Source organism: Cyprinus carpio, chromosome A1 (assembly GCF_018340385.1).
Source record: "Cyprinus carpio isolate SPL01 chromosome A1, ASM1834038v1, whole genome shotgun sequence".
NCBI classification, from domain to species: domain Eukaryota; kingdom Metazoa; phylum Chordata; class Actinopteri; order Cypriniformes; family Cyprinidae; genus Cyprinus; species Cyprinus carpio.
This window is the reverse complement of record NC_056572.1, coordinates 31,784,985-31,856,694: the sequence shown is the minus strand read 5'-3', so window position 1 is coordinate 31,856,694 and position 71,710 is coordinate 31,784,985. Positions and strand designations below refer to the sequence as shown.

Genomic DNA, 71,710 nt, shown 5'->3' with positions numbered 1-71,710 from the left:
AATCTTCCCGGTCTGACATACATCATGATAATTTTCGTACATCCATTTCACCAGCTAATTACTCTTCAACAGCAATTCTATGGAGTTACCGCTACTAGATTATAAAGATGGCTATGCACTTGTTTCTCTAATGCATTAAGGTCTGTAATTCTCATTTTTTTAAGAAAAAAGACAGGTTTAATTCATTTTTACAAACAGATCACAAATAATAGCGTTATCTCTCTATGTAATCACTCCCTATGATTTTGATTCTTAGAGACTGCAATTTTCTTTATCCAAGTTTCCCACTTAAAATCTTAAGAGTAGTAATTAAGTAAGCCAGCAAATGTTTTATCTCACAGTAGACCAATTTAATAACAGACATTGTAATATAGAGCTCCTGAAATGCATGCATCTGAGGCACATAAAGTTTATGCAGCTTTCATCATAAAGTCTTCCAGCAAAGAATATTGGTTTAATTAACTACTCAAAGGAGTTACACACTGAGATTTCTTCATTCATCAATTGTTTTGGACCTCTTTCAAAATTGAATGTTTAGACTGTATCAAGGAGTTTGCATTTGTCTGCATAATTGGCAATTGATTTTTTCTCTCTCTTTAAATGTCACTTGGTTCATTAATATTACCTGTCAATAACCCAAACGCACCCAGTTTAGGGCCGTGTCTCATTGGCAGGACATTCAGCCCTCTGCCAATAAAATAACTGTGGATTGACCATCAATGCTTCTGTCTCTCGCTTCTGTCCGTCTCTCATCTCCATGTCAGGGAATTAGACATCAGACAAATGGGAATGACTAAATTTGGCTGGGAAATTAATTAGTTCACCCAAAAATGAACATTTTGTCATCATTTACTCCCCCTTTTGTTGTTCCAAACCTATATGACTCTTTTCTACAATAGAAGAATGTTGGTAACCAAACTGATTTGGGTCCCATTGACTTTCATTGTATGGGCAAAAATACTATAGATGTCAATGGGACACAAAACCATAAAATTACTAAAATATTTCAAAATATCTACTTTAATTATCTAAATAAAATGATGACATGATTTTAATTTTTCCGATATGAGGGTAAGTAATGACAGTTTTAGTTTTTTGGGTGGACTGTCCCTTTAAAAAAATCTCTCAAAAAAAACACCACACCCCAAAAAAAATCATTTAAAAATCATTTACTTTTGTCACAACATGTCACAACAAAAAAAAAAGATTTTTTATTATTTTGGGTAGGACTTTAATAATCATGGTCCTGTTTCCTTTCTTTGCAAGAAGTGACTTTGAGGTTTAGTTTGATGATTTGTCTCTGTTTCTCGCGCACGCACGCACGCACGCACACACACACACTTGTTCCAGCATGTGGTGACAGCCTTATGTAAACAAACTGTCCATGTATGGGGTTTTTGTAAAGTATAATTCAATATCAGCCTTGTCAACACCACGGGTCTTCTGTGTGTGCAGATGTGTAATGACAGCTGAGCTTTTGTGAATGCCAGCTGGAAGCTGTACATGGAAGAGCTATGTCACATGGCCACTGTGTGTATATGTGAGAGAGAAAGAGAGAGCGTGAGTGAATGAGTTTAGAGAGAAAGACATACAAGCTTTATAAGTGACCAGGTGCTCATATAATTTACTCGTTAAAAGGTTTATGGAACTCATGACTGTTGCCCTTGTCAGATATTTTACATTATACAAATAACTGATACATTATAGCCTGCAAATACTGTTTATATTATATATTAGATTAGATTAGATTAGATTCAACTTTATTGTCACTGTGCAGAGTACAAGTACAGAGCCAATGTGAGCCATATGTGTGTTTATTTTTTTATTTATTTTATTAAAAAAAAATTAGTACATTGCATCATATTTTGAAAAATACCAATATTACAAAAATATTTTATTATGATAATTATGAATTAATTTCAGGATGCACTGCAATTTAATAAAGAATTGTAATTAAGTTCTATATTTTATCTAAAATTCTAAACTGAAGATCTTAAAAATCTGATCTTCTCATGAACTGATAATATGTTCTGATTAACATGTCCATGCATTACATGTTCTTTAATTCTGTTCATTAATACATAATAATTGTTCTTCCCCCTATCAATGCAGTTACCTGACTCTGGTTGCACATTTTCATGACTCCATAAATCACTGTCCAGAATAAAAGTCACCTCCCAATCAATGATGTGTGCAGACGTGCTGCTTATCGATTCCTCCTTAACCAGCTTTATTGCACTTAGGCATAGAGATGGTTAATTAACCTGTGCATATTCAATCTTGTTGACAAAGTGCTGCTGCCTTTTTCAGCTCCTGACATTCTTTATGACGCTCCAAGGCACTTAGCAATAAAGGTTTATGTTTTAAGAGGTGTGTTTTAAGATAATGCTTGCTTTTTGTGATAGGTTTTTTTCCTTGCTGTCTTGAGTGTTGTGTAACACAGAAAGCTCTTAGAAATGAGGAGGAGAGATATTTATTTGAATAACCACAGTGGATCATATTGTTATATTGTAGTTAATAAGATATTGTGCTTATTTTATTTAATTGGATTATATTTCAAATGACTTATAGAAATATATATATATAAAATCTTTAATATGTATGTAATATATATTATAGAAGATATATTGGAAAAATTACATTGTATATAGATAGGCTACAGAGAGATAGATAGATAGATAGATTGATAGATAGATTGTCAACATCCCAACGCTGAATGGCCAGATGAGACGCAAACTACGTTTTCTTGACTGGATAACCAATCTCACTAGTAAAGTTTTGATGGATGAAGACTGCAATCAAAGTAAAGACGATTGCGGTGGTGTACAGGAGTCATACAGTAAGCATGTGCGAGTCTGTTATAATAATGTGTTATAATGCGTGTCCCTGATGTTAATGAGTATATTTACATTTTGCTTTACACATTCAATTTAGATTTTAAAGCCATACATTTCATGATGTCAGAGTGCTGATTTGACAGGTTTGATTTCCCATATAACCTGGGTCTCTAACATTAAACTAACAAACAAATGATCAATCCATATCCTAATGATCATACCTAAAAATAACAATCATTAAAAAACCCTCAGGAAGCAACCCAAAAGGAGGTTTTCACAGCGATTCCATAAAATAACCTTATTTGGTTTCCCAAAGAACCTTTCAGAGAACAGTTCTTCAAAGAACCATTATTTGAACATTTCAATATTCTGTAGAACCTTTTTCCACCATAAAGAACCTTTAGTGGAATGTAAAGGTTCCATTGATGTTAAAGGTTCTTCGTGGAACCATTGATGCCAATTTAATTTTAAGAGCGTAGCTTTGCTTTGCTTGTGATTTTTTTTTATGATGTGGTTAGCTGGATAATCATTTCCTCTGAGGTATTCAGTGGGATAGGTTACAGTCAAGGCCAAGAGAAAGAAAGCTTCGGCTTGTCCCAAGTTGTTCACCAACCCACAATGGCATTGATAGTTTCTTAACAACTTGTTTTTGATGCATGGCTTCTCAGCAGAAATGTCTTTTACTGCTGAAGTACAGGCCTGCTTTAGAGTAAATCACACTCTATTTCTTTTGAATACTGCCCTTCCAACAAGAAAAGTATGATTAATCAGGCAAAAAACTGAGTGTTTGAAGACAATAATTATACTAGAACATCCCAATTCTGCAACTGCAGTCGTTCTTCTGCGACTGACTGTTAAAGCTGCACATACAGTTGGCCGTTAACAAAGCCAGGGATGTGGTTTCCTCTAGGCCGGTCTTAAAGGTTCATTATGCTGCTACACACTCCATATTGAGTCACTTAAAATTCTGTGTGGTGCATATTTGAACAGATTTCCATTGTACGATCTGTTTTTACTTTTATATTCCTTCATGTATGCATTGTAACGTCTATTGGAGCTATAGATATTATCTGCTCACACATACATTTACATCTGTTTTATAAATCTAATTCTGTAAGCATCACTTCAGTCAGCAGTTACACATTTGTCACAGAAACAGTACTCTAAACACACCATCATAGCATATAGTTCATTGAATATAAACTGTGCCAGGTCTTTTTATTCAGGGTCCTCCTGCCAAATTTGTACCATAAATTTATGCCAGGTTGAACTTTAACAAAAACCCTAAAACTGAACTTTTCCAAAAAATGTTAAAAAACCCTAAACCCAAAATCAATAAAGGTTAACTGTAATTAAAACAACAACCACAACTGTTATTTACTTTTAATGCAAAATTTGATGCAACCAAGTGTCACAGTGGAATGCTTAATGTTAATTTTCATTGATTTTATTGACTGATTCTTTGTCAAATTAGAAAAATGCAATTTTTCCATAATCTATAGCTAGTTTTGCTGCCCCCCAGTTACAATAGATCATCCAGCATTATGAACACCTGTTACCAAAGCATCCAGTCTAACCAGCAGCGATCTGAAGAAACGCTCTTCCTTGTTGTTTCCTGTGACTGATCCTTAACACATTAACAAACACGCTATCTAAAATCCACTCATAATATAAAAATAAAATCCACAAAAACATATAAAAACAAGCAGGAAGAAAAGGAAGCACATCCTGTCAGAGCTTCAAAACACTAATCAGGAGGATTTAGGTACAGTAGATATGCAGTGAGCTCAGTGATATGATGCTTTTTTAAAAATATAAAATTTTTGTTTGTATGCACATGGCCAGATGAAAAAAAAGAATACTGATTTATACATAAATAATAAAAATATAAAAATGAATGTAAAATTTAAATTATATAAAATTATACATACATACATACATACATACATACATACATATATAAAAAAATTAATAATTAACAAAATGTAAAAAGTATTTGTCCATTTAAAATATACAATATAATATTAATTACACACACAACACAATGAACTAAAACTATCAATAAAAACTATATACTGTATCAGTAATACTCAAATAATAGAAAACAAAAAATAAAATTCAATAAAAAAAAAAAAACAAAATAGATGTCATGTCAATAAATGCAAATAAAATACAAATAAATCTAAATAAAATGTGTATCAGTAATACTCAAATAATACTGTTTAATACATTAATATTGTTAACTAAAATATTATTAATTGGTAATTTGGTGTGTTTGTATATATAAATATATTAATAAAATAAATATATTTAATTAATTTAAATAATTATCTAATTGTCTGAGGTGTTTGGTGTATGTATGCATACATACACCAAATACATGGTATTTTAGATGTTTTAGGCATTTAGATGTTGACCAGCTAATTAGGGTGAATTGATCTCGTTTTCAGATGGAATTCAGAGGGAGGTAAAAGTGTGTTGAAATCTGAAAGAAGTTATTGTGTGCTCATCTTTTCCTGCTCGCCCCTCCACAGATAAACACACACAAACACGCAAACACAAGCTCACAGCAGCAATACTGATTTTCCCACATGATAGTAAGGGCAGAAGGGCAATTAGTACCCCCCCCCCTTCACTCACACACAAACACACACACACGTCTGTAATCCCTGATTTGACACTGGTCTGTTTCCTGTTAATGCGGAACCTCCCTCTCCCTTTCAAGGATGTGAGCATTTAAATCTTGGTTTCCCCTTTGACCTGTGGCTTTCCTGCTATACCACACATGTAGAGCTGATGTTTCACTGTCCACTGAATGTTTCTAAAATTAAAATTTATTTTGCTGATGCTGCTCTTTCAGAGCTTAATTAAGACCTCAATCTTTACTCATTTAACTGCTACCTTTGCTTGAGATGTTTCTTCATTTGTTTGAAGAAAATCTCAGATCATTTGGTCTTGAAGAGAAATTACTAAGTTCATGTTAAAATCTTTGTCATTTGTGACAAAGAAACTGCAGATGAGGTCTTACTAGGATCTGTTTTCAGGATGTGTAGGAGAAACAATTGAGATGTTCAAGAATTCTCCTCTGTGATTTTTCTTTCCTAAGGGCGTGTCTTGTCCCTTGCTTTCTGTCCTTTTGCATGTTTGAGCATTTTTATGCTGCTTTACTTGTTATTTCCAGCTGACATTTAATTGCTTCCCACAGTTTCTAGAAGCTCCCATTTGCTCCATAATGACAAGCCTGTGTTCTCGCTGTGTTTTCAATCAGAAGGCCCTGCTGTCCTCACTATGGTGTTAATGTAACTAAGTGCTGTGTCTGAGTACAGCCTGTTTTTAGGCTTTTTGGTGGAATTCAAACAAGAGAAAAAAACCTTAAATTTATAAACTCATTCAAATTGAATCATATATATATATAATAGAAATTTTTTTTTAAAACAGGAGACCATAGTCACACTGCAGTACTTAATTTTAAACATTTCTGTCTAGTTTTAAATTATTTTTAGTGACTTGAAATTAATGTTAACAATTCATAAAAAATTGTTGTTGAACTAAAACTAAAATTATCTGAAAAAAAAAATATTACCTGACATTTGAAATATATTTTGATGTTTACCTAATCATAAAAAATAAATAATAATATCTTAAATCTTATATATAAAATAAAAAATATAACCTGAAATCAAACCAATCAAAACATTAAACCCTATGAAAAAAATACTAGCATAAGTATTAAATAAAACTGAAATATCCTCATATTTAAATAATTCTTATTTTTATATACTGTAGGTAAGATATTCAAAATAAATGACTTTGTTTTTCTTTTCTGAATTTTTATCCACAGAATTTTTCACCATAAATCTTATATTCCTAAAAACATCAAAATTTATTAAAGAATTAAATGTATAAAAAGAAAAACAAAAGAGACCTCATTAAAATTAAACTAAAATAACGTCATTTTTTAACATGTTACATTTCAGAGACCTCTAGCTTCTACTAAAATATCCGTACCCACTCAGGCCCATGGTGAGCTCTTAATGGGAAGGAACTTCCTCCCTGAGACTCATTGCTGCCAGATGTGGCAGAGATCAGGACGGGAACATCCCGGGTCACTGCTGCCAGACACAGGGGGCTGTTCTGTCTGGATGTTTTCCTCTGATAATGGGAGAAAGGTTATATCCTGTGGTTCATTCAAATGAGGGAGAGAAGATCCCACCCAGTTCTGATGTGTATTATGCAAACAGCTACGAGGGAGAGCCTGTGTATGTGTGTAATAAGGCATGACTTAACGCACTGTGTTTGCTGTCTCTTTTTCTAGTTAAACATGTTTTGGTTCAAAAATGTATTTGAATATTTTGAAAAGTAACTCCTAGCACACCGCAGAAACCTAAACCAAACAGTGGTGGTCAGTTTGTATAACTGTGTGATGTCCAGAAAGAAACCATGTTATTTTGTTAATAAATTTCAGGAATATTTTGAGTCTTCATGACCAATCAAATTCTTAGCATATAACTGATGCGGATTGCTCATAAGAATGACAATAAAGTAATAAATACATTTAAAACAAATAATTAAATAAATTACAAATAAATAAGCGAATAAACTCCCTTCTTGCTGATGTTTCTTTAACAATCTATCTATTTATAAATAAATAAATAAAATTTCAATAAACACAATGTAAAATTACAAATAAATATATACTATATATCTACAGTATCTATTTTGAAAAGTATCTGGATTGCTCATAGCAACATACATACAGACATACATACATACATACATAAAATAAAAAAAAAAAAATAAAAAAATGAAAAAAATAAAATTATTATATAATGAAATATTAAAAAATAAATTATTAAATTAAAATAAATAAATATATGTAAAAGTATAAATAAATAAATTAAATTAATTTAAAATACAATTAAAAATATTGTTTGTCTATCTATCTATCTATCTATCTATCTATCTATCTATCTTAAATGTCCTACTGTATATGGATATGTATTTCACCAGAAGCAAAATATAAAATGCACCAGAAAAATTGATTTTCTAAATTTCTTTTGTTTTTGCTCATCAGGTGTATTTTGTTTTAATGATGTTTTTATATTTTAGGACAGCACTAAAAACACAGTTAAAGTGTATTCTTCTTAACATTTTGAATGCATTTTAAAACATAAATTATATTTAATACTAACTGAATGCCAAAGGGATGGAGTTGTTGATATTTTTCGAGGCCATTGTTTTGCAGCAGGCCACCCGCAGCTGTGCCTTCTGTACCAGTAAACAGCAATAAATTGTTGCCAGGTTCTGCTCTGATAAACTCATACATACTCCAGGCTCACATTCCCAGTCCAGATGCTAACCACTAACGCTACGCTAGGTGTGATCAAAACAACCAGCGTGGATGCTAGCCTATCAACCGCACAGGTAACAGCAGCTGCCGTGAACCACCAGATAAAGAACAAAACACACAAGCGCACAGCTGGCAAGACTGATCAAAGGTTGCCAGTGGTTGCTAGTCAGCTGCGTTTGCGAACCTGGACTAAATGAGGGCTTTATCTTGCGATGCTTCTTTGGATTTGGAGATCAAACGGTGGGACCCAGGCGTGTGAATTAAAAAAACCCAAAACTTTCTCTCATAACAACACCCTCCCCCCAAAAACAAAACAAGCTCCACAACGTAAACATGATGTCAGCAGACGTGGCTGCGACCATTATGGCTTCCATTAGCTTGATTACTCTGAATTAAACATGCACTTAGCGGTGTGTAAATAGCCAAACAGCACTTGCACTTTAAAGGCAAGGTGAGAATGACAACATTGACATTAACCATGACATGTTTTCCAAATTAAAAGGTTTGCATGTAATGCTTCAAGATCACATCCCTAAAAGCAGACACTGGGAACATGCATTATGTAAACACAATCAAAACACTGGCTTCAGAAGTTGTATAGCCAGTTTTTTAAGGCTTTGTGTCCTTCTTAAAGCTAAACAGACACAATCATCAAAAATTCTCTTCAAATAATAACATACAAAATGAAGCAATATCAAGGTGGATAAATAGTGATAAAATATCATGGTTTATGGTAAACTGTTCCTTTAAGAGCAAAATAGCAAAAACAGCAAATCAAATTTCCCATTTATACTCCTTAACAAACCCAACAAATCAGTCAGCATGATTCCTCTGATTCTTGTCTCAGTGGTAAAGCTCTCACAGAGCAATATGATTTGGATTAGAGTTGAATATTAGCGTCATGGTAATGAGATGATGGCCAGCCTCAGAGAAAGAGACAGAGAGAGCGACCGCTTTCCAAACCCTATCCCAGACCAGTGTAGAGTTAATCTACTGCATATGTTCTCTATGGAAATAATGAGAGTTAGTATAGAGACTTTTCCACTTGATGCTGGAGCTATTGGACATTCATAAAACTTATAACCAATATGATAACCAACAGAACCTTAACCTTAATATATTTATTGATTATATTTATTTATTTCCCCTGCATATTGTCACTCAAAAAACAAAAATCAAAACTTTAAAATCAAAAATCATTCAATGAATCATAAAACAAAACAGAAAAAATTAACAAAAACATAAATCAAAATACAATGAATCCTATAAGAACACTGTTAGAATGACCTTAATTATAATTCAAGTTATGAAAGAAAAATATAGCTGTGTATGAGGTTTTTTCTTTTTTTTTTTTTATCACACCAGCAATAGTGCTTTCCTGAATATCATAACATTCCATCACAAAATCTCTACAAAACTAACCAACAGACATCACAAAGAAAAAACCCATGTGCAAATTAGGATAATATTCCATTACTGAATCTCACAAAACTGACCTAAAATCAGCACAAAGGAGCCTTGAAGAAATCGAGAGACTCCTGACTGATGTTTTGGGGACAAAACCCATCAGGAAATGACTGCTAAGAACTGTTATGGTTTCGTGTTCTTTATAGCAGCTCACCAACTCCCTTCTCACTGACGTTTGCTTCACAGGGCTGGTTTTTAATAAAGTCAGCTTTTATGTTTATTAAACAACACTTTACACTTTGCATTACTTAGGATAGAGTGAGTAATTCAACACTGACCTAATCAGAGAAATGCTAGTTTTATATTTGATAATAAAAAGAACATCTTTCATCATATTGAACTGAATTGCAAAATGTGTGTGAAAGCTTTGTCCGCTGGCGAGAGCTGAAATGGTGGCAATTATCATGTCTCCAGAGTCAATCTTAAAAAAGGTTTTTCATTTTGCATTATTGCTTAAAATTACAGTTTAATATTTAGCTTGGACATCACAGGTGCAGCCACAGAAAACCTGTCCCAAAACCTGCCTACATACACTAAATGACATTTTAGGTGCAGTCCAAACCATTCATTGTATCCTTAAAGGCACAGTTCACCAAAAATGAAAGTTAAGTCTTTTTTATGTTCATGCTCATGTTGTTCCAAACATGCAAGACTTTTTCAAAAGATCTTTTTGTGTGTTACACGAAATAAAGTCTTGTATTAGATCAGACTTGGCTTTTTTGGAAAGGCAGGATTTAAAGAGAGAGGAACTAAAAAAAGGAGTGTTTCAGGCAAAGATACTGCCGCAATGTACAGTGTGAGAAAAATAATATGTTTTTGAATATTAAATCATATAAATGTCTTGTAACAGACCCCAAAAATAAAATTTTGAACTTGTGAATTAGCATAATATGGAAACCTTAATATTTACTTGTGAATTAGCATAATATGGAAACCTTAATATTTAATGGATACTGAAAATGTATCAGGATTTCCCATACACAAATGTAATATATATATGTACATATATATACATTTCTATGAAATATGTAATGTGAATTAAAACATATATGAAACCTATTGGAACTATTTCACATATTAACATATATCTAGCTCGAATATGTATGTTTATGTATGTGTAGTACATTTTTGGGCATAAACTGTACATCATGTACATGTATATCTAACCCAACAATAAACAATAAATATATAAATAAAAAATAAAAAACATATAATTAAAAAAACTATTAAAAAAAAAATAAAAACAAACATATTTATTTATATATATGTTATTTTAATAAATTAGCATAAACAAAATACACATTGCTACATTTATATTGACATATAGTTGCTACATGATACCAAAAATCCTAATATAGATCTTATTAACCTATGTACATATACAAATTTTGCTTTGGGAATTTTTTATATTTTATAATATTCGTCTACCCAGAGACTGAAAATATTTGAAAATTGTATTTGCCAATATCACTTGATATAGGGCAATATATTTCAGAAACTACATTTCTGTAGGAGTAGAAACCATGTGTGATCTCAGAACTGACTTCTATTACGACTAACTTTCAGTTTCTCCTTCTGTAGGAATCTAATGCCGCGTACTTTAGACGGCCAGATCACCATGGAGAAAACACCCAGCTACTTCATCACCCATGAAGCACCTCCCCGCGTCTTCTCCATGAGCCGCAGCACCAAACTCATTGTGGTGGTCCGTGACCCCGTGACCCGGGCCGTGTCAGACTACACTCAGACTCTGACCAAAAGCCCCGGCCTGCCATCCTTCCAGAATCTGGTCTTCAAGAACTCCACCACGGGTCTGATCGACACCTCCTGGAGCGCCGTGAGGATCGGCATCTACTCCAAACACCTGGAGAACTGGCTCAGGTATTTCCCGCTCGCGCAGTTTCTTTTCGTGAGCGGCGAGAAGCTGGTGACGGACCCCGCGGGGGAAATGGGCCGGGTGCAGGATTTCCTGGGACTCAAACGAGTGGTGACCAATAAGCACTTCTACTTTAACCAGACTAAAGGCTTCCCCTGCCTCAAAAAGCCAGAAGGAAGCAACAGACCGCGATGCCTGGGGAAATCTAAAGGCCGACCACATCCACACATACCAGCAGAAGTGCTGCACAGACTCAGGGATTTCTACAGGCCTTTCAACATGAAGTTCTACCAGATGACTGGTCAGGACTTTGGCTGGGACTGAACATTTGCAGGACCCTTTGTGATAATGCACAAAGCAATTAAACTGTCTATTTATGACTGATTGGTGTTGGTTTTCAGTATCTTCACCCTGAGTACTCTCAGAAATTGCTAGTAAATTTCACAATTAATTAAAAAAAAAAAAAAAAAAAAAAAAAAAAATGCAAGTGCAAGTGCAAACAAAGAGATTGCTGTCCACACACTGAATGAATGTAATCCAGACTGGAAAAGGTCTAGCAAAAATATATCTTATTACATAAACATCATAGTGTACAGTGTAAATGAATTAACAACTAAACCAGCACAAGCAAACATTTCAGCACATTGCTTTTTTTAGTGCTCACATAACAACAACCATTCGCCCTTTTTCTGGATTACTAATTAGAGATAATTAGCTGGGTTAGCAGGTGGACGTCAAAGAAAATGTGGCAATTAAACTAAACCAACATATATACAAGAACAACAAAATAGTATACATTTTATAAATATGCAAATCATACAAACAGTGTTTTTAAACCAAATTTTAATAATAAAAAAGATCAAAAATATACAAATAATACAAATAATACAAAAATGCAGTCAACACACCCTTCCCCCCTTCAAAAAAAAAAAAAAGATTAACTTTCATCATGCATTTTATTTTTTTATTTTATTTTTTTTATTATTTATTTTGCACTGTGGTTTATATGATAAAATATATTTTTATTCTCCAGTCTAGATTTAATTCAGTGTTTGTTTGTTTTTTTGGTTTTACGCACCTGAATCAACTAAATTTTTCTCAGCTGGAGCATAACAATCTCTTCTAGTACAAAGAAACACAAGTAACACATTAAATTTAAAATTAGAAAGTAGAAAGTCGTGTAAAAAGTACTCTTTTGTCTTTGTATTATTTATTTGTATATTTTATTTCATACTCCTCCTCATCATATGCATTTTTAAAATTCATTTTACAGTATATATGTGCCTTTTAAAATGCATTTTACAGTATACATTTGGTTTGCAAATGATTCAACTGAGAATTATCTCAAACAGACTGAACAGAATAACGGCTCTGTGATGTCTGCTGCTTAAATGGTCTCTTATTTCAGATGCCCATAATCATACAGCTCAAACACATTTGTTCTTCGTGATTTATTGCTGCCAAAAAGAGCAAAAACTTGGATGTTCTCATTCAACCACTCTTATGTAATAAACATGAGACATGTGAGGAAAGGAAAGAAAGAGAGCAATAGACATATAACCTTTATTTATTTCATGTGTTTTATAACATTAAAAAGAAAAAACTGCTTCAGCAATAAAACAAAAAATTTTTATAAAATATAACATAAAAATGGTTTTAGCTATTTAATGTAGACTCTATGGCTTAGATTTTGGACCATGCATTTCATATGCCATACATTTTTTTAATAACAGATGATTATTCATTCAATTCTCTAAACGTGTTTCCATAGTGAAATAGAGCTATGTAACCCTTTAAAAAGTTTCTTTTATTTGCTCAAAATAATTATTAGAGATGTTATACAGGGATGAATACTGGACTATGCATTATATCTGCTGACTGAAAACAAAGTTTTGCTTCTGCTGTAAATTGCTATTATTTATATTTATGAATGTAAAGATTGTTTCATCTATCAGTGTCCAAATATATATTGAAATCAGGTAGCAGCTTTTTTTTTCTTCATACATTATAATAAATAAACTTGATAGGAACAGTGTACACATACATTTCTGTGAGGATTACTATCGTAAATAAACTTGATAGGAACAGTGTACACATACATTTCTGTCAGGATTACTATTGTATAGCGTACAGTTTGGTTTGCCTGTATGGTTCTGTTCTGGGCAAAAACAGAACAGAACAAAGCAGATATCATTTATGCATTTAATGATATTTAAGTGTAACACATTATTCAAGATAAAAGGAGTCTGATTCAACAAGGAATATCAGAAAGTCTGGAAAAGTCCACATTCCTGACTGTGGCGAAAGGAGGAGCTGGGGATGGAGGAGGGTGATTTGCTCCTGAGCAAGCGAAAAAGCTGCTGAATAATACTGAATAGCGCTTATATAGAACGCCGTGATATGTGTTGTATTCCTATAGCTGAGACTCACCTGGCCTGCCAGAACTAACACTATACACTTCATTTTTTGTCTATTTTACTCTTTTCTTTGACCAAATGTAAGTTTTCCAGTGTATAGAGATACATAATAAGTAGAAAAAACATTGAATTTCCCCAGAAGAGCATATACTGTATATATAATGAATAGTAAACAAAAATTTTCAAGAAGAGCAAAGCTTTGACTAGAATTTTTTACACATTAAATAAATAAAAAAAAAAAAAAAAATATATATATATATATATATATATATATATATATATATATATATATATATTTACAGTGTGTGTGTATATATACATATATAGTTTTATGATTTCTTTTCTAACTTTTTTTTCTTACTTTAAAACTAATTTTTATAACTTCAGGGGAGAAACTGAAAAGGAGTGTAGCTGTCAGTGCCAACCAGGCTAAATGTGAAGTTAACATTCTGAGCTGAAGCTTTCTGATGTGTAAGCAATCAATTTGCAAGAGTCACGGAGACCTTTAGGATGGTAATCTTTGACCCTTGACCCCTGGATGACCTCCCACACCATGCCATATTAAATCGCTGACCACCAAAGCTGCCACACAGAGCCTTTTCTCCTGTTGCATTAATGTTACCAATCTAGAGACAGCCTCTTCATTCCTAAAAAATATCAAAATCAATAATTGTCTGTTTAAGTTTATAGTTCCACTGCGGTGTGCCATCATCCATTTAGTCCCCCGTCACCATGATTTAATCCAGATCGAGTGCTGCTCGCTTCCAAACATCCATAAAATGTTATTTAATGGAGGATTTATGGTATTTTCCAAATCCTGATAGATTAACGTGGCCTGTGTGGGTTTATATGAAGATGTGGATAGCCTAAACCATGATTTTAATCTATTAAAAAGACACATGGCTCCCCTTTTAATATTTCTTAAATTTTCTCAGTTTATCCACCTGGAACCAAGCAAAAACTGTTTAAGGTCAGTAAAATGTAGGGTTTTTTTTTTTAAATATTTTATTTAAATTTTTATTTTTCCACCAAATAAAATACTTATTCAATAAGGACGTTGGATTAAAAATAACAGTATTGCAAATAAATTCTCATTAAAATATGAGGCAGCACAACTGTTTTCAACACTGATAATAACAAATGTCTCTTGAGCAGCAAATCAGCATATTAAAATGATTTCTGAAGGATCATGTGACACTGAAGACTGGTGTAATGATGCTGAAAATTCAGCTTTGTGTCACAGGAATAAATTACATTTTAAAATATATTTACATAGAAAACACTTATTTGAAATTGTAAAAATATTTCAGAATTTTACTGTAAGTGAAAAAACAGAGGACAGAAAAATGATTTTTCCGTTTTGAAATGTTAATTTTAAGTTACCTCACACATCTATATGCAAGACGCAACTGAAAATAAATTAGTACAAACAACCACTCAAATATGACCTAAATCTGTGTGGTCTCAGAAAATTTGGCCAAACAGACAAAACATTCCATGAAGTTACTTTCTGATCTTATTGAGAGAGCTGGAAGCTGCACATGCAAATACAGTTAATTAAAGAGCGCGTGGTTGCCTTTAGGAGAATAAAAAGAGTATCATTCACATCAGCGGCACAGGAATCAACACCCAGGAAAAATAAAACAGCTATTTCTGTCCTGAAACATAAGCCCAGTCCTCTGTCTTTCTACTGCAATGGACTTGAGGAATGTCTTTGAGTGCTTCCCTCTTGTAAAGTCTTCTTTGTATCCCAATGGCCAGTAGCAAATCAGCGAAAGCTGAGATGTTATCCTGTTCTGCAGCTGACTGCTTGCTTTCAAATGCAAACAGGCTTGGCTTTGGCCTCTTCATCTCATCAGACCCTGTGTGTGTGTGTGTGTGTGTGTGTGTGTGTGTGTGTGTGTGTGTGTGTGTGTGTGTGTGTGTGTGTGTGTGTGTCTGTGTGTCAGCTCTCAGTGTTTCATGATGGCTGATGTTTAGGCCTTCCTTGCTGTCAAAGCTCTGGATTAGAGCGAGATTAGACTAGTGCTAAATCTCCATCAGATTCAAACTTTTCACTCCTCGGCTAAAGAACAACTAGTGACCCTGAAACAAAAGGTCAAGTATCAGCATTCAAGCGTTGGAGAGTCTCTTAAGTGCTCTGATATTCATGACATTCCTGCTGACAGCCACACAAAAGTTCAGACTATTCATCGGTTTAAGGATACTGAAGTCTGTATTAGTTTTTCTAAACTGTTAATATAAAGAGTACAGTCAGCAAATCAATTAAAATCAGGTTTATTATAAAACTTAAACCATAAAAATATTTTGTCACTTGAAATAAAATAAAATAAAATAAATATACAATAAATATATATAACTTATTAAAAAACATTTCTCATTTTCATTTGGTGTTTTTTCATTTTCATTTTCTTGATATACTGAAATAACTTGAAATTGATAAGAACTATATAGACATAAATAAAAATACAAATGACAAAAACACAACAAAATTATTACAAGTTTTTTTAGCTTTTTTTTCATTTTCATTTTTTTAAAGTACTCTTGCATGCTCGTTAAAACATTTTCCTCTCTCCTTTGTCCTCCTCCTCCTCTCCCTCCTTCATCAGCTCTAACAGCTGATGACTTTGCCACGTTCTTCATTAATAAAATTTAAACCATCAGTGCACAGTTTTCCACACCACAATCTGTCAAACACATTTTACCAGCAAACATACATTCATTCACATCCTTCTCTTTACTCTCTGAGGCAGAAGTCTCCAAACTCATCCGTTCTAATCATCCTACTACTTGTCCTCTTGATCCTATTCCATCTCATCCCCTTCAAGCCATTTCTCCTGCAGTTGTACCTGCACTCACTCACATCATTAAAACATCCCTTCACACTGCTGTTTTTCCCTCAGCATTTAGACAGACTCGTATAACCCAACTACTTAAGAAGCCCAACCCATCTCTTTAAGAGAACTACAGACCGGTTTCCCTTCTTCCTTTCATTGGAAAAACACTTTGCAACGAACCGTGCTCAATCAAGTTTCTGCCTTTCTGAGACTTGTTATGGCACTTGCATATCATTGCTCTTTTGTTGATTTTGAATTGCTTCCATTGTCCTCATTTGTAAGTCGCTTTGGCTAAAAGTGTCTGCTAAATGACTGAATGTAAATGTAAATATTAAAATATATTATTACTAAATACAAATTATAATAGAATCTCAGTTATACTAAAATAATTTACTCACCCTCATGTTTTTCCAGAGCAATCTTTTAACTTTATATATGCACAATAAAAATCACTATACAAATTATCCATTTATAATTTATAATTTTAGATTTATCTGAATCTGAATCTACATCATTCATAGATATGTATTACCCTTATGAATTATATACATTTAAAACTTTGAGCCTGAAATATAATTTAATATGTAAGATCGTTATAGGATGTGGACATTCTTCAAAAATTCTTCTGTTCCACAGAGGAAATACGAGCACTTGGGTTTGGAGTGACATGAAGGTGAGTAAATAATTGCAGAACTATTCCTTTAAGGATATGCCATGCTCAATTAATGTATATGAGAGTTAAGACACCACCCACACGGAAAAAAACAACACAGTGTACTATCGCCACGTGATCTTTCCTATTCACGGGGGTCAGAGAGAGCCATGTTGACCTCGAGGTCAGAGGTGAAAGTGCATTCCTACCCTCCACTCACGTCCTGCTTACATACTATTCTCAGAGTGACGGTCAGCTGCTGGAATATTTGGAGAGCCCGTACGACAGAAGACCAGTTTAAGATGACCATATCTCTCATATAGATGACAGATTCAATCACCTTCACTAGACAATTTGTATTTTCTGACTTAAAATAGAAGTTGTTTGTCTTTGAAAACTGATGTTAGAAAACTGTGTTCTGAATGGTTGCTAGTGTCTTGTTAGGTGGTTGCTAGGGAACTTTAGAATTTCAAAATATCAGAATGACATTGGATTCCTGTTGTAATGATCCAGGCTTGAGTTTGGCCAGGGAGGCAGGCCATAGATCAGCACAAGTGCCTGTTTCTCTGATAGAGGATCTACTGCTGACCTTTGACCCCTCTGTCAGTGCTGATGAGAACTGCTCGTCAGTCGAGATTCATCTTCTGTAACAGACATGTTCACTTCATAATCTCTCTCACTTCCAGACAGGACAACATGATAACTCAACTTCAATTCGACTTCATTGCTAGTGTTTTAGTAAATATGTACAAAAAGTCAGTAACACATTACAGCAGCATTGTAAGGTGTCCTTGTTACACGTTAAATTTACTTACTATTATAACAACAATTAATTATACATGATTACATGCATTAACCCTGAAACAAACCCTATCCTAACCCTAAACATATATTAAGTACCTTTAGTTAATTAATATAAATCAGTACTTAAATGTATAATTACACTGGACACCTTAAAATAAAGTGTAACCAAAAAGATTAAGTAACTACTAGCGTCAAATGTGATTTTTGTAATAATCAGTGTCATTTTAGTATTGTTGTCATACTACTATAGTTTTGTAGATTTTTATTTTAATATGTTCTGTTTTTGCTTTAATTTTAGTTAAATTTATGCTGATTTAGTTGTGTGTTTTTTTTTAATTATCTATATAGTTTTATTCCATTTATTAGTTTTAGTTTATTTAATATGTTATTTCAGTACTTCAAATTAAACTGAACAAAAATGAGAACTGTTGCCTCAGGAACTAAGTGAAATAAAATACGTTTAAGTTTGTATATTTTATTTTATCATAGTTTGTTTTGTTTCAAGTAATAATTTTTCATATTTTTAGTTTTAGTTAATATTAATAACCCTGATAAAAATAGGTAATTGACTGTAACTTTTTAGAGTCAATGTAATCTTAAGTGTTTAAATGTCAAGTACAAGAAAATATAGATTGAGATTTTATTTATCAGGAATTGATTATATCTTGAAAAGTGAGCTATTGATAAATAGACTGAAAACATTTTGCTAAAACCTTTTAAACAAACATTTTTAAGATTTGGAATATTGTTGCCAGATGAAAATTGAAATAGGATTTCAAGTTTATTTCATCTTGGCTTCAAGTTGTATTTCAGTGTGCAATATTTTTCCAGATACCTCTCATAACCAAATGACTCATTTACTGTAGCAGTTTGGTGGATCTGGCACCATTACAGATCTGAAGTAGCTGTTTCTGACAAAAGCACAAAGTGTTTCCAAGATCTGTGCTGTAAGTGGGAGGGCTGGCCTTTCCTTTCCCACACCCAATAAAGCTTTCTGCTACATTATGATCTCTTCTGATGGTCCAGAAAAGGTTCTATTTTGTGTCATATTTTGTGTCATATTTGGGCCATGTGTTGGATCTCACATTCAAACAAACATCAAACAAATAAAATGACCACTGACCACTCCCTTCCTAAAAAGAGTAGTCACTTTAAAAAAAAAAGTGAAAAACCTCTATAATTAAACAAAAACCTAATCACAAGAAGAACACAGCACAACATCATCCAATACAAAAGAAAACATTCACACATTATACAAAATATCAATTATCATTAACAATTACACTTATTTTTTGTTTGAGCTCTGCTTCAGGAGACCCTTGTGAATGTTTTGTAGGTTTGGTAATGAGAGGGTTCACCAGTCAAACACATGGGTGGTGCTTATTTGGCTCCTTGATGCCTGTTGCTTGTGTGAGATCCTACATGACTAACAGAATATACACAATTCAATTCAATTCAAGTTTATTTGTATAGCGCTTTTTACGATGCAAATCATTGGAAAGCAACTTTACAGAAAATTAAGTTACAATATTTAGTAGTAGCTTATCAGTGATGACTGTCAGTTTATGTGCATACGGCAGAAATGTTCGGAAAAATCAATAAAGGACATAAACAAACAGACGATTAACACTATTATCAGCAATTATGCAATCAAAACTTATAGCAAATGTGGTAGTTCTGTATGGTTGTCTCTGGGTTAGCATCATCTGAGGTCCTCTAAGGGGTTGGCATCGTCTCTTCTCAGGTGTTCTGGATCCAGACTGGAGCTGTGTACATCCTAGAGAAAAACAGAGCAACAAAAAGAGACATAATTAGCGTAGGCCTCTGCTGTATTTCAGCCAAGTAAAATTAATTACGCCAACCCAAGCTAAATGAATAATAATGCGCATTTGATCAGATATAACGCAGTCCAAAATTATGAGATGCATTATTTGAATGCTTTGGCCAAAGAGGTGTGTGTTTAATCTCTAGTTTAAACCAACGAAAGTGTGTCTGTCCTCATTATCAGGGGCTATTCCAGCCAAAAGCAAAAAAAAATCTACCTCCTTTAGTGGACTTTGCTATCCTAGGTCCTTTCCAAAAGTCCTGCGTTTTGTGCCTTAGGGAGCGTGATGGATTGTAGCGTGGTAGAAGACTAGTTATTAAGTACGCAGGAGCTAAACCATTAAGGGCCTTATAAGTAAGTAATAATATTTTGTAACTGATACTGAACTAAATAGGTAGCCAGTGCAGAGACTGTAAAATTGGGGTAATATGATCATATTTTCTTGACCTGGTAAGGACTCTAGCCGCTGCATTTTGGACTACCTTTAGCTTGTTTATTGAAGCTGCAGGACAAACACCTAGAAGGTGCATTACAATAGTCCAGTCTAGAGGTCATGAATGCATGAACTAGCTTTTTCTGGATCAGAAACATTAACATGTTTCGTAGCTTGGCAGTGTTTCTAAGTGGAAGAATGCTGTTTTTGTAACACGGGAAATATGATTTTCAAAAGACAAGTTGCTGTCAAATATACCACCCAGAGTTTTTGACAGCAGAGGAATTAACAGTACATCCGTCTAATTGCAAATTGTAATCTACGAGATTTCAGTATAATTTTTTTGGTCCAATAAGTAATATCTCAATCTGAATTTAATAGGAGAAAATTATTGGTCATCCAATCTTTTACATTTTTAACACACTCTGTTAGCTTAGATAATTTAGAAGTTCCATTTGCACTCAAGACTACGATTTTCTTTCTTGAGAGCGTGGGTATTACTGTTGTACCATGGCACAGTACGTTTTTCTCTAACCTTTTTCAATTTGATGGGAGCAACAGCTTCTAATGTATTAGAGAAGATAGTGCCCATGTTGCCAGTCATTTCATCTGGTTCACGTATATTTATGGGTACACAGAGCAGTTAAGATAAATCAGGCAGGTTATTTGCGAATCTGTCTTTGGTGGCTGGAACAATAGTTCTGCCCGGACGATAACGCGAAGCCATATAGTTAATATCATCGATACTCAGGAAATGGTCAGTAACATCATCACTTTGAGGTACGATATCTATATCAGTAAGATCGATTCTATGCGATATAATTAAATCTAGCGTATGATTAAAACGATGAGTGGTCCCGGTGTGGTCCCGGTGACATTTTGCTTTACTCCAAAACAGTTTATTAAGTCAGTAAACGCAAGTCCTAATGCATCATTTGTATTATCAAAGTGAATGTTGAAATCTCAGAAAATTAGCGCTTTATCAGCGGTAACCAACAGGTCTGAGAGGAAATCTCCAAATTCTTTTAGGAATTCTGTATATGGCCCTGGTGGTCTATACACAGTAGCCAGAGCAAGAGATACAATAGATTTCTTTTGCCTATCTGACAGTGTAACATCCTGTTTTCTGGGTAACATTGAGAATATCACTAAATATTGTTGCATATCAATAAATATTAGTGCAACACCTTCCCCACGACCAGTCTGACAACCATTTCAAGTTTTGGCCTCTGTAAGATTCTCTTACAAAATGCTCACCGGGCTGCATTTATTTCAAAAACAGAACAAAATGTGAAATATTATTACTGTTTAAAAAAGCTTCTTTTTTTTTTCTTGAATACATTTTAAAATGTAATTTATTCCTGTAATGCAGAGCTGAATTTTCAGCACCACGACTCCAGTCTTTAGTGTCACATGATCCTTCGGAAATCAGTCTGATATGAAGAATTGCTGCTGAAGAACATTTTCAATGCTGAAAACAGTTGTGCTACATAATGTGTGATTTTTCAGGATTCTTTAATGAATACAAAGTTCAAAAGAGATGTATACGATGTATTTACTGTCACTTTTGTATAAAAGAAAAAATTAAAATGACCTCAGATTTTTGACTAGTGTATGACGTCCAGTACTTTGCGTTATGTGTTTTAGAATGCTTTATCATGCCTGTGTGATTATTGTGTGCATATTGCATATTCTGTCTAGAATCTTCCACAAAGTCGACAAGACTTTATACAAATAGCTAAAAGTCTGGCCACATGAGACAACTAATGACTTTTCATTACTGACTGAACTATGATGGAAAGTGATTAAACTGAACCCATACAAGTGGACGCCAATAGAGACTCCAACCAGACACGCTGTCCGCTGATTCATTGCAAATGCACTGTTGATGTGAAGTGACCCAAAACCAGGGGTGGAGAAGCTTCTGCATCTCTCCGTGACCTCTGACCTTATATCAAAAGCTTTTTTTGGCCTGAAAGCCATGGCACGGCTGATAACAGGAGACAGGCAGGCAGACTACACAGATTCATTAAAAAGCGAGCAGGCAGGGACAATGTGGGATCCGGAGGTTTCTGTGGTCATGAGTGAGTAGTTCAGTTCCCTAAAGACGCTCAGTCCCCTCTACTGTGGTCAGTCGTTGTGTGTTTTCCTGAATTAAACAGCGGTACCTCTCGCTGGCCAGCTGTATCTTATCGGTCTGCCCGTTAACCCCTCTTAACACACATCCTGCACTCCACACCCCTCACCTTACACAAACTACACCTGGATGCTGAAAATTCAGCTTTGCGTCACAGTATTAAATTACCGTTTGAAATATTTTCAAATAGAAAATAGTTATTTTAAATGGTAAAAATATTTTGGGATTGAATAAATACAGTCCTGGTACTTCTTTGAAAAACAATAAAAGATCTCACTGGGCCTAAACAGTTGAATGGTAGTATGTATATAAGAAATTAAAATCTGATTTTTGTAAATGCATTTTAAAATGTCTGAACGGATTTCTTGTAGTAGGCCTAGATCATGATTTCTCTGTGAATAAGTAAATGAGTGAGTGTTCAGACAGCTTATGCATGAATGTACCTGTATATAATCCAGTATTGTCATATGAGTTCATCACCACAGTGAAATGACATGATGGACATGAGAAGAACCAAAGTTAGAGTTTTTCATCCCTCTCTTTCCATTCCAACGCCTGTTTTCAGATGCTGAAGCTGTTTGCCATCATACACTTAAGTCATAGTGGTCTCAGCTTCAGACGGCACACAAATCTTCACTGACCATCTGATGCATATTATGCACAAAACCAGGAAGCACTTATGAAAACCACAAAAATACAATCAGATTATTGGCCAACAATGAAACTGTGTTTATATCGGACTGCTAGGAAACACAATGTTAACAAAAAGCTAACAAATTACTAGTAAAAAAGATATTGACAGTTTTGTTTAAGATTGGCAGCAATCAAACAAGCAAAAGTGGTGTTTTATATATAATATATAGTGGTATAATTTTATGTATATATATATTTGTGCTCATTGCGAGTCAAATGAAACAGATAGGTAATGTGGTTCAGTGCTCATAAACATCACAGAGCAGATGATGACTATGTAGAAGGAGCGTAAGTAATAGATACCAATGAGTTTTGGCTTGAAGCACAATGGAGTGTTGCTTTAAATGCTCGCCAGCTCAGAAACTCAACTGCTTCAAACAAAACCTGATTAGCATTTGTCGTCCCTCCTCCGTGGTAGTTGGTGCTGTGAATTCTCAACTCCAGCCCTGCCAGGTGTTGCATGGTTGGGTTCAGCCTCGTGAATGTGTGTTTCTGTGTGTGTGCTGCTGCTCCAGTCTCAAATTTAAACCCACCTGCTTTGCTCTGACCAAGAAAAGGTAACAGGATAGTCACTTTTGGACTTCCTCCCTAGGGTGTGTAAAAAGACACATTTAAAATGCATCTTTTCTTCAGTCTCTGTGTTATGTTGTTTTAATAGTGCAACTTAAAAATACAAAAAAAAAACAAAAAACAAAAACTAAACATTAAAAGATCTACAGTTATTTACAGCAGTTACACTTTTATCCAAAGTGAATCACACATTAGAAAATGTACACGTTTTTATCATAAGAGCCTCTCAGAAAGAAAAAAAAGTGCTAATATGTGCCATTTGGGGGTTAATAGGGTACAAATATGTACCTTTCAGCTTGTATCCTAGGCATTGTACCTTTTTTTCCTAAATGTGTATAAAGGGCAAGTTATTTATTTTTCATTGGCTCAAGTAAAAAAATTTTTATTCACATCTATATTTTTTAACTTGAGCCAATTAAAATAAACAACTTGCCAAAGGGCAAGTTATTTATTTTTCATTGGCTCAAGTTAAAAAATATAGATGTGAATAAAATTTTTTTAATTGGATGAATGAAACACTTTTTTTAGTTAAGTAGAACTGATTTGGTCATAGCATCTGAGTTGTTATTGATAAAAAAAAAAAAATTAAACCTATTGTTTTTGTTAATTAAAACAGCTAAAGTATTAAAATAAAAAATAAATAAACTGAAATAAAGCTGAAATAAAATAAAGTATAAAAATTTGAACTTAAAAACAAACTGAAGTTCAGCTAAAGTATTAAAATAACTAAAACTGAAACTTAAGTGAAAATAATAAAAGAAATAGAGTTTTTAACAAAAAAAAATATAAATGACAAAAGCACATAAAATGATTAAAATGAAACTAAAATTAAAAGAAAAACTGGAAATATAAATATATAAAGTCATATAAGTAATACTTATACCGAAATAACATTGCATAAGGTCAGTGGGGATTTAAATATATATATATATATATATATATATATATATATATATCTATATATATATATATATAGATACATATATATATATATATATATAATAATAATTATTATTATTATTATGAGACCATGTTGCAATATGCAAAGGCTCCATATGCCTACCTTGTCGTATTATTATGAGACCATGTTGCAATATGCAAAGGCTCGACAAAGGTTCATGTCAATATGCAAAAGCTCAAAAATAAAAAATAAAATGCTGAAACACAGCCTCATTTCTTATTTGTCATAAGCCAGTATTGATTTTATATATAATTCATTTAATCACATCCATAAAACATAAGCCAGTATTGATTTTATATATAATTCATTTAATCACATCCAGATAACATACTCTGACTGCCTGTATGACCTACATTCAATTCAACATGAAGCCAAGAAGTCTAGAAAGAAAGAAAAAATTAAGAAAACCATTAAGACTTATAAGAAAAAATTGTCAAATTTCGACCTTTTAATTGCAATACGGATGATTTGAAAGACAAAACTCACAGAAATATACACAACAGATGTTCCATTATAAACCCATGCCATAAATAATTAAATTCCTCCTTTTAAAATCAGAATCTGAATTGTAGGCCCCCTATTCATCACTTATTACCAACATGACAAGTGCAACGTTCATCTATCAGATCTGTCGCATTAAATCTGAATCCAAGTACCTCAATACATATACATGAAGATAAACTGTTATGATGCGATATATTCTGTGACGTCTAACGACCACTTAATATCCAGAACACACTCACGCGCAAACGATCACGCACAGCGCAGAGGATCCCAGAACAGAAATCAATGAAATTGTACTGTCAGGTTTTTAGTGTCGTCTTCACCACAGCTGGACAGAATAGATGCACAGCACTGGAAACAGATGAGAGGAGATGGAGGCATCAGATCAATACAGAGCTGGTTGAACAGGTAATAATATATTGATGGCTTTTATGTGAGGTCTGGAGGGATGGGGGCGGTGTGATTATAAATGAAGAAGGAACTACCAGATAAGACTCAAATCATGTGTGATAGCAACATAAAATATGCTTTCACATACTTTCACTGAGCTCCCAGCCAGCTAACGAAAATGTGTTCTAAGAATGTTTTGATAATGTTCCCATTAAGTAAAAACACTATTTCTGAATGTTCTTGGTTTTTTAAACATGCACATTTTTATAAAATATTTTAAAAACATTTTTCTTGTTTAACAAACAAAAACATTAAGGGAATGTTCCATTTGATCATTCATCAAACAAAATTCAAACAAACACTCACCTACCTAAACAAGAACAATAAATAAAGAAAGATAAACCAACAACCAAATAAATAATAAATAAATTTATTTATCTAACTAAAGAAACGAACGTATTAATAACATTTTTGTGCTAATGTTTTGAGAACATTTTTAAAAACCAGATAACTTTGAACAAGCATTCTATTAGTGTTACTGGCAGAACGTTTGTTCGTAACATTGAGAGAACATTGCTAGAATGTTCTAAGAATGTTCCCTCTTAGCTGGGCTTTTGTTATAGTGAAGGTAGAGCTGATTTGCAGTCCTTCTATTTCAAACTCAAATGACAATATTCATATCTTTATAGCTACTTAACAGTGATTAGAGTTTCAGAGCTTTTGGGATGCTCAATCTGTGAATGGGATCTTATATGACACTGATTTATTTTGCAGTAATAAGCACATCTGGCCATTTACGGTGCATCGTTTCTGTATGAGAAAGGGCAATTGGTATTAATTCAACTTTCATCTCCATGAACAATATCACACTAATAGTTACCCCAAACTTCAACTTGAAACTTCAAAACTAAATTTTTACAACATAATTTTCATTATACTTTTCATGAGACAAAATAATTGAAAACATGCTGAAAGGAAAGACATTCATTGAATTGTGTGGACCATAAAGTATTGAACAGGGTCACATGTCTCACATTATTACACAGCTCACTGTACTCGGAATGTAATGATTGCCAAATGTAAACTGTAATTCATTCTGGATGAGGTTCCCTAAAGGAGTATATGTTAAGATGATGACAACACACATACAGTGGGGTCCAAAAGTCTGAAATCATGTTGAAAACCTTGAAAACCATTCCATGAAATAAGTAGAGTTTGAGGATTTCAAACAATGCAAAACAATGAAAAATCATTCAATAAAGAAGAAATATTTTGGCACAATTTATAAGCAGTGACACTTGTCGTGTGCTTTTCTTTTACAGACGACCAGATGTTCTTGCTTCCACTGAAGCTCAAGGTCTTCTGGTGAACATAACAACAACATCATGCTCATCCCATCATTAAAGAAAAACAAACATCAAACAATTCAATGTGTTATACTTACACCGTATAATTTCTATAGAAGAAAAAAACTCTTTAAATTTGAAAAAGATGCCAAATATAAGCTTTTTTTCACTAATTTTCTCAGAAATCTAGATACTTTATGAAATGAAATATGACATGAATATGCATGACAAACAAAAATAAATAAAAATAAATTATTTATTTTCAGAATTTTTAATTTTTTATTCAGAAAGAATATTCAAATGAGAAACTTTGAGGTCAGTAAGATTAATATATATATATATATATATATATATAGCAAGGGCATACATTCGATAATCTATATATATATATATATATATATAGATTTCCAATATTTTAGCAAGGGCATACATTGATCAGAAGTGTACAATAAAGATACTTATAATGTTACAAAATATTCTATTTCCAATATTTTGAATTTGGAAAAACTATCATATTAGAATGTTTTCTGAAGGATCATGTGATACTGAAAACCGGAAAAAATACTCAAAAAAAATCATCTATCACAACAAAAAAAATACAACATAAAAAAAAGTAAAATCAAACAGAAAACATTTATTTTAAATTGTTATAATATTTCACAATATTATCAAATGATTGAATACATGCAGCCTTAATGAGCATAGGAGACTTATTATACCAACCCCAAACTTTTCAATGGTACTAAACGGTTGGTGTTCAAGGCAAGACACTGTGTAAATCCTAACTGGCTTCTTTGCCACTCTGTTCAATAATTTTTTTTATTTATTTTTTATTTTTTTTTTATTTTTTTGGTCTAAGAGGACTGTATTCAAATAATTAGTGACCCTTGGCATCTGTCAAGAAGAAACATGGCATGGGAACATTAATCTGGGCTGGAAAATATGTCTCGTTTCCCACATGGCAGTCAAGGTTGTGTAGCCCAAATTGTGCAGAGTATCTGGATCACTGTACAGCTGACTTTAGATTCCTGATGCCTAAATTAAAGTTTCAGACTTAAACCATTTTTCTGTCTGAATGACAAGTCCCTGGTAAAGCTTAACATCAAGTCTGGTTTCTTGGAGCTGCTGGGCAACATTCTGTCACTGGTCTAAACATGCTTCAAAGCCACAGCAGGATTACACAATATTTTACCATTACCATGATTATAACCATATGTTACAGGATGGTTTAGGTAAGAAACCCTGTAGTAATTTAAAATTTTAAATCTGAAGAAATTAACTGCACTGGATGCACTTTAGCTGTCACAGACCATTTATGGAGTCCTCAGGTGAACCCCAGCAGTGTGAACTGTTCAACTCATCCAGTGTAAATGATTCATTGCTGACTTGACAGATCTGGAAAATACTGTTCGTGCTTAGTAACGGTGATGTTTGCATGGCACAGATCTGATCTAAAGTTCAGGGATTTTGATTTTTAGTTCTTCTAAATGGTTGAATATAAAGGGTGAAGTAGAAAATTAATTTTAAAAAATAATTTTTTTACATCATTTAGAAATAATGCTAGCCTACTGCTTAATGCAGATCATATAATCTGTACTAACACCTTATCCATAAAAATAAAATTACAATTCATCATTAATCCAATTCAATTATCAAACAATAAATAGCATTAAGCTTGTCAGCTGTGGCAGCTTGTGATCAAGTAATGAGTTTATATATATATTATGATACAGCAGGCTAAGCTTATCATTAAGCTTATCAGCTGTGGCCCAGCGTTGTTATCAAGTAATGAGTTGTATATATATAATGGCTATGTGGCCCAGTCGTTGACAGCTTTGTGTTCTCCCTCCAGATGAACTGCTATAATTGTAATGTTAATGTAGAATAATATTGTGTAGGGCAGCTAAGTAAAGAGCTAATGACATGTTAGCCATAATGTTAGAAAAAAAGATTATATATATATATATATATATATGTGTGTGTGGGTGTGTGTGTGTGGTGTGTGTGTGTGTGTGGTGTGTGTGTATATATATAATATATATATATATTTATATATATATATATATATATATAGGATATATATATATCTATACTATCCTTGAGTCTAGTTTCAAAGGTTGGTCATGCCGCCACCTGGCGGAAAATTATGGTAGTTACAGGGACAAATGGTAATATTTTTCAACTCACCTGTAGAAGTTAGGAGCTAGAAAATATTTAAAAGAGTAAAATTTTGAGAAATGTAGAGATTTAAATATTTCGAGAATTTATCGTTACTTCACTTGCTCACCAATGAAACCTCTGCAGTGAATGGGTGCCATCAGAATGAGAGTCCAAAAAGCTGATAAAAACATCACAATAATCTAAAAATTATCCACACCGCTCCAGTCCATCAGTTAATGTCTTTTTGGCTGAACTATTCCCTTAATGTTATTTGGATTGTAATCTTTGAAATGCAGCACCAATTTGTTTTATGACCACTCTGGCCTTGGCCTCATCCCCTAAAACAATTTTAAACATCTCTCACCAAACTTGAAATTGACTGGAGTGCATTCCCTAAAATAGCGTGAGTGAGCTACTACTTTGTTAATTGCAACTTTTTATCCATCCATACTTTCATCCATCCATTCGTCTGTCTGTCCGTCCGTCCATCCATCTATCCATCCATCTCTATTTGTCATCTATCCATCCATCCATATATTGCTACTTGTCATCCATCCATCCATCCATCCGTTCACCTATCTATCCATCCATCCATAGATTGTCTACTTGTCCTCCATCCATCCATCCCTCCATCCATCCATCCTCCGTTCACCTATCTATCTATCCATTTCATCCATCAAACAATCTAAAAAACCATCCATCCATCCATCCATCAATATTTGTAATCCTTCCATCATCCATCCATCCATCCATTTATTGTTACATGTCATCCATCCATCCGCCCACCTATCTATCTATCCATCCATCCATCCATCCATCCAATGTTTCCTACATTTCCTATATTAGTAAATGTATTATAAAAGTATACAACGTAACCCACCAAATTCACAAGAAAAGAAATATACACAGTATAATTAGTCTATTTCACTCTCCTCCTTTTCCATATACAGTTACAGAAACTCACTAATGTGATGAACTTATTTCAGAATTCACTTTGGATTCTTTCTGTTATAAACATGTCTACAAACACATGACAGCTGTAGGACCATCATGACCAAATAAAGTCTTCAAATTCCGTCTGTCTCTCTCTCTCTCTCCATCCACCATCATCTCCTTGCCCTCCCTGCTTAATTTATTATTACCTTTACTATAACACTAGTTATAATTTACTATTATTACTTTTGCTATTTTGAATTAAACCAAATGCAGAGAAGTAAATGTATGTCGTTTGGAATTTTCATTTTTGATAAACTATTCCTTTAGAGCTCATTTGACCCATGCATACCAGCAGTACATTCATGCTCATAATTGGTCAGGTGGTCAAGAGGCCTCAGCCAATGAGGGGCAGACTTGTACAGTATAACAAACAGACAGAGGGGCATTTAAAAGATGGAGAGAGATCAGAGCAGAACTCCTGGGCTGCAGCTCAAAGAGCAGATATATACGGATCACAGGAGCATCAACAGGACTCGACTCAAGAGACCATGAGCACCCAGTTCAGCAAAGGACCCACATTTGGACTCTCTGCTGATGTCAGGAATAAGGTATGTACACTTTATAATACAAATGCAATAAACTTGCAAGGCCTGACTGCATACGAAAGTAAAATAGATGTTATCAACGTTGCACAACAGTTTTGCCCATATGGCAATTCTGTGCCACAATGGAATTCCAATGAATGGAATTCATTTCCTCATTAAAAACCAAACTGTCACACATACACCCAGTACACATATTGGAATGCATTCAGAAAAGAAACACGAATATAGTTAAAGGTTAAACCTTTAGGAGAATTTTGAGGTACATGGAAAACGCCTTCCATTGTGGTATGAGTTGCCAAACAGCAACATTTCCAAAAGATTTGTCAAAAAAAAATGAACTGTTATTTTTGCTATTATAGCTCTTTCATAAAACAATATTTTAGCATTACATGCTGTGAACAATGCATGGTTAATGAAACTTTAGGGATGATATCTATTTACTGACATCAATGAAATATACACCAAATTAGTGTATAACTTCAACAAATATGATACTTTAGAACTTAATTTAAATGAGAAACTCCATGTTGTTCAGAATTATGGGCTAGTGTATCATCATTGCTATGAGAAATGTAAGTGGACATGACATACAAAACAGGAAGCTTGACAAAAACAATATAACCAACAACAACAACCCATAAATAAATTAAAATACAAACAAAATAGACACACTATGCTGAATTTACAACAACAACAAAAATAAATGTATAGTAAGATACAAGCAAAATTCAAAAGGTCTAAATTGTTTTCTGCAGTTGTTAGCAAACAGCTTGCATCTATAATGTTAGAAAAGTGTTATGTTAGTATACAACAATGTAAATTATGTGGAAAAAAAATAACTTTTTACATCACAGCTGGCACAGAAGTATGACCCTCAGACGGAGGAGGACCTGAGGATCTGGATCCATGAGGTCACAGGTCGACCGGTTCCTGACAACTTCATGGAGGGACTGAAGGATGGCGTGATCCTGTGCGAGTGAGTTTCACCAATGAAAGACATAACCATTTAACCAGCAAAGCTGCTCATAAATAAAAAAAAATGAACTACTACTTAAAAAAATTAACTTGTAAATGTTAACAAACAAACAATTAAACACACACACACACAAAATAATTCATAATTGAGACAATTTAAATAGAAATAATCAAAAGTGAATAAGACGAATAAGTAAAAAGTAGAAATAATCCAAAAGTCAAAAGTTATCAAGGGTAAAAACTGAAGGATACCACAAAAAAAAAAAAAAAAAAAAAACATTTTTGAGCTTGTTGTAATTGCTCTTATACTGTGTTCTTGTTCACTAGGCTGATCAACAAACTGCAACCTGGATCCGTTCCGAAGGTCAATCATTCAACCCTGAACTGGCACAAGGTAGTAGGCTATATCAGTAATGTCTGAATTTTCACTAATGCCGCTCCTAGTCAAATTTGTGCTCATAGTGGTGACGACTTGGACGTCACTTTTGTTTTGAAATAAAAACTATGAGCCACATTTTTGCCATTTTAAGAATGCAACTAATGTTTGTTACGAACATAATGTCATTAGTGCCTGTACTAGATGCCACTGTATGTGCTGAGAAATGCAGAGAATGTAGATATGTACAGAATTTAGCTTTAAGCGCCAATAGGATTAAACCACTTGATTAAAAGCCTGACGCAAACTGGCTTTTCTTTGGCACTGTCAAAGTGCTTATTGATTTAAAGTGCAAATAGTTACAGAAGATAAAACAAACATGCAATTAAAAGTAGTTTGGTTGAACAAGGAATGCAGCACAAGAGTCAAACTCTTCTAATGAATGGACTATTTTACCTCATTAACTCCAGTTTGTTTAAAGCACTTCAGCTGTGGCTTTGACTTACAATGAACATGGCATAGTGGTTTTTATGACACAAGGCACATTTTGGAGAAATATATGGATGTATCCATTCCTAACTTCATACCTATTCCTTCAATCTCTCTTAGTTAGAGAACATCACTCACTTTATTCGAGCCATCGGTGAATACGGCCTGAAACCACATGACATCTTTGAGGCCAATGATCTTTTCGAGGACATGAACCACACCCAGGTCCAGTGTACCCTCGTTACATTGGCTGGAGTGGTGAGAAAAACTCTTTAATATGCAGCTTGAATGACCTGTGAATACAAGATACTGTATGTCATGTTTTTTTCTATGTTATGTCTTTTTCCATGTTCTCTCTCCAACCAGGCGAAGACTAAAGGCTTCTACACAAAAAGTGACATCGGTGTGAAGTATGCAGCAAAAAAACTAAGGAAATTCAATCCTGACAAGATGAAAGCAGGGGATAGCATTATCAGCCAGCAGGTCACATGACAAACACTTGACATAAGATGCATCAGTCAGAAATGTCAATGCAACAGGAAAACAGAAAATTTTGTAAATAATAGAAAACCTTGACATGCATTTATACACTAAAAAAAAAATTTAAAAAAATGCTGGGTTATTTCAACCCAACTTTGGGTTAAATTTGATCTAACCCAACTTTAGGGTTAAAAATGTAATGTAAAATTTTAACCCAACGCTTGGGTTAGTCCATATTTGACCCAAAGTTGGATTGAAACAACCCAGCATTTTTTAGAGTGTACAGAAATGGAAATGAGTCAAGAGTATGTAAATATACTACACTTGCATTTGATTTGAATGTAAAACACATTCTATGTAGCTACAGTTTGACAATAAAAAAATACTACTGTGTTTAAAAGTGTGAGATTAGAATTTCTTTAGTGTTTTTGAAAGAGGTAAATACAGTAATAGTGTGAAATATTATCGCAATTAAAAATAACTGTTTTCAATTTAAATATATTTTAAAATATAATAAATTACTCCTATTAAAAAAAGAATAACCACCAACAACATTTCACAGTGTCACATGATCCTTTAGAAATCATTCTAATATGCTGATTTGCTGTTCAAGAAACATTTAATATTATTATGTTGAAAACAGTTGTGCTGCTTCATTTTTTATACAACAGTATATAAAACACATTTCATGTGAATTCACAGATGGGCTCCAACAAATTTGCCAGCCAAAAGGGCATGACCTCTTATGGAACCAGGCGCCATCTCTATGATCCCAATATAGGCATGGAGAAACCAGCGGATCGATCCACTATAAACCTCCAAATGGGCACCAACAAATGTGCCAGCATGGTGAGGCCACATGCTGCATTAACACCAAAATAATCGTAAATATGAGATTAGCACTCTGTTCATGTCCTCCTGAGGATTATTATTTATATGTCAACACTCATAATAGCAAAATGGATGCATGTGTGGCTTAATTGCTGATGACAGTAAAACACTTACACCATTAATTAACCTCCATGCTACTTATAAAATACTGAACAATTCAGAAAGCACACTGGACAGTTCTAGAAAGTTGAAGAAAGTTTTAAAATATTAACTTTGTCTTTGTCCTGCTGTAGGCTGGAATGTTTAACCAACAAACTGCCATACAAGAGACACAAAACAACATTAATATACACACATTTAACACTACAACCGTGTCTCTGCAGATGGGAACAAATAAAATGGCATCTCAGAGCGGCTTCACCCCAATGGGAGGCTCACGTCTAGTGTACGACCACAAATACTGCGCCAAGCCAAAAGAACAAGGCGACATTGATTTTGTTAATTAATACACTTACACTCTGGTATTCAGCATTGGTAGACGATGTCCCTTTCTCCTGATCCCAGACCAGCTTAACTAAAACAAATAATCATCTTTATGTGGACAATGTATTAGGCATACAGTGCTTAATTAGAGAATCAATTAAGCTGCTCTCTGATAAGTTTAAAGGGGATCATCTGCCACACAAAAACTCCAAATCGACTGGTTTAGGTGCTTCATTATGGGTCAATCATAGTCTGCCGTATATATTAATCTTTATCTTTAAATTCCTCAAAATTTGATGTAATTGGTCTTTAGTGTCAGAATTATCAGAAGTTACAAAGGTGATTAAACATAAACCAAAAATCAACAGTTAGTGTCTATATGTCGATGGTTATTTTATTTTGTCTACACATAAGTAATGAAAGCATAAAATGGTTTATTTTATTTGGCTGAAGTGGGATAGGGACAAGATCCTGTCTCCTACTTGTGGTTCCTTGCCATCAGTGGTTAATTTATATTCTGTAGAGTAATTAAACAAAAACTTAGTTTAATTGTTCACACTCAAAAAAAACAGATGATTGTTCAGAATATGCATCGTGTACGTATTGAGGAAGTGTCGCAGTTTGTGCATTTTACACTTTTGAACTTTTCAGCCTGTGCTTCTGCATATGCTTGCTTAATGTTTGAAATGTTTAAGCAGCAAGAAACAAAACGTTTCTTTGCGGCTGCACATATATAATTATTGTTTGTCACTATTTCATTACTATTATCATTTTAATTGTTGCAAAAAACACAATTGCTTTAGTGCTAGTGCTAGGCCTATATCCTTACAAAATCTATTAACAGTATTATGGACAGTGATTGTATGGTGATTAGGTATTATATTGGACCATGGCACCAAGGTTCTTCCAAGAATAGCCTACAGTGGAATTACCATAGTACCATGTCCATATGATACACTGTCCGAAAATAAACAAATAAAATAAAAAATAGTAGAACCATGGTACTTTTTGGCACTTTTCTTCAAACTTCTCTTGAATTGTTCATTATTGTATTCTGAATATAAAACCATATATTTTATTGCGGATAATAAACAATGACCAAACTAACGTGTCCTTTTGTTTTTACTTTTTAAATGTGACTCTGTTGCTATCACAAATCTCCACTAGCAGGGGGAGCCACTAAAACACTCACCCTACATCTAAACGTCTCTGAAGGGAGGAAACAAACTTGTCCTTCCTTTGAAAACAGCTTTTATACAGTCTATGGTGTGAAAATAAAATAAAATATAAAACCTAAATGCAGCTAATTTAAGTACAACAACAACTACAAAAAATGTAACATAACTACAACAAAAACTACAAAAAATTTTCACAAAAATTCAATAATATTAAAATGCTCTTTGCACTAAAATGCAGTTTATTAAAACCAACGCTTTGATAAAACTTTCATACCATAAACTAATATTTCGAGTTTTCGACCCAACCATTAAATCCTACTTTCACTCCAGACCCCCACTATTATGTCGCTCTTAGCATTTTAGTTTATCATAAACTCAAATCGGACGTGCTTGAAAGAAGTGAATCTGAAAATTGTTTTATTCGGGAAACTATCTGGCCGATTCGGAAACGATTCATTTAGTCATCTTTTATGAACCTCTTTAACCGATTCTTTGAAAAGATCCGACTCATAAGAGCGATTCTCTTTGAACAGAACATGCACGCGACAAAAAGCGTTTCGTAACAACTGAGTTTGCCAGACATGTCTCAACAGGTATTATATCAAAACATTCTCAAATTTTGTGCTATAAAAAGCGTTTTGTAACAAAATATATACCTTTAATATAAACACAAACAACATCAATTCAAAAAAATATTCAATATTAAGAAACGCTGTGTTTTCACAGAAGTGTAAATTACATATTAAAACACGCTGTTAATAAATTATTTCGTCATTATATGTCAGTTTTTATGTGATAGCTACGATTTGTGATTTCGGAGATTAGGATAGATGTGCAAAAAGAATCAATTACATTATGCTAATTGGTCAATCACGCCATTCTGCAGTAAAGTGTTTATTATTAGTATCATCATCATTATTATTTAATTATTTGCTTTAAACAAACGGGACATTAATAGCCTGTACTTTATATGTTGCAGTCGTACCTGTCTACCGATTTTCCACATAACTCTGTTAGTTAATCGTATACCTTTAAATATAAATGTACATATAAATATAAATATTGTTTTGAGGTGCATGAATGTTTCCTAAAACTGGAAAACAATTAAGTGGTAATTATACAAAAGCATTTGATTGCAGAATCTGAAACAAGTACCTGAGCAATAATATGCAACATGGATAAAATTAATAACATTTCTGTGGGTGGGCTCCGTTGGCTTTGACAACAGCCCTGATTTGGGAAAATGACTGGTTGTGAGTTTGTGATCCCAGTTGTGGTTAATGGAACGGTAGAACAAAATGTTCAACTTCAGGAATGTACAGTCTCTTATTGTTCATAAAGTGTAATATAACGCTGCTTCACTTTCTAATCCATTCTCTCTGGGTTTCTCAGATGTCATTTAAAGAGCTGATGAAGGTGTTAGGGCTGGGAGCTGTAGCTTTCGTTCTGGGGGTGGAGTGGCTAAACTGGCTGAAGCGGCGTCTGAGAGACTCTCACGGGCCCCTGAAAGAAGTTCTGTTCTTCCCTTCACCTCAAGTCTGCGTTGAGCACCTCTTCATACACCATAAACATTTCCCCTGGTAGTTTGATCAGCTTTTTCTAAACTTAAGGTCTTTGCACACTGAGTCTTAAATTCTCATCTGAAATTATCGCATGTTGAAAATAAATACGACCTCACGTTTACACACTGCCTCCGAAATTTTCCTTCATAAAAAAAAAAAAAAAAAAAAAAAAAAAAACATATTGGGTTCGATTTTCTGCGTTTTCCACATCAAAAGAAAACATAATAAAAAAAAAAAAAAAAAAATACAAAAACAAACAAAAAAACGCATATGAAAATTTCAGACTCGGTGTGCAAGGACCTTTTTTATGCAATAATGTGGAAAACAGCTAATGTTTCTCTCCACCCTCAGTGCATGTCCCCTTCCCCATGGGGTCGAGACATCCTTCTCCAGGCTCCTCGTGCATCTCCTCTCCGCTCGTATGTCACTGGACCTGTGCGTGTTCTCCTTCTCTCACATGGAGCTGAGCAGGGCGATTCTCCTGCTGCACAAACGGGGAGTGGTTGTGCGAGTGGTTACGGACAGAGACTACATGACCATCACTGGATCTCAGATCGGTGCCCTCCGTAAGGCAGGTGTGTTGTTGAATAAATGGGTTGGGTAAAATGATTTTTAGTCAGCATTGGAAGTGGATCAAAAAAGTTCATCAAAGTTGTCCTCAGACAAGAACGAGTATTGTTTTGGTTTTAGGACAACTGTGATGAAAGGTTTTGATTCACTTTAAATGTTGACTACTGTATATTTGAACTTTATTTACCGTTCAAAAGTTTGGGATCAGTAAGATTTTTAATATTTTTTACCAAAGTTTCTTGCTCATCAAGGCTGTATTTATTTGATCAAAAATGCAGAAAAAAAATGTGAAGTGTCTATTTACACTAAGTGCAAATAGCCCGTCTTGTTGGCGGAGGCTATTTACACTAATTCTGTCCACCAATGTGTGATTGGGCTAGTCAACATTACAAAAGACAGTCAACAGTCGTCAGCTCCAGTGGTGCAGATGGTAAAACATGGGTAATAGGTGTAGGAAGGGCTTTATTGTCCCAATAAGGTGGCATCCATTTAATAATTTGAATTAAAATAAAAATTTACACTCAGCAAGTTATTATTGCATACTGTTTTATAATGTACTACAATACTGAGGTGCAGATAATTGCCACTATGTGCAATAATGCAAAGATGACTTTTCAGCATCAACATAGTGTAAATAGAATCTATAGCTATTTTCACTTAGTGTAAATGGCATCTAATAACAGTTTCTGTTTTAATATACTTTAAAATAAAATGTATTCCTGTGATGCAAAGATGACTTTTCAGCATCATTACTCCAGACTTCAGTGTCACATGATGCTTCAGAAATCATTCTAAAATGCTGATTTATTATCAGTGTTGGAAACAGTTGTGCTGCTTCTGTTTTTTCTGTATTTTTGGTCAAGTAAATGAGCACAAGAGACTCCATTAGAAAAAAATAAACATACATATACAAAAATATAAATATTTATATATCTATATAAATATTTAGGTGTGTGTGGGTGTGTGTGTGTGTGTGTATATATGTGTATATATGTGTATATATAACTGTTCATATTTTCTGAATTTAAGAATTTAATGTTGGGTTTTTAAAATAAATACTCTTGTCTATATGAGTCTTATGTCTATAAATAAATGTCTATAATGTGTGTGATGTAAGACTTTATTAATCTTCATTAATTAAATTTAAATTTCAAATATTCGAAAATTCTAAGAATAAAAAATAACATTTAAAAAATTCAAAAATTCTAAGATTAAAAAAAAAAAATTAAAATAAAAACAGTTCCCTCATTTTTCAAGGTTTTTACTGACTTCATAGACCTTATCATTATATTTAGCATGGGCCTGTCCTCACAACTCTGTGGTATGCAGTATGAAACGATTCATAGTCAGAACTTGCACGACTGTTGCAGGCAGTAAAAACTGTCATTCTTACAGCTCTCACATGTTCTGTCTGGCTCAACCTTTGTTATTTCAGTACACACTGCTGTAACTTCTTCAAGCTGTTACACCCGGCTACTGCGGACTGTGATGATGCATTAGCGCAGACTTAAGAGATCTAGATGATTCACACATGAAGGGTTTGACAGATGTTGAAATCACATCTATTGTTAATTTGCCATAGGATTTAGAGCTAATTGATAGTTTCCTATCTGTTTTTGACCTCTGTTACAGGCATCTGTGTGAGGCATGAGATGAGCTCAGCTGTTCATATGCACCATAAGTTTGCATTGGTGGACGGCAGGAAATTGATCACTGGCTCCCTCAACTGGACCCTAACCGCAGTCCAGAGCAACAAAGAAAACGTCATGGTTACGGAGGAGCCGGAGCTCGTGGGGCCCTATCAGAAGGAGTTCCAGAAGCTGTGGGAGGCCAACGATCCAGCCAATCACAAACCTCAATGCACTAACGGGCAGCTAAATATAAAGACTTGTAAGGACAGATAGGGCTTTACATTTGCTTTTTTTTTCCTTGTATAGTTCTACATGAAGGAGTTCATTTTATTTGTCAAGATTACTTTTTAGAAGTTGAAAGCTAGACTCTTAAAGTCAATTTTCCAGTTTTTTATGCAAAATGTGGGCTTGAAAGGTTTATTATTTAGTTCAATTTAACTCAGTTTAAGTAAAAACTAGTTCAAGTAAACCCATCTGCTATTATAGCGGATAAAAACCTAGTGTGTAAAGCAAGCTGAAACTTGTGAGTGTGCATTTCATAGCTGTGCCTATGATTGCTCAATTTCTGATGGCACTCGCCTTTTGTGTTCCTCTTTTGTGACTAAAAGATTTTAGATAAGCTTGTTTCTGTATGTGCGCCTAAATATAACATTTTTTAAAAAGGTAACAAAAAAGATACATGATAAAAATAACTGTTCTTATTTCCTGAGTTTAATGTTGGGGTTTCCTTTTGAATAAAGTTTAAACAGTGCATTAAATAAATAAATTATTATTATTATTATTATTTCAAATAAATGTTTTTATATATTACATTAATTATTTATATATTAAATAGTTGATTAACTGGTAAATAACTGTCAGGTATTTATATAGTACATAACTGATCATTGAAAAGTGGATATTTGTAGAAATGCCAGCTTTATTTCTTATAAAATAGCATGATGTATATTCATGACATATTATATAATCATATATAATTTAAATACATACAAACATATACAAACATCCGCATTTCACACAACCCCCCACATAAAACTTTTTTTTCATTTAAAAACGCTTATGGTCCCCGTTTGACAGAATGCCCCGTATGTAAATCGCAGAAGATACTGCAGCTGTGCACAGGCTGACAGGGGACCTGTTGATTGGTTGCTCTGGAAGCTCTCCAGGGCCGCTGGCTGATCTGGAAACAGCCGTCGCAGTTTCAGCACAAATAAAAGAACTGGTCGACAGCCAGGTCGCTGCAGTCATCAAGCGTCTGATTTTGCAACGCCCCTATTTAAGGAAGGGAATGGTCGGCTTTTTAAACCGATAAGGCTAGTGGACTCTTTCCAGTGTGTTTTGCGGGAAAAGTGAAACTGGATCTGCGAGGACTGGATGTCTGAAAACAACTGAGGAAAAGCGCAACATAAACTTTACAGAATAAAATAACCACCTCTAAGAAGAGCCGGATAAGGTTAGTCATAGTCACCCTATTATGCTTGTGCCCGAAGGATACGCATTTTTCTTCATTTGCTTACAGAAGAGAGACATGTAACGTTAGCCCAAGAAAGATGTCCATATGGAAGCACGATTAGAGCCGTTTCATTTCCCTTTTATTCCCAAAATGCCGCTGACATGCTCAAATTAATATTTTCCGTGTGTTTGATTTACAGATGTAAGTTGATATTGTGTTTGACAGATGTGTAGATTTCACAGTTCAGGGTTGTGTGCTGCAGTTGTGTGTTTCGACCAGCATCACATCAAATCCTTTATCTTTGCCTGTGCAAAAGAGATTCCTTATAATTTGATTTAGAATTGCATAGAGTCACTGTGGCACAACCGCATTGTGTTCATTCATATGTGTAAGGTGTGTCATATCCTGGTAACTCCCTCTTCAGGTGCTTACAGGTGTAGATGTGATCACCTCTTTCTTTTATGTTTGAGCAGGATTTTAATACTTGTTTAGTTTAAAAAGTCACGTTATTGGAGGGTTTCTTTCATTTTTATGAAATGAAGACTTTTCGAAGAGTCTTAATGCTGCTCTTTTCCATTAAGAGCATCTATTAAGTCTGTCAGCCTCAAAAAAAGGGCCATAAAATACTATTATAGTAATCCATATGATTTATGAGCTGTCATTTCAAGTCATACAAGAGATTGTGTGATGAACAGACTGGGATTTAAGTCATTTTTCACAGAAAATCTTCAGTCGTACCAGAATTGTCATTGTTTAGGACATTGATTGTACTGAAACTAAAACTTTTGAGAACATTTGTGACCCTGGAGCACAAAACCAGGCAAAAGTCATAACCGAGACTTGTCATTTGCACTTACATAATGTTTCTCTTTTGTTAGTTTTGATTGCTTCTATTGTACTCATTTGTAAGTCGCTTTGGATAAAAGTTTCTACTAAATGTAATAAAGTAGCACAGGTATATTTATAGCAATAGCCAACTAAACATTATACTGGTCAAAATGTTTATATATATATATATATATATATATATATATATATATATATATATATATATATATATATATATATACATATATGCCAAAAATCATTAGGATATTAAAGTTCATGTTCCATGAAGATATTTTGTAAATTATCATAAATATATCAAAACTTCAATTATGATTAGTAATATGCATTGCTAAGGACTTAATTTGGGCCATTTTAAAGGTGATTTTGTCAATATTTAGATTTTTTTTAATTTATTTTATTTTTATTTATTTTTTTGCACCCTCAGATTCCAGATTTTCAAATAGTTGTATCTCAGCGAAATATGGTTGAATCCAAACAAACCATACATCAATAGAAGCTTATTTATTCAGCTTTCAGATGATGTATAAATCTGAATTACAAAAAATTGACCCTTATGACTGGTTTTGTGGTCCAGGGTCACATTTTTGTCAATTTAAATAAAGCTGAAATAAATAATCAGAAACTTAACCTTTAAAAAAAACGTACTGCAAATAACTTGAAATAAAAGTACTAAAACACAAATATATTTTTCTAAAATGAATAAAAATGGCTAAAACAAAATATATATATAAAAAAATGCTAATTCAAAATATTAATACTAGTGAGAATATAATACTAAAATATTTTTATTTAGTGAACTCTTCCTTAAGGTATTCTCATTATGTGCTTCCCACTTTAAGTACTGTTTTTATGGCCAGAATCAATTGTGCTGAGCAGGTCTCAGCTGTGATGGCTCTTAATCAAGGAAAGATCCTCACTCAGCATGTCTGATGTACAAAGAAAGAAAGATAGATAGATGACAGTGCTGGAAGAATACTTTAACTACATAGTAGAGTATCAACAGGGCTTCAGCTAAATGGGCAAAAAGGGGCACAGAAGAGTGGTTTTCTTCTGTTTGACAAACTTTACCATTCAACATACACACTAACAGAAAAATATATAACATCACAATCTTAAATACCCTCTAGATGGCGTCGGCCAATGATACCCGTCATCAGACGCAGGTGCAGAAGGATGTAGCCGATCAGAATTTTGACTACATGTTCAAGCTCCTCATCATTGGCAACAGCAGCGTTGGAAAAACTAGTTTTCTGTTCCGTTACGCTGACGACTCCTTCACCTCTGCGTTTGTCAGCACGGTCGGCATCGACTTTAAAGTCAAAACTGTTTACCGCAACGAGAAACGAGTCAAACTGCAAATATGGGTGAGTTTGAAAAATGGGACATTGGAGTCATTCAATAGTTAAAATGAGGATGGTGAGTAGAATTTATAAAAATATCTGTTCATTAAAGGTCCAGACTAATTGCATTGGTGTTTTGCGGAGAATAGTGTGCCACACCACAACTATAACGATAACGATACAAAGGAATGAAGGTTTTTTTTTTCAGCCAATCAGAATCCATCCTGCTTTTTAAGTGTTTGAGCATTTAAAGAGGCAGATGACAAAACTGCAATGTGCGATTAAAATAAACAGAACATTATCGTCCCTTGGTGTGGGTGCTAATTTAGTTATCATTACTTTTATTTTTATAGTTATCTTTTTTGGTATAAACGACAGGGTTGCCAAATTTGGGAATTGGGCTACTTTTATACTGGTACTGTGGGTTGTTTTTTCAGTCCGTGTGTTAAAGTGATCTCTCCTTCACCCCCGGGAATGTGATTTCGATGGAGTGGATCCACAACGAAGGGAAAAACACAAAATCACTCATCATCATTTCACACACAAGTAAACCCCCCTTACAATTCCCTAACTTCATATACAATCCACAAAACAAACCAACCAGCAAGTTATAAGCCATAAACCAAACCAACCAGCTATGAGGTGAATCACATTTCATACTTTAATTCAAACAAAAAAAAAAACTACAAAACCATACAAAATAACGGCTTAAAAAAGTACAAGACTAATTAATTAAAGTCCCAAAAAACACAACAAATTACATTAACAAAAAAAAAAAAAAATCAAATAAAAAAAAAAAAAAAAAAACACATTTTTACAATTATTTAAAAAAGAAATAGGTTTAAGCGTAGGCTGATGGCTTCGACAGGAGCAAATACCATCGATTAACAACCTCAAAGTAGGTCAATCTTAAAAGGTTTATAAGTTATTTTTAAAAATCAGTTCTCCTATGGAGAAAACGAAGAGGATTTTTACTTCTGGATCCCAACTGCAGTACTCTGTGAGACATTTTGTGCAACGCTTTTGGTTCCCATAGTTGTAATGCTTTGGGTGTCATTGCAGTTATTTCAGAAGATTCTTAAGCCAGAAAAAAATGTTATTGCCAAAGTCAAATGCGGTGAAAAGAGGATATGCTAATCATATGTCAGCATGACTTACTGATACCTTGATCAAGATAATCTAGGTGAAGTGTGTTTCAGCAATGAAGGTTAATGTTACAAAACATCTAGAATGACCCAAAGCAGATGGCCCCATCATTTGATGCATTATTTGTGAAGCGAGCACACACACATGCACACGGCCAAATCCATTTTGAGGCAACCTTTAGAAAATAAAAGCCATAAAATCAAATCAAATTGGGTGTGCTTTTTTTTACCTTCCAGACCAGCCATGCATCTGCCTTCTGTTCTGAATCACTAATTAAATCAATACCAAGACAGGAAGTGGGTCAGAATATCAAGTGCCCACCCAGTTCTGCCAAGAGTGAAATATACAGTTATATTCTGTAAATTCTGACAGTGTAATTTTAGTTGTTATTGCTGTGTGCCAGTTTACAGCCACAGCCTTCCTCAACAGCACTTTCTGTTGATGAAAGGAAGTGGGTGAGTGCCTCAGAGGTGTTGAGTTTTGTTTTCCCAGAATGCACTTGTGTGTTGATAACCCACTATAGAACAACTCGGCTCTGACTCCAGTGATCTGATTGCTGTGATATGTGGTATGTTTTTGGCACATTGTAATGCTAGAGTGTTGTTTGATGGACCAATCAATGGAGTTCACCATCAAGTCTCTATGATATTCAGCTTTCTTGGGTATTTATTTTATTTTTTTTAGATATATTATTCTCTAGTTTTATGATTAGCCAAGTGAAAGTTGTATGTAAAAACGACATCATGTCAAGTCTGATAGGCTGATGCACCACTGATGGCACAGTCCCAATTGATGCATCATATTACACTGATTCTTTATCATACATTAGATTAGAGGCTTCACTTTAGGATGCACATTTTACATTGGATATCAAGTGACGACCCAATGCATGGGTGTAATTTTTATTTATTTATTTTATTTATGATATCAAATAAGTTTACAGTATAAGTTTATTAGACAAAAACACCCTGTGAATCCATACTTAATGTAGTCTAAATGCAGTTTTCTCCTTTCTTTTAAAAATCTATCTATTTATTTTGCTCTCTTGCAAGGTTGTATGGTTAGTTGCACTTTATTATTTGCATTAAGCATTGAGGTCCAAGAGCACAGGCCAAGCCTTGTGATGTGTACGTGTGTGTGTGTTTGTGTGGTGTATTTAAAGGGTGGGGAAGACACAGAGACTTTTCTCGACTAAGTGTTTGCAGATGTTTAGTTAATAATCAGTTTTATTGACTATATTGCTATAGCAATGAGAATGTGCAGTATGAAGTAAACCAATAATATTTGTGTCTCCATACATGCAAGTTTATTATTAAACGTTCCACTAATAAGGTGAAAAAAGGGCCTTAAAGTGTTCATATGTGTGTGTATATTATTGTTATTATTTATTCATTTCTTCTTTTTGATTAAATGTTCACTAATTGTATTTTGTCTAATTAATTTTTAATTACATGTAATATATTTTTCAATTTTGTTTTCTTTATTTTTGCTTTATTTATTTTATTTTATTTTATTTTATTTTATTTTATTAAAATAACACCATTCTTGTATGACTTTAATCTATAAGTTTAATTTCAAAAGGTGCAAATCCTCATTAAAAGAGCTTAAGGTGTATAATAATTGATCCAAGATTCTTTAGGTCTCTTAACACAAAAACCATGGGGATTTATGCACCCAGTGCTTTTTATAAACTCTTTGGACACCTTATTTGTGGAAAGTACTTTATATGTGCGTGTTCACATTTACATATTCTCTGTTTACTTAAAGGAGGAGTTCTTGATTTAAAAACATGACGAAAGTCATTTGAGTCATTTTGCTATGAAGGATAAGCAAATATTATACATTACATTAGATTAGTCATCAGAGCTCTGTACATTTAACTGCTGTATTATTGACACAGTCATTGATGTTGAAGAAAAATTTCATCGACATTTCCTGACTCTAAGGCTTTAAGTTCTTTCAGAGTAGGCATAATGTTAATAGATACGGTTGACTTGTCTTTGTTGTGACGTCAGTCGTCACGTGTGTGTGTGTGAAGGGCAGGTGGCACATCTTATCTCTGTTGAGAGAAGGAGCTGAGGCTTTTGTCAAGCTCCCATTAGTCTGAATTCGGCTCTTCCCCAAAATACAATACATGCATATATACAAGCCTCTAACAGCTGCCCAAACCAGTGGTTACTATGGTTACCTACATAGGTGAGGTCACAGCATTCTAAATCAAGTCAAGGCTTCTCAGTATCATGGAAACTAATCAAACGTTGCCTAGTTACCACATTAACGTGGCTGTTAAACTCTAAATCTCTGACTCTGAATTACTTGAATAATTAGTTTCTTTTTTTTATTTACACATAACGTTAATTTTATATGAACAGAAATAAGGCAAATTGTCAAATGTTTATATTTTTCATTGACTGGAAATTATAAAGTTATCCAACATTGTCAGTATTGTTGTGATTTTTAAGCACAGCTTTTTGTTCAGCCATCAGGTTTCATAAAGATAACTAGTTATGCGATCTCTGTATCAGACCATAAAAACATTATCAAATGCACAATTTAGCTAATTAAAAATTGTTCAAAGTTCCCTTGAGGCATTTTACATGTTTAACAAAGTTTAATTAATATATAAATATAAAAAAAAAATAAACATTAAAAACATTTTTAACTAGATATTTTCTGTATTTTACTTGCATTAAACCTTATAAATGAGTGCAACCAAAAAAAAAAAATAATTAATATAAGACTCTACTAACAAGAAATGACAGCAACGAATCATTTTAAAAAATAACTTTTTTTGAGGTTGACTCAAAAAAAAAAAGCAATAAATGCTTTCAGCAGGGTTTCTGTTGTACAGTGTTTTAAGGAAAAATGCTTTTAGATGTAAGTTATGTGTGTGTGTGTGTGTGTGTGTGTGTGTGTGTGTGTGTGTGTGTGTGTGTGTGTGTTTTTACTGATCTAAAGTAGCAGCGAATAGAGACGTTAATGGCTGTATTTCTTGTATGTTGTCCCTTAGGACACAGCAGGGCAGGAAAGGTACCGCACTATTACCACAGCTTACTACAGAGGGGCCATGGGCTTCCTGCTAATGTATGACATCACTAACCAAGAATCCTTCTACGCTGTGCAAGACTGGTGAGTTTACTTCCTTTATTTATAGTCCTAGAGTCAAACGTTCTGCTATGACCACAGGTAGTGGGAGTGACTGAAAGGTCAAATGTTCATTTTTTTAAATTCCACACATTTCATAATGACCTCCAAGGGGCGCTCAAGAGCATGAAACTGATTGAATTTGTGTGTGTGTGTGTGTGTGTGTTTTCCAGGGCAACTCAGATTAAAACGTACTCATGGGACAACGCTCAGGTGATTCTTGTTGGAAACAAATGTGATCTGGAGGACGACAGACTGGTGTCCAGAGAGGATGGACAGAGACTGGCTAGTGAGCTAGGCATGTTCCAGGACAATAAAAAAACATTCACACAAACACAAGCCTGTAAATGGAGGTTCCAAAATTCACTTTTTTTTGCAATCCCTGACAAAAAAAGAAAAGAACATTCTTATTGGCTATTAAATTTTATTCTGCATTAATTTTTATATAGGCATATAATGGTCCTTTCTTGTCATTTTGGAGTTTTACAGACTCAGACTACAGTTCCCATGCATTTCCATTATATAACATTGAGTTGCCTGGATATTCTTCAGAAATTCTCCCTTCTATGTTCCACATTAAAAACTGAACTATTTCTTTAAATTATGAAATGTTGAAGTTCCTAATAAAGTTGAGGGCCAGCTGACATGCAGTTTAATATAAAGCCAAATGCTACTCTCATGCGGTGCTTGGTGAGTGTTAATTTTGGACCCTGTTCATGGCCCATCACCCACTGAATTCCTCTGTGCTTCAGAGCCTTATTTGGACAAAAAAAAAAAAAAAACACAGGAAGGAATACAGGCGTTTCAAAGTACTGAGAGCAAATGTGTTGCTCAAAGGGTGTGAATCTACTTTTATTGCCCAATAGATTTTAGATATGTAGTGTAGTAGTATTATACCGTAGGTAGTGATCGACCAATATGGATTTTTTATGGCTGATATAAAATGTGTATTTATTATATCACACTATTCAATGTAAAGATATCAAATAATACATGCATGACCATTGCTTTAATTGAATATATAGTCATTTTACATAAAAATAACAAAAAAAAATAAAAAAAAAATACAAAAATAAATAAAAAAAAATTAAAAAAAATTCTAAAAAATGGCAAAAAAAACGAAAAGGAACCTATAAAATTTATAAAATAAAAAGATTATTTAATACTTATTTTAACCAGATAACAATTTATGTAGAAATTATGATTTTGTAACACAAGAAGACCTAACAGCTGGATTCACCAACATTTGTGAGGTTTATGGCATTAAATATTTATTTGATATCCAGACACTTGATTAAATGATATAAAAGTGTATATCTGACTGTATATGAAAAAGTATGATAGCATTTGCATTTCTTTTATTGTAACTGTTAAAAAGGCGAAGAAGATGGAGAATAGGTCCTTTATGTGTCTGTCAAAATAAAAGTCCCACACGTCTGCCAAACAGAAAAACTTATCAAAATATCATTATTACTAACAGAATACATTCACATATAATTATTGGTCAGCTAATATTTGCTGTTTTTTAAAGGATCCACATCAGCTGACTGCTAATTATATCTGAATAATGTGTTTAAAATAATACTTTGGGGTTAGTAAATGATACGGTTTTATTTAAATACATCACTCTATATCTCTTCCACTTTTTCTCTCTTTCTCTGCCATCGTTTTGCAGGCTTCCAGTTTTTCGAGGCCAGTGCAAAGGATAACATTAATGTCAAGCAGGTGTTTGAGCGGCTGGTCGACATCATCTGTGACAAAATGAACGAGAGCTTGGATGGAGACCCGAGCATGTTAATCAATCACAAAGGCCCAAGTCTGCAAGACACGCCCCCTGATGGACAGAGCGGCTGTGGATGTTAATGATCATCTCTCAACAAACACTCATACTTGAAGGCAAACATTCACACACATGCAAACACTCCCTCCCTCTCTCTCTAACACACATACACCAGAAGAGAGACTCTTTCACAAGCGTAATATATAGTATGAAATACCAACCAAACAGTAAGAATACAGCATAAGCCCCTTAAAATGAATAGTTTGAGTCACCTAAACAGGCCCCTCAGGGATTGAATGAAATGGGATGGGTTTCCCTCAGCGTGATGTGTGGCTGCTAATACACTGAACTGTGACATCATGATGGAAAATACTGCATGAAACTGCAGGAATCTGATAATCACATGCCAAAGTCTTACCTGAATGCTCAACGTTTTAGGAGAGTTTCAAACTACTGCAGTGTCTGTTTACAACATGCTCAGATAAAATGCATCTGGTCGTCATTGTGAAGTAGCTTTGAAATGTATACAGATTATTTTAATGGATGCAAGATCATGGGTTACTTCGTTATAGGTGATAAACATTTTAGAACTGCTCTTGAAATGTCCAGACCATATGATTGTCAGTCTTCATAGTTTTTGTTACTTGTTTGAAAGTATGTCATATTATATTTATCTTTGCCATTTGCTTTTAACGCAATAAATTTGCTTCCCTGTGGACACTAAAGGAGTATTTGTATAATTTATATATTTATAAAAATATATAAAGGAATAATAAAAAAAACATTTCACACCCACACACACACATATAATAATTTATATATACAGTGCCTTGTGAAAGTATTTATACCCCTTCATTTTTTTTTTCACGTTTTATGTTGCTGCATTGTGTTAAACTGCTTTAAATTACTTTTTCCCACATCAGTCTACACTCCATGCATCATATTAACAAAGCAAAACAATTGTCACAACTTTGTAAATTTATTAAAAAAAAAAAAAAAAAAAAAACACTCTCAAGCCTCTTGGATGGGTGCAGATGCACATTTTCAGGATTCTCCAGAAATATTTGATTGGGTTCAAGCCCAGGCTGTGGCTGGGCCACTCAAGGACATTCACAGAGGTGTCTATAAGCCACTCTTGCTGTGTGTTTAGGGTTATTGTCCTGTTGGAAGGTGAACCTTCTGCCCAGTCTGAAGTTCTGAATGTTCTGGACTGGGTTTTCATTAAGGCTATCTCAATATTTTGGTGCATTGAGCTTTTCTTCTACTCTGACGAGTCTCTCACTCAGTCCCTGCTGCTGAAAAACAGTCCCACAGCATGAGGCTGCTACCAGCACACTTTACTTTTGGGACGGTACTCTGCAGGTGATGAGCAGTGCCTGGTTTTCTTCAGACATGATGCTTGGAACTGAGGTTCATCAGACCAGGGAGTCCTGTTTCTCACAGTCTGAGGGTCCTTTAGGTGCTTTTTTTGTAAATTCCAAGTGAGTTTTTATGTGTCTTCACTGACTAGAGAATTGAGTCTTGCCACCCCGCCATAAAGCTCAGATCGGTGGAGTGTTGCTGTGATGTTTGTCCTTCTGTAGATTTCATCTTCACATATGATCGTGAAGCTCAACTCGAGTGACCATCAAGTTCTTGGTCACCACTCTAACCAAAGCCCTTCTCCATCGATTGCTCAGGTCAGCTCTAGGAAGAGTCCTGCTTGTTTCAAACTTCTTCCATTAAGGGTAACAGAGACTACATGCTTCTGTGACCCTTCAATGAAGCAGAATTTTTTCTGAACTCTTCCCCAGATGTGTGGCTTGACAAAAACCTGTTTCTGAGCTTTACAGGCAGTTCTTTTGACCTCAGGGTTTGGTTTTTGCTCTGATATGCATGATCAGCTTTATCAAGTTTTTTTAATTTTTTATAAATTTGCAAAGATGTTAAAAACCTGTTGTTTGCTTTAACATTATAGTGTATGGAGTGTAGATTGATGTGGGGTGGGGGGGCCTAGTTAAAGCAGTTTAACAGAAGGCTGCAACAACAAAACGTGTAAAAAAGAATAAAGGGTATGAATACTTTAGCAAGGCGCTGTATATACACATATACACACAAAACGTGTGAGGTCACAGAATCATCATGATCACTTTTTTTATCAGTTTATCTGCATTTGCAGTTGACTTGCCTGCTTTTGTTGTAGGACATATGTTTGTGGTCATTGTGCATGGTACAGCATTTCCTTTTGCTTGAACCTTAAACACTTGTGAGGATGTGCGCAGTAGCACCTCTAGAAGAACCTTGTGTAGGTGGAAAATGCACAGCATGAAAATAAGATTGTGACCACACTCTATAAGGGTGGATGTGGTGAAAACGTTTAAGAGCTGCCAAGACACATATATGTGAATCACTTCTCCACTCAGGGATTGTTTGATATTGCTGCTGATCTGCCAGGCTGCATCACATTGATGTGAGTATGTCTTTCTGTCTGTACCAAAATCTGGATTCTGTCAGGTGCAAGTTCCTCAACGGAGATCGACAGGTGCAAACAATACTTTTTAGACCATTTTTTTTTTTTTTTTTGACAGGTGCAATAAATTCTAGGTTTAAGATGTAAAAAATATTAGACAGTTAATTAGTAAATTCTAGGTTTAAGATGTAAAAAATATTAGACTCTAATGTGCATTCTACATCTAAAAGTCTTATTTTGTAATATCAAGTTTTTAGTTTAAAGTTTATTTACTGTAAAGTATTTATTTAGTAACTGTTCTAACCATGTTTTTTTTTTTTTTTTTTTTTTTTTTTTTACTTAGCTGTCTGCATGTTCCTGCAGTAACACAAGTGAATGTTAGAAATATGTTCATGCGGTGTGGTTCGTTTTACAAGATTCAAGATTTTTATTTGTCACATACATGGTTATATGGAGAGCATATGACCAGCAGTGAAATGTAAGTCAGGTCTGCTCCATGGACAGTGCAATTATTAGAGAATACAAACACAAACATTTTTTGAAGTACAAAATGTAGTATCATGTATAATAATAAGTAATATAATAATAATAAATGAATTGTAGACATGTAGAATTACACAGAAGGGCACTGATTGACTTCTCTATCAACTACGATAATCATAATGCAATTTGGCAATATATAGAAAAGATTTTTCTGACTAAAAAAATCCAAACTGAAAATAAAAAGAAAATATTTCTTAACTTAAAAAACCTAAACTAAATTAAAAATTGTATATCTTTTGGGGTGGGGGGAGGGGGGACATTCAAAACTAACCTACTCTAAAACAGTTTTTTTTGTGTGTGTGTGTGTGTGTGTGTGTATGTGTCTCAAGGGAAAGAAAACAACTGAAAAAGAGTTTCTGATGAACAGAGAGGGGATTTCTTATTGTACTAACAGACCTGAAGAGAATGGTAGAAGAAGGAGGAAGTATTCTAGTAAAGAATAATCACAGACTGAGAAAACAGGAAGGCGGTGGGTTAGTTAGTCAAAGGGCATTTGACAACTGCTATTGTTGGTCCATTTGCCCATGAGATGTGTTGACTATGCCAGAAGAGTAAAATAGAGAAAATGTAATGATGCCTGTACAGAAAGCGATTGTGAAATAATCGAAGAATCGAAGCACCACTAGCAGATCAAACTAAGTGTTGATAAATGATCATCAGCTAGCTAGTTAATTCATCTAGTCAAGAATTTACAACTTAGAAACTGTCTGAGCCACATGATATTGTTTTTGTTTTTTGTTTTTTTTTTTGTTTTGTTTTTTGTGGCGGGAATATTTTAAAGGAATAGTTCACTCAAAAATGAAAATTCTGTCATCATTTACTTACCCTCGGAAGATCATTTGAACAATATTGCAAACCAAACAGTTGATGGTAGCCATTGAATTGTTTGGTTACCAACATTTTTCAACTTTTGTGTTCAACAAAATAAAGAAATTCATAGAGGTTTGGAACAGCCTGGTTAGTAAATGATGACAGAATCAGCTTTAATTCAACTAACAAAGTTTGTCTTGACACTTTTCTGGTTTTAACTGACATCTCTCTTTATACAGACAAACAACAACAGCATGACGGTGACAAGATATTTAAAGCTGAAAACCAAATTCTACATATAAATAACAATAAGTAAATGTAATTTGGTAGGCTATATAATGAGTGAGTAGCCCACAAACAAATAAACGATTCACATTTTCTCTTTCACACGCTGCAGTTGGGTGGGGGCGCGACTGCAGGATATGGTATATGGTCACAAATAAACCAAAAAACATCTGAAGTGTTAAAAACAGTCGATGGTACTACACTCACCACGGTCCTGTCGATGGGCTCCCCGATGCTGATTGCTCTGGGCTGCATCTTCGCTCTCATGGGCTTGATTGGCTTTTGTGGCACTTTGAAGAAAATAAGCTGGATGCTCTTGGTCGTAAGTGTCAAATATCAAAACGTTTCAAATATCTTGACATAAACAAGTATGAGCCAAATGTACTGCCTTGTTTTAATTTGTCTGTTCTTTTCCCCTTTCATTTCAGTTCTTCGTTGTTGTGCTTATCATCTTCATCCTTCAGGTCATCGCAGCAGTGTTTCTCCTCCTCCCAAATTCTGTGGTAATCTAATTTTCATTGAGAGCTGAAAAATGTTATTCAATGTGGAGAACTATATATAATATATATATATATATATATATATATATATATATATATATATATACACACATTTAATTTAAAAATTATATTTTTTAATGAATGACATTATACAGGAGGCATGGTTTATTACAGATATTCAAATCTTTTATTAAAATATAACAAGTTTCCATCTTTATTAATTTTAAATGTCATGTTATTTTAATAACATTTCTAGTTATGTGGTTCTTTTTTCTGACACTTTTACTCTTTTTGATCAAATCAAGTGGACAAGTCAAGAGGACAAACATTAAAATGTCAAAAAAAGTTGTGAAAGATATCAGTTATGAACCAGAAATGTAACCAACCAACCTTCCTTTTCTGGTCAACAGAAAGAAAATGCATTGAGCAGCTTAGAGGTCAAATTTGTTGAAAGTCTTCGGACGAAATATGATCAAGACCAATCATTCACTGACATATGGAATGTAACTATGACTAAGGTAAGACTTGCCCTCATGCATGTCAGCTGAGTTTGACTTTATAAATATTACAGCTTTCATATTTTATGAATTTTAGCTGAACTGCTGTGGATACAAAGGCTATGATGACTCAGATTCAGCTTTTTTAAAGAGGAGCTCAGAATATCCCAAACAATGCTGCAAAAGTGTAAAAAAGTGTGAAAAAGTAGAAGCTGAGAAAGAGGTACTGCCTCATTGTGCCAAAAATACAACAAAAAGATGATGAATACATATTTAAGCTCTTTAATTCCTGTTATAGAATATAAGGGGCTGCATTCATGTTCCTTTTTAATAAAAATATACCCATATCTGGAGCTTTGTCATTTCTGATCGGCATTCTAGAGGTAATAATATGTCACCCTTGAAATACCCAAACTTTTAACACCCAAAACACCTAAACTTTTTAAATGTTGTTTTTAATCATGCGTCTTGTATAGTTTAGTAATCCATATCAGGAATGATAGATCTCATTGTGTTTTTGAGAGAGCATTATTGATTCAGTTACTGCAGTATCATTTCCCTGAAGGCATCATACTCAAAATAATAATCACTTCATGATGAGAATGTATATATAATTCAGTTTCAACCCCAGTTTTCCAGATTGTTGCCATGTGTGTTTCGCTGAAAGTCTACCGATGCTGGAGAAGCTTACCTGATCTCCCAGACCCTTTTTCAATTAATCTGTGATAAACAAATATTGATTTGTTTTTTTTTCGTGAATCTGTGAAAGTTCTTTGTGCTTTATGGCATTTGCCAAAATACTCAGATTTTTCTATGAAGCATGATGTGTGGGAACAAAGAAAATAAATATCAAGAAGAATTTAGCTTTTTTTTATTAAAAATATCATTTTATTTCATTCAATAAAACTGATGCTTCTTTTTTAAACGACTTGACTTACTGACCGAACAATATGATGATAATAATAACAGTGAGTAATAACCTTGAACAATGACTCATGAAACATTTCTGTAAGTAAATCCTCTTGTGGAATACAGCACTCTGGAGAACTGAATTAAAACTTTTATTAAATCTAAATCAGAGTTCTTTCTATTCCTATTACCTGGCCTTCTTGGACAGCCGTCAGGTCGGCAGTATGTACCCTATGATTGCGGTTTTTGAGTACTGAACCAGGCTGGGAGTTTTTAAAAGCCTCAGGAATCTTTTGCAGGTGTTTTAGAGTTAATTAGTTTGATTCAGGATGATTAGGTTAATATATCGTTTAGATAACCTTTTCAGTGAGATGCTATTTTTTTGAGATAGGAATTTTGGGTTTTTTCCATGACTGTATGCCAAAATCATCAGATTAAAACCTAAAGAGACTAAATATTTCAGTTGGTGTGCAATGAAATCTAAAATGATGAAAGTTTAAGTTTTATCATTACATTATGGAAAATATGAACCTTTTTCACAATAATGCTAATTTTTTGAGAAGGACCTGTAGATATTTGTATATAGATATATACACACATTTAATTTACAAATTATGATTTTTTTAATGAATGACATTATTACAGGAGGCATGGTTTATTACAGATATTCAAATCTTTTATTAAAATATAACATAAGGTTTCCACCATCTTTATTTAATTTTAAATGTCAATGTTATTTTATAACACAGTTCTTAGTTTATGTGGTTCTTTTTTCTGACACTTTTACTCTTTTTGATCAAATCAAGTGGACAAGTCAAGAGGACAAACATTAAAATGAAAAAAAAACATTTAAGAACCAGAAATGTAACCAACCAACCTTCCTTTTCTGGTCAACAGAAAGAAAATGCATTGAGCAGCTTAGAGGTTGACAGCTTAGAGTTGTCAAATTTGTTTGAAAGTCTTCGGACGAAATAAATATGATCAAGACCAATCATTCACTGACATATGGAATGTAACTATGACTAAGGTAAGACTTGCCCTCATGCATGTCAGCTGAGTTTGACTTTATAAATATTACAGCTTTCATATTTTATGAATTTTAGCTGAACTGCTGTGGATACAAAGGCTACAAGGACTTCACAAATTCAACTTTAAAGGGGAGCTCAGAATATCCCAAACAATGCTGCAAAAGTGTAAAAAAGTGTGAAAAAGTAGAAGCTGAGAAAGAGGTACTGCCTCATTGTGCCAAAAATACAACAAAAAGATGATGAATACATATTTAAGCTCTTTAATTCCTGTTATAGAATATAAGGGGCTGCATTCATGTGCTGTTTGATGAAAATATACCCATATCTGGAGCTTTGTCATTTCTGATCGGCATTCTAGAGGTAATAATATGTCACCCTTGAAATACCCAAACTTTTAACAATTAGAAAGACAGAAATTGTTTTTAATGATGCGTCTTTTATAGTTTAGTAATCCATATGAGGAATGATAGATCTCATTGTGTTTTGAGAGAGCATTATTGATTCAGTTACTGCAGTACCATATCTCTGAAGGCATCATACTCAAAATAATAATCACTTCATGATGATGAATTATTTATAATTCAGTTTCAACCCTGTTTTCCAGATTGTTGCCATGTTTGTTTCGCTGAAAGTCTACCGATGCTTGAGACGCTTACCTGATCTCCCGGACCCTTTTTCAAATAATCTGTGATAAACAAATATTGATTTGTTTTTTTCTGAATCTGTGAAAGTTCTTTGTGCTTTATGGCATTTGCCAAAATACTCAGATTTTTCTATGAAGCATGATGTGTGGGAACAAAGAAAATAAATATCAAGAAGAATTTAGCTTTTTTTTTTTTTTATTAAAAGTATCATTTATTTCATTCAATAAAACTGATGCTTCTTTTTTAATGACTTGACTTACTGACTGAACAATATGATGCCTGTGTCATATTTATTATTTAAATTATTGTTTTTTTGTCACATGTTGCTATTTTATCTAGACATGCACTCGATTTATTTTTTCAGTGCTGATTATCATTGTTCTGTCACATGATTACGTTAAAAGGTCAAATAATTTTCAGACAAGAGCATCCACACTTTAGGTTGACTTTATTAATATAAAATAATATCCAGGTGTATTTGGTCACAGTTTGACCTTACTTCCTGACCCTGTGACCTCTGACCCTAAACCTACACACTGACATTGAGTTTGACCACTTGAGGGCAGCCACTGAGAATCTGCCAGCATCTGCTTTCTTTCTGAATTCTCAGAGAATATAGAGACTTCCAGCGATGGGACAGTCAGTAAAGACACTGCTTCTGCTTTGCTGTTGGTCGGTTGTGGTTTTGGGGTCATGACCTTCACCGGGTTACTGATTGGCTGAAAAGAGAAGAAGTCCGGTACGGAGCGGTTGATGGCGTTTGAGGTACAGAAATGAGACTTGACTCGTCCCAGAGCAAGAGGACTCCTCCCTGCAGATGTCTGTGCTGTGGGTGGTGGGATTTTTTCCATCATCTTCTCGTCTTTCTCTTCACATCTTCCATCTCTCTCACCTTGCGTGTGGAACTCCACACTGGACAGTGGAGGACAGGTGCTGATGAGTCCTCCACAGCTGCAGATGGTGCTCTGGGTGGTGTCCAGCCCGAGTCCAGAAGGCATGGATCCAGCTGTCCCCGCGTTCCTCCCCACACTCTTCTCTTCCTCATCCTCCGCGTCAGAGAAGGATGGGTCCGAGCTGACACGCGTCAAATGCTGCAGCTGGGCAGAGGTGCGCCGTAAGGCTCCGCCCATAAAGCCTGTGGGAGAGGGGGCGGAGCCCAGAAGACGGTTAAAGAGGGCGAGGTTATGATTCCGTGTCACAGATTCCTCAAAGTTTTCAGCAATCTCCTCCAGTGGCTGGAAATGCATGTCCTCTTTGGGAATTCTAGGGAATTGAAATGTCCCCCCAAAAAAGTAAGTTATTTATTTATTTTCCACTTCAGCAATCATTTCAGAACATTAATATTGTTTCAAAAAAATACACTACAGATGTTTCTAAAAGAAGTCCTTCACCAAGTATGCAGTTATTTGATAATAATAATAATAATAATAATAAAAACAGTAATATTGTAAAATAAACCAGATGTGCTGTGGAATATATATATATATATATATATATATATATATATATATATATATATATATATCTATATATGTGTGAATTTGAATATTTTATATAATATTAGATTTTTTTTTTCAGTATTACTAGGGATGATTGTAAAGTTCAAAAGAACAGCATTTATTTAAAAAGAATATTTTTGTAACCATGTATAAGCCTTTACTGTCAGTTGTGATCAATAATGTCTTTCATATATATATATATATATTAATGTCTTTCATATATATATATATATATATATATATATATATATATATATATATAATATATATATATAGGACTATGGTGTAGTTCAGCCAAAAAAAAAGTAAATCACAAAACATTTTTTCCCAAAAATTACTTTTTTAACAAAATTTTTGAACAGTAAGATTTTTTGTTTTTTAACAAATTCTCTTCTGCTCACCATGCCTGCATTTATTTCATTCAAAATACATGTACAAAAAATGTACTCAACTGTTTTAAATATCGATGATATTAATAAAAAATAAAAAATAAAAAATCAACATATTAGAATGATTTCTGAAGGATCATGTGACACTGAAGACTGGAGTCATAATGCTGAAAATTAATCTTCACATCACAGGAATTAATTACATTTTAAAATATATTCAAATAGAAAGCAGTTAATTTAAACAGTAAAAATATTTCACAATATTACTACTTTTGCTGTATTTTTTGATCAAATAAATGCAGGCTTGGTGAGCAGAAGAAAATTCTTTAAAAAACATTAAAAATCTTACTATTCAAAAACTTTTGACTGGTAGTGTGTATATATATACAGCTGAGATGAAGTGTCTGGTCTGTGTGTTTGGTGTGTGTGTTTGTGTTTGGTGAGCACTGACGCCATGTCGAAGGTGGAGCCTTGGAAAGAGGGTTTGCGCAGCACGAAAAGCGTAGCGGCTGTGTACGGCGGACGAGGATTCGAATCATTCCAGTAACGATCTCTCTCCATCAAGGGCAAATCTCCATACATCTCATCCACTGCCATCATAGACACCTTTCAATCACACGAGCATAGGGAACAATGTGAATGAACAAACCAGTGTGTGCTTCTTGACAATGAAAGACAATTAGAATTGATTTGATATACTGTAAATAGAAAATAGAACCTGGAAGTTTCTATCAATCAACCAGTTGGTCTCAAAGTCATCATCATCCTCTCCAAATGGATTTATGAGCTGCTCTGCCACCTGATAAATAATTACACAATGAAACAAACAAACATTAATGACTGAAGAAACGGCTAATATTGATACAATTAGTCAGGGAATGATACGTTATTGGAAAGTATTCCTGATTCCTGACCTTCAACCAGCCAGCATAGAAAAAGAATTGCAGAAGAGTAAAGATGGGGACGTAAAGGTCAAGGTCGTGACCCGGATAACCCTGACCCGGGTCCAGAAACTGACGACCAATCAGACACACCAGGAAGAAACTGTACACCGCCAAAGTCACAACCTGAGATTGACAAGAATATCATGTTCATATTCACCATAAAACACATTCAGTCTGTCTTGTCTTAAGCATGTATCTGACCTGCGTGTAGACCAGCGGTATGCTGATCATGTCATAGTGAAAAAGCATGCTGCATTTCCCTCTGAAATCATTCAGCTCCTATATATATATAAATATTTTTACGCTAGACATTGGAACTGGTGTTCATATACTCTCATAAATACTGTGATGGAAAACTTCTTAAGGCCTTTTGAGTGTAGTTACCTCCAAAAGAAGTTTATAAGTATTGTCATCTTTGATTCTGCCCTCACAGCGGGCGACTGCAGCAAGGTTAGTGAACCACACACATGGGATCCAGTACTTATTATAGGGAGAGTGTAAACTCTCAAACTTCTTACGCTCTTCTCTTGTCATAAAACCTAGAAAGGGAGAGACATTCCTCAGTGTCTTATATGGAAGCCAAAAAAGTAATTGTGACTTTTCATCTTACAATTCTGACTTTATTCCTTGCATTTTGCACTTTATTCCTTGTATAATTGTACCTCAAAGTGATGATGTTACTGACCATTTCCTTGTATCGTGCATGCTGCGTATTATTGATATTAACTATATGGCTCCACGTTATCGTCCAGGAACAACTATTGTTCCAGCCACCAAAAACAGATTCAGAAATAACCTGACTGATTTATCTCAACTGCTCTGTGTACCCATAAATACACATGAACTAGATGAAATGACTGGCAACATGGGCACTATCTTCTCTAATACATTAGAAGCTGTTGCCCCCATCAAATTGAAAAAGGTTAGAGAAAAACGTACGGTGCCATGGTACAACAGTAATACCTACCCTCTCAAGAAAGAAACTCGCAATCTTGAGCGCAAATGGAGAAAAACTAACTTGGAAATTTTTAGAATTGCGTGAAAAAAAAGTATGTCCAGCTATAGACAGGCTCTAAAAACTGCCAGGGCCGAGCATATCCACAAACTTATTGAAAATAACCAAAACAATCCAAGGTTTTTATTTAGCATAATGACTAGATTAACAAATAACCAGACGCCACCCGATCTAAATATTCCCTCAAAATTTTATAAGTAATGACTTTATACATTTATTCACTGATAAAATAGATAACATCAGAAATACAATAACAAATGTAGATTCTACAGCGTCTAATACTTCAGTTTCATCCATCGCACCCAAAGATAAACTGCAGTGCTTTACAGCTATAGGACAGGAAGAGCTAAATAAACTTATCACTGCATCTAAACCAACAACATGTTTATTAGATCCTGTACCCACTAAATTACTGAAAGAGTTGTTACCTGTAGCATAGAAAAACCGCTTCTCAATATTATTAACTCGTCGTTATCTTTAGGTCACGTCCTAAAACCATTCAAGCTGGCAGTTATTAAGCCTCTTATTAAGAAACCACAACTAGATCCTAGTGAACTGGCAAATTACAGACCCATTTCAAATCTTCCATTTATGTCTAAAATTATAGAAAACATGGTGACTGCTCAGTTGTGTTCCTTCCTGCAAAAAAATGATCTCTATGAAGAATTTCAGTCGGGTTTCAGGCCCCACCATAGTACAGAAACTGCACTTGTTAAAATTACAAATGACTTGCTTCCTTGCATCAGACCAAGGCTGCATCTCATTGCTAGTTTTACTTGATCTTAGTGCTGCGTTCGACACCATAGATCACAACATACTCATAGATAGACTACAAAACTATACAGGTATCCAAGGGCCGGCTTTAAGATGGTTTTGATTCTACCTGTCTGATCGCTACCACTTTCTTTATTTAAACGAGGAGTCATCTCAATAATCACCAGTAAAGTATGGAGTGCCAGAAGGGTCTGTCCTAGGTCCTCTGCTATTTTCAATATACATGTTGCCCCTTGATAATATCACTAGAAAATACGGGATTAGTTTCCACTGTTATGCTGATGATACTCAACTATATATCTCAACAGGACCCGATGAAACTTCTAAATTATTTAAGCTGTAAAAGATTGGATGACCAATAATTTTCTAATCCTAAATTCGGATAAGACAGAGATATTATATATTGGACCGAAAAACAGTACACAGAATCTCTTGGATTACAATTTGCAACTAGATGGATGTTCTGTTACTCCCTCTGGATGTTATATTAGACAGCAACTTGTCTTTTGAAAATCATATTTCCCGTGTTACAAAAACAGCATTCTTCCATCTTAGAAACATTGCCAAGAAACAAAACACATTAACTCCTACATGTTGCAGAGAAGCTAGTTCATGCATTCATAACATTTAGACTGATTTATTGTAATGCACTACTAGGTGGTTGTCCTGCATCTTCAACAAACAAGCTACAGTTAGTCCTAAATGCAGCGGCTAGACTCTATCAGGTCCAGAAAATATGATCATATTACCTCAATTTTACAATCTCTACTCTCGCTACCTATTAAGATCAGTATCAGTTACAAAATATTATTTCTTACCTACAAGGCCCTTAATGGTTTAGCTCCTGCGTACCTAACTAGTCTTCTTCCACGCTACAACCCATCACGCTCCCTAAGGTCACAAAACGCTGGACTTTTGGTAGTACCTAGGATAGCAAAGTCCACTAAAGGAGGTAAAGCTTTTTCGCATTTGGCTCCCAAACTCTGGAATAGCCTTCCTGATAATGTTCGGGGTTCAGACACACTTTCTCTGTTTAAATCTAGATTAAAAACACATCTCTCAGAATCTTGTACTACAGTTATATCTGATCAAATGCACATTAATATTCTTTAGCTCGGGTTAAACAAATAAATTTTGCTTGGTTGGAACAGCAGCTACGCTAATTATGTCTCTATTTGTTTCTCTGTTTTTGCTAACTAGGATTTACACAAGCTCCAGTCTGGATCCAGAACACCTGAGAAGAGATGATGCAAACTCCTCAGAGGACCTCAGATGAGGCCAACCTTGAAACAACATACAGAACTACCAAATTTTGCTATAAGTTTGATTGCATCATATAATAATTGCTGTTAATAGTGTTCATCGACTGTTGGATTACGTCTTTAATTGATTTTTCCATACATATCTGCCATTTGTACATTAACTGTCAGTCACCACTAATAAGCTACTACTAAATATAATATAGAAACTTAATTTTCTGTAACGCTGCTTTGCATCGATTTGTATCGTTAAAAGTGCTATACAAATAAACTTGAATTGAAAATTCTGAGAAAAAAATTAAATTTAAAAGATAACTCAAAATTCTGAGGAAAAAAATCTAAATTTAAAAGATGTTAACTACTCAAAATTCTGATAAAAAAATGTAAATATAAAAGATGTTAACTCAAAATTCTGAGAAAAAATTCAGAATTGCAAGAAGTTAACTGCGAGAAATAAGTTTGAAATAAATATGTATTAATTACAGTTACAACAAACAGCTACTTCTGTTACTGTTACTAAATATTATGTGAGTCATGACTTGCCAGTAGTTTCAGGTGGTTGCGAGGGCATTGTTTGGATGTTCTGGTTTGTTGCTATGGTGTTGCTAGGCAGGCTGTTTGGGTTACTAGTGTGTCTCTAGAGTGTTGCAATCTCCCTTACCTGCTTCAACGACGTGATCCATGGTGGGGAATCTCTTGAAGACGGCTGTGCTGACGGAGCGCAGGATCAGGAGCGCGGACAGACTTGCGTAGCGCATCAGTGTGCGGCGCAGCAGCCTGCCTTGCTCGTCCCCGCCCTGAACTCCCCCCGAGAGCGTGCACATGATCCTGTCCGGCAGCGGGATGGAGGTGTACTGATTCCACCAGCGGTTCACTATTAGTGTCACGTAAAACCCTGCAGTAACATAAAAACAAATTTTTTTTGTGAATATATATATACTGTATATATTTATGTTTTTAAAAAACGAATTGACATTATCCTCCCAGACATTACATATTTTTTGACGGGAAAATAACATCAATAAACAGCAATGATGAATCCGGTGTTGTTTTGCTGTATTAGCTAATTTGTTTTAAAATACCATTTTATACACTACTATTCAAAAGTTTTTTTTTTTATTATTATTATTATACTTTTATTCAGCAATGATGCATTAAATTAATTAAATGTGAACCTAAAGGCTTTTAAATTGTTACAAAACTTTTTTATTTCAAATAAATGTTCTTTTGAACTTTCTCTTCATGAAAGAATTCTGAAAAAAAACCATGGTTTAACACTGAAAACTAGTTGCTGAAAATTCAGCTTTGCATCACAAGAATAAATCCTATTTTAAAACATTCATAAACATATCAGTTATTTTGAATTGTAATGATATTTCACAATATTACTATTTTTACTGTATTTTTGTTCAAATAAATGCAGTCTTGGAAGACTTGGAAGACCAAAAAATGTTAGAGTGTAAATGAGGGATATTTATTCATCTGATGACACTAAAACATCTTCAGCATGACTGAATTAAGTGGTTATACTGTGGATGTGTGCATACCTAATACGAAGGACATTGGGATGAGACTGGCGTAGTTGTCGCAGTAAATGGAAAGCTTTTCAAAGTATCTCTTCTGATCGTCCACAAGGAAGAATCTGGTGAAGAAAATTATAAAAGTAAAGCATAACTCACAATCAAAGCATCAGATGAGTGACACAGCCACACACCTGTATGTGATGCTGATTGCCGTGTACATGGCGAAGAAAGCCAGAAACTCTTTGTACAGGACTTTGTAGATGCTTCCCTTCCAGGCCAGCAGCAGTTTGGAGAAGCCGCAGAAGCGCCAATTACCCACCACAGATTACTAAGAAAAAAACATCACACAAAAACTCAACGTGTCACTGCTTCCTGACAGAAACAAGGAGAAAAGAAAATAAAAATAAAATCACAAAAAAAACAAAATCAAAAATTAATTAAAAATATTTTAAAAAAAAAAACAAAAACAAAAAAAAAACAGGGGAAACACTAAACAATAATAAAAAATAAAAAATAATATAATGCTAAACAGATGAGTAGTTCATTTTAATTGATATATGAATATATAAGAACAAATTTGAAATAAAAGTTTGTTATTTGATTGAAAGATTTTTTTATTATTATTATTATACAAAACTGGTGTCTAAAAACCTGTGTAAATACATGATAATCATACAATTTTTCATTTTTATTTATTTTTCTTCATATACAAACTATTAAAAATTTACAAAAGTGAATTTATAAACACGGAAAGCACATTAAATGCAACTTTAGTGTCAACTTTAATGTTTCAAATAACGTTTGAGAAAATAAAATGTCAAAAAAATTATATTCCATTGTCATTCAGAGAAACATATATTTATGAAAAGATGAAACAACATACTTATTCTGATGTGTACACATTAAAATATATAAAAGAATAAGTGATCATACTAAATTTTATTATATTTTAAATGATTAAAAACCTCTGGCTGACAAAAGGGTTAAACCTAGGGGTTTAAAAGGATGGTGGCAAAGATTTGTAAATATTTAAAATGAATTTGTATTTAAAAAATCATTTAATTAATATTAATTATAATCTTTTAATGAAATCGAACGATTCTTGATCTAAATATGCCTGACAAGATTTTTGGTATACAATTTACTGTTACACCGAACGACATTTTTTTCTGTAAATCATGTCAAAAATGTATGATATTCATTATTATTTGCTCATAAAAAATTTTATTCTAAAAAAAGGACACATTCTAATGTATGAAAAAAGTCAATTTAAAACTATATTATACATGATTTTAAATTAGATTTCTTATTAAATATCCCATTATACTGTTAAATATATATTATAAATATATAACTAGAGTTTCATGTTTGGGATGTCTTTTTGAATATTGTTATGTATTTGGCTGAGGATGGCATAAAACTTTATGTTTAGTGCATATGTGAAGATATCCTGCTGTGGATCTCATGGGACAAGCGCTTTGTCATCTAAAATACAGAAGCAGGTAAATGTGGGCATATACACTTACTTCCAGGAAAATATGCTGAACTGCCACAGGTGTTTATTTTTCCACGGGTTTTCACATGCGCTCTAAACAATTATGCACAAGAATCATTTCTGCCATAAACTCTTATTCAATTACCAACATACATTGTCACAATACTGTTCCTTTAGTATTGTATTTATAATAAATAAAGTCAATTATTTAGTCAATAAACTTTACTAAGTGTAATTCTTACCTTTTCTCCTCCGCCTCAGAGGAATAAAATATTTGACAAGATGTTCCAGAGGAGCTGCATGCCATGTGTCCAGACAGGCTGCGTGTGTTTCTGTCGTTCATTACGTTCTGCCAGGAGCTTGAGGGTCAAACGCACCTCCTTCATGAAAAGGTGGGACTTTAAGGAAGGACATCATCTCTGCATCCACCCAGACTCATCCAGATCTAAGACAAAGAGCAAATGCCACATACAAACACACTATCTCATCTCTGCAAAAACTCAGCTTACAAAAATGCAACTGTATGTGTGAATGTGCAGAGGAGGCGGGACACATTGTCACAGGGGCTTTGAATTGTAACAATGAAGCTCAATTGCACAAATGTTTTTACTCTAGCAGTTTTTTTTTTTTAGATAGTGTTGAAAACTATTTCTTCTTGAATTATGTCCTTGACATTTTTTAATATTAGAATTATATTATTATTGGCATCTCTTGGGTAACAAGTCAAAGGTTATGTAGCCTGTAAATTAAAGTTAATTTTCCATGTCAAAAGTTTGTTCATTTTTTTTTTTTGTCAATTTATTACAACAAACCATACCAATGTTTGAAATTGTACATCTTTTCAGTGTTTGCTGCTTTAGTCATTGTTATAGTAATTTTACTATTAAATTAAAAAGCCTGTAAACAGTCTATAAAATAATTTAAATGTTGAAGATAACTTTTAACTTTTTAATTATTGCATGTTTCAAACAAAGTGTTTTTGTGAACTATGTCCTTGAAATGAAATTTTCATTATTATTTATTATTTTTAATTTGATTAATTAATTTAATGAATGTATTCGATGTTGCTCCAGTGGTGCAGTGAGAGCGAGGAGAGCCGTGCTCGTTAGTGCAGACTCCCACTGCGCCTCAGCGACCTGACGGATGGAGAGCGACAGGCAGGCACTTCACACTGCTTCAGCCAAATCACACACTGCCAAGAAGTTAAGCGAGAATGCATTGCGGAATATACATTCATCTTACCATAACGCAGGTCAATGATCCTTCTGAATTTATGTAACACGTTAACAACATCACAAATAGGAACAGATCCGCCTGCTCTCTCTTGTAATCCTCGGAATACCTGTGACATAAAGGCATTGTTCCGGCACTATGGGGGTCTTGTTTGTCCTGGTTAGGGTCACAGATGAAAGGTGGCCTCTGAATCTCTGCAAAATACAGAAAACGTGTCAACGCGTGCCTCTAGACTGAACTCTTCAGGGCTTAGGGGCAAACCCTTCACTCAGAATGAAACACTGACTTACTGGAAAACATCATCCTGATTAAACTATTGAAATAAAGGTTCCAAAAGGGGATTTTGTAGTGATGCAATAGAACCATTTTGGGTTCTCCAAAGACGCATTCAGGAAACAGTTCTTAAAAGAACCTTTTTTTTGTAACTTTAAGGAACATTTTGTGCAGGTTGCATGGATATTAAAAGTTCTTTATCGAACAATCAATAAAGAACTTTTATTTCTAGGAATGCGAATGATAGTCATTCTTATAGGTTGGGATTAAAAATAAGTTATTTTGTAGAGTGCCAAGCTTCAATCTTCACAACAGATAAAATCAAAAAAAATAAATTCAATCTACACACATTTCACAAAATGTGCATTTCATGTCTTTTGAATCTGTACAGTGGATTTGAGGAACAGAAATGAAATGCATGTTATTATTTCTATTTGACATTGGAGAAAAAAAAAACTTTTACATCAAAACAATAACAGCTGTATGGCTTTTGAAGACATGGAAAATGCAGGTGCATCTCAAAAATGTGAATATTGTAAATAAGTTACAAAAAATTTTTTTTTTGAGATGCACCTGTAGTGCACAAGTGTATGAAACATTTTTAAGCTGCTTTACTTGTGCTGTACTGAAAAAAAAGAATACTCTGAAAACCTTTCCTTTAATTCTCCATGAAAGAAAGAAAATCATTTTGGTTTCCAATAGCATGAATTTTCACTTTTAGGTGAACTGTTCCTTTAAAAGACTAACAAAAGTTTGGGGTCAGGAAGATTTTTATTTAGAAAGAAATTGACACTTTATTCAGCAAGGATGCATTGACACAGATATTTAAAAACAATTCTATTTCAAATAAATGCTATTTCCATTAAATGTTTCCACAAAAATATGAAGCAAAACTGTTCTCAAATTTCGTTAATTTTTCATGTGCATCAAATCAGCATATGAGAATGATTTCTGAAGGATTATATTATATATATTATTATATATATATAACTTTTTTGTTGTTGTTGAATGATGTTTTTCAGTGTTCCTCTGCTGCAGTGTTTGAGCCTTTAACTGTTCAGCATTTTACACGCAAGAGGTTAAGATGCAATGTAAAATGTTTTAGCCTTGGTACACACAAAAGTTTCGCATTCACAGAAATAACTGAACAGAAACACCTTCTGCAGTAGATGGAGGATAGTGTTTTATTTGCTTTGAAACTTGGTGTGCTTCTAGAAAAGGAAGCCAACTTTGCAAAGGCAATAACAAGTTATAAGAGAATAAAGAAACTAGCAAAACTGACTAATAACTGATAAAAGATGCAAATCTTTCGGTCTGATACACTGTCGGGTTTGTGAGTTCTTGTACCTGGTTTTCATGAACTAAGGAGCCCACTGCTTCACGCCGTGAAATCACAGCATGATAAAAGCAGGAAAACACACTTAACCAGTGCAGTACAGTTTTGTCTAATAGTCATCTCGGTAGACAGACAGGTTGCAGTGTTTTTGCAGTGGATTTAAACAAGCTCCTGATCATGTGTGTGTGTGTTCCTGTGTTTGATGCATGCAGACATTACTGCCAAATGATAAGAAGAACAGAAGTAATAGGAAGAACAACGCATCTACATATGCTTCAGAACCAGAAACTAATTAATTAATTAATGTTATAGACTACGTGAACGGAAATTACCTTAATTCTATATAAATGCATCACTTTAACTGCAAAAATTATATTAGATAAATTGAATCACAATGTTTGTACACAGTAATTACAGTTTGGTTCACTGCAAATATTAGTCGATTACGTATGAGTTTAAAGGCATAGTTCACCCAAAATGAAAATGGAGTCATTATTTACTCACCCTTGTTTTTACAAGTTTGTATGCTGTTTGTAATTGAAACACAAAAAGAGAATTCTGAATTTCAAAAAAATTTTTAGAAAAAACATAATAATTAAGAAAAATGACAAAATTATCTTTTTGGGGGGTGAACTATCCCTTTAACTCACTAAATATGCATCATCCCCCCATTTTTGGACCCTCTCATTGAACATCAATACTGACCAGGGCTGCCTTTCCTAAATGCATCGTAAGCCTGAGTTGATTGTAGCTCCATTGGTGGCAATGGGTCTATGATGTATTCAGGCATACAATGCTTTTGGGAAACGCAGCCCGGATCAAGAACCAAAATAAAGTCTATTAATATTGACCAGAACCTGAAACAAAAGTTAATGGTATCATTCACCGATCCTAAATCAGATGTGCCAGGTTAATCGGAACTGAACTAGAGACAGACATTTACACTGATACTACTCCTGTTCAACCACTGAATCAGAGTCCAGACGTACATTCCTGCACTGATATCAATATAAATCTCCTTTCTTGAACACACATCAGGAATGAGTGTTTCTAAAGCTTAAATACATCATCACAAAGCAACATAAACCATCAAAACTTTGTTTCTAAACAGGCCTTTTAACTCTCGGCCGACATTCATAACGGATCACTGGAGCAACATGGCGGCATCAATCATGACATGACCAGAAAACCAGAGAGAGTAGAGAGACAGCGAGAGGGGGAAAATAAAGGTGTGGAGATGTGAACACCAGAGGGATGCATGTATCAGGGACGAGGGATGCGATGGTGTGTGTTTGATCCGTGGAAATCATTTCAGTCACTTCTTGGGCGGGCTGTAGGGCTCCAGCAGCTGCTTGGAGAAAGTATTGACCTTGTCCGCTCCTCGAACCTCGTGAGGCAGCAGAGGCAACTTTACTATGTGGAAATCTTCATATAAATCCTCCATCTGAGAGAGAGAGAGAGAGAGAGAGAGAGGGAGGAAGAAAAGAGAGTGGAAAGAAAAAAGGAAGAGAAAAGACAAGAAAAAAGGGAACGGCAGTACAATGAAAGAGATGAAAGAAGGCAAAGGAATAAACAAACATTGAACGGATTAAGAATTAAGGAAAAACAGTGAGGTAAAAGAAGTGAGAGGAGAGGAGAGGAGAGGAGAGGAGAGGAGAGGAGAGGAAATGAGAGGAGAAGAGGAGAGGAGAGGAGAGGAGAGGAAATGAGAGGAGAGGAGAGGAGAGGAAATGGGAGGAGAGGAGAGGAAATGAGAGGAAAAAGAAATGACGAGGAAAGAAAAAGAGAAAGTTGACAGGAGGAAGACAAAGGAATGTAAAAAAATGGAAGAATAAACAATTAAATAGAGGAAAAAAGAAATAGGGAAAGATTAGGGAAAGTAGAAAGGAAAGAAGAAGAGGAGGAGGAAAAAGTGTGAAGAAAAAGAAAAAGTTGTGAGAACAGAAAAAATATAGAAAGGTAGAAAAAGGACAGGAAAATGAAAAGGAAAGTATAAAGGAAAAAGAAAGATGAAGAGGAAAAAGATAAAAGGAGAAGATGGAAGGGAAAAGGAGAAGGAGCAGGAAAAACAAAGGAAAAGTATAAACAACAAAAGGAAGAGGAAAAAGAAAAGGTTAAATAGGAAAAGGGAAGTAAAGGAAGAAATAGAACAGAAAGGAAAGAAAAGAAAGGAACGAGGAAGAGGTTGAAGTAATTAGATTAAATTTGTAAACAATAAAATGTAACAATAAATAAAATATACAATGTTTCAATATAAATTATGCCTCTGTTTAGATCTGAAAGACATTTGATCCTATAGATCATGTTTTACTATGAAGATACTGAGACAAAAAGAAGCACAGTACAGAAGCTCCCCTGACAGACACTTTCCAGTCAATGACAACAGAAATCCTGTTACAGTATAAATGTCATTTGTCATAACTCGTCACACACACACACACACACACCTGGTCCAGGTACTTGGACTGAATCTTGTGTCGAGCTTCACACATCTTGCAGGGCCGCCGCTCGCTGTCGGGGAAAACCAGCTGGTTGACGATGATGTTATGCGTGTCGATGCGACACTTGGCCAGCTCCTGAATCAAACGCTCCGTCTCATACAGAGACAGGAACTCTGCGATGCAAACGCAGATAAACGTCGTCTGCTCCTGTATGCCAAACAGAAATCAACATTTAGGAATCAACCTTTTTTCATCCTTCTGATCAGGCATTAACAGAGACCACTGAGGCATGACACTCACCGGGTCCTTAAACTGCTCGCTGACTGAGCGGATGACGGGGAGCGTCTCCTCCAGTTTAGACGCCAGCTGATCTGCATTCATGTCTCCCAGGCCCAACATGTTACACATCTGCAATGGTTTGACAGAACTACAATTAAACCTAATATTTAACTGTAGGAGGAACAGAGTTTTTTTTTTAATTAACATTCATATTTTTTCTATAAACTTTCATGCATTTCTCTACAGTACACTAGTATATTGCACTATTCTCCAGTGCTATTGTACAAACACTGCAATTCCCAGAATGCAGTGCTGATACCTGTGAGATGAAGGGGCTGATCTGGTTCTTGATCTGCATGAGGCGGCCCAGTCCTCTCTCCACGATGGTGGGGAAGAAGATCAGAAGAAGAATATTTCCCCCAGTAGCCGCCTCAAAAAACACCACCAAAAAAAAAATCACTCCCACCAACAAACAAAAAAAAAAAGAAAGAAAAAAAA

General features: G+C 34.2%; 7 protein-coding genes and 1 long non-coding RNA gene across 8 annotated transcripts in view; 5 read left to right on the top strand and 3 right to left on the bottom strand.

The window, feature by feature from the left end:
* The window catches only part of si:dkey-121b10.7 (heparan sulfate glucosamine 3-O-sulfotransferase 6), a 15,718-nt gene extending 3,274 nt beyond the window's left edge, over window positions 1-12,444 (top strand). The window contains exon 2 of the mRNA XM_019111609.2: window positions 11,236-12,444. Coding sequence (XP_018967154.2) covers window positions 11,236-11,854 — 619 coding nt within the window. The 3' untranslated portion in view covers window positions 11,855-12,444. The remainder of the gene's footprint in view (window positions 1-11,235) is intronic.
* Window positions 12,445-30,542: 18,098 nt separating this feature from the next.
* Window positions 30,543-34,813, top strand: cnn1a (calponin 1, basic, smooth muscle, a). The gene is made up of 7 exons (XM_019069033.2): window positions 30,543-30,803; window positions 31,655-31,776; window positions 32,103-32,169; window positions 32,761-32,898; window positions 33,007-33,123; window positions 33,823-33,969; window positions 34,245-34,813. The coding sequence occupies exons 1-7, from the start codon at window positions 30,558-30,560 to the stop codon at window positions 34,455-34,457; spliced, it is 1,050 nt and encodes a 349-aa protein (XP_018924578.2). The 5' UTR covers window positions 30,543-30,557; the 3' UTR covers window positions 34,458-34,813.
* Window positions 34,814-36,184: 1,371 nt separating this feature from the next.
* Window positions 36,185-42,938, top strand: pld6 (phospholipase D family, member 6). The gene is made up of 5 exons (XM_042762494.1): window positions 36,185-36,205; window positions 37,005-37,192; window positions 37,526-37,749; window positions 39,377-39,634; window positions 42,805-42,938. The coding sequence occupies exons 1-5, from the start codon at window positions 36,194-36,196 to the stop codon at window positions 42,819-42,821; spliced, it is 699 nt and encodes a 232-aa protein (XP_042618428.1). The 5' UTR covers window positions 36,185-36,193; the 3' UTR covers window positions 42,822-42,938.
* rab3da (RAB3D, member RAS oncogene family, a) lies at window positions 40,675-49,812 on the top strand. Its single transcript, XM_042762508.1, has 5 exons — window positions 40,675-40,828; window positions 42,805-43,041; window positions 47,174-47,292; window positions 47,481-47,605; window positions 48,983-49,812. Exons 2-5 carry the CDS (start codon window positions 42,805-42,807, stop codon window positions 49,168-49,170), a joined length of 669 nt encoding a protein of 222 aa, XP_042618442.1. The 5' UTR covers window positions 40,675-40,828; the 3' UTR covers window positions 49,171-49,812.
* Window positions 49,813-53,270: 3,458 nt separating this feature from the next.
* Window positions 53,271-56,951, top strand: LOC109064922 (tetraspanin-1-like). The gene is made up of 6 exons (XM_042762518.1): window positions 53,271-53,496; window positions 53,603-53,677; window positions 54,085-54,192; window positions 56,184-56,309; window positions 56,385-56,468; window positions 56,713-56,951. Exons 1-6 carry the CDS (start codon window positions 53,395-53,397, stop codon window positions 56,797-56,799), a joined length of 582 nt encoding a protein of 193 aa, XP_042618452.1. The 5' UTR covers window positions 53,271-53,394; the 3' UTR covers window positions 56,800-56,951.
* A 232-nt stretch (window positions 56,952-57,183) lies between these two features.
* Window positions 57,184-64,462, bottom strand: best2 (bestrophin 2). The gene is made up of 9 exons (XM_042762487.1): window positions 64,347-64,462; window positions 64,180-64,274; window positions 63,294-63,527; window positions 59,969-60,123; window positions 59,786-59,863; window positions 59,555-59,707; window positions 59,359-59,439; window positions 59,092-59,246; window positions 57,184-58,015 (listed from the first exon to the last, which is right to left on the bottom strand). The coding sequence occupies exons 1-9, from the start codon at window positions 64,373-64,375 to the stop codon at window positions 57,235-57,237; spliced, it is 1,761 nt and encodes a 586-aa protein (XP_042618421.1). The 5' UTR covers window positions 64,376-64,462; the 3' UTR covers window positions 57,184-57,234.
* Window positions 64,463-65,543: 1,081 nt separating this feature from the next.
* LOC122138232 lies at window positions 65,544-67,447 on the bottom strand. Its single transcript, XR_006155446.1, has 3 exons — window positions 66,993-67,447; window positions 65,893-66,095; window positions 65,544-65,743 (listed from the first exon to the last, which is right to left on the bottom strand). It is a non-coding gene; the product is annotated as an uncharacterized LOC122138232 (long non-coding RNA).
* Window positions 67,448-69,077: 1,630 nt separating this feature from the next.
* The window catches only part of get3 (guided entry of tail-anchored proteins factor 3, ATPase), a 5,525-nt gene continuing 2,892 nt past the window's right edge, over window positions 69,078-71,710 (bottom strand). The window contains exons 5-8 of the mRNA XM_042762866.1: window positions 71,532-71,682; window positions 71,234-71,341; window positions 70,940-71,140; window positions 69,078-69,936 (exon numbers count right to left, since the gene is read on the bottom strand). Of these exons, the coding sequence (XP_042618800.1) occupies window positions 69,808-69,936; window positions 70,940-71,140; window positions 71,234-71,341; window positions 71,532-71,682 (589 nt within the window). The 3' untranslated portion in view covers window positions 69,078-69,807. The remainder of the gene's footprint in view (window positions 69,937-70,939; window positions 71,141-71,233; window positions 71,342-71,531; window positions 71,683-71,710) is intronic.

What these genes read in the sequence shown, in the direction of transcription:
- cnn1a (XM_019069033.2), top strand. Translation starts at nt 30,558, where the DNA reads ATGCTCATAATTGGTCAGGTGGTCAAGAGGCCTCAGCCAATGAGGGGC. An exon ending in CTGCTGATGTCAGGAATAAG is followed by an intron (nt 30,804 to 31,654) that starts GTATGTACACTT and finishes TTTACATCACAG; the next exon opens with CTGGCACAGAAGTATGACCC. An exon ending in GATGGCGTGATCCTGTGCGA is followed by an intron (nt 31,777 to 32,102) that starts GTGAGTTTCACC and finishes CTTGTTCACTAG; the next exon opens with GCTGATCAACAAACTGCAAC.
- pld6 (XM_042762494.1), top strand. An exon ending in CACCATAAACATTTCCCCTG is followed by an intron (nt 37,193 to 37,525) that starts GTAGTTTGATCA and finishes CTCCACCCTCAG; the next exon opens with TGCATGTCCCCTTCCCCATG. An exon ending in CGGTGCCCTCCGTAAGGCAG is followed by an intron (nt 37,750 to 39,376) that starts GTGTGTTGTTGA and finishes CCTCTGTTACAG; the next exon opens with GCATCTGTGTGAGGCATGAG.
- rab3da (XM_042762508.1), top strand. Translation starts at nt 42,805, where the DNA reads ATGGCGTCGGCCAATGATACCCGTCATCAGACGCAGGTGCAGAAGGAT. An exon ending in GAGTCAAACTGCAAATATGG is followed by an intron (nt 43,042 to 47,173) that starts GTGAGTTTGAAA and finishes GTTGTCCCTTAG; the next exon opens with GACACAGCAGGGCAGGAAAG. An exon ending in TTCTACGCTGTGCAAGACTG is followed by an intron (nt 47,293 to 47,480) that starts GTGAGTTTACTT and finishes TGTGTTTTCCAG; the next exon opens with GGCAACTCAGATTAAAACGT.
- best2 (XM_042762487.1), bottom strand. Translation starts at nt 64,375, where the DNA reads ATGTACACGGCAATCAGCATCACATACAG. An exon ending in GCAATCAGCATCACATACAG is followed by an intron (nt 64,275 to 64,346) that starts GTGTGTGGCTGT and finishes TTTCTTCACCAG; the next exon opens with ATTCTTCCTTGTGGACGATC. An exon ending in CTTATAAACTTCTTTTGGAG is followed by an intron (nt 59,864 to 59,968) that starts GTAACTACACTC and finishes ATATATATATAG; the next exon opens with GAGCTGAATGATTTCAGAGG.
- LOC109064922 (XM_042762518.1), top strand. Translation starts at nt 53,395, where the DNA reads ATGGGCTCCCCGATGCTGATTGCTCTGGGCTGCATCTTCGCTCTCATG. An exon ending in TAAGCTGGATGCTCTTGGTC is followed by an intron (nt 53,497 to 53,602) that starts GTAAGTGTCAAA and finishes CTTTCATTTCAG; the next exon opens with TTCTTCGTTGTTGTGCTTAT. An exon ending in TTCTGATCGGCATTCTAGAG is followed by an intron (nt 56,469 to 56,712) that starts GTAATAATATGT and finishes CCTGTTTTCCAG; the next exon opens with ATTGTTGCCATGTTTGTTTC.